The 72,089-nt window shown below is 41.6% G+C and overlaps 1 protein-coding gene and 1 long non-coding RNA gene across 3 annotated transcripts in view; one reads left to right on the top strand and one right to left on the bottom strand.

Annotated features, from left to right (window-relative positions):
- The window catches only part of LOC308659638 (L-threonine 3-dehydrogenase, mitochondrial-like), a 17,345-nt gene extending 4,191 nt beyond the window's left edge, over positions 1–13,154 (top strand). Inside the window, exons 2-9 of one of the 2 annotated variants that reach the window (XM_081313444.1) lie at positions 2,953–3,148; positions 4,002–4,044; positions 4,448–4,518; positions 5,816–5,965; positions 6,075–6,247; positions 8,035–8,125; positions 8,830–9,099; positions 9,692–13,154. In XM_081313444.1, the coding sequence (XP_081169570.1) occupies positions 2,965–3,148; positions 4,002–4,044; positions 4,448–4,518; positions 5,816–5,965; positions 6,075–6,247; positions 8,035–8,125; positions 8,830–9,099; positions 9,692–9,840 (1,131 nt within the window). In that variant the 5' untranslated portion in view covers positions 2,953–2,964 and the 3' untranslated portion in view covers positions 9,841–13,154. The remainder of the gene's footprint in view (positions 1–2,952; positions 3,149–4,001; positions 4,045–4,447; positions 4,519–5,815; positions 5,966–6,074; positions 6,248–8,034; positions 8,126–8,829; positions 9,100–9,691) is intronic. The other variant, XM_081313445.1, reaches the window with a different exon arrangement.
- A 28,326-nt stretch (positions 13,155–41,480) lies between these two features.
- LOC308663919 lies at positions 41,481–71,179 on the bottom strand. Its single transcript, XR_014025543.1, has 3 exons — positions 71,097–71,179; positions 43,073–43,202; positions 41,481–41,676 (listed from the first exon to the last, which is right to left on the bottom strand). It is a non-coding gene; the product is annotated as an uncharacterized lncRNA (long non-coding RNA).
- Positions 71,180–72,089: the final 910 nt, after the last annotated feature.

Below are 72,089 nucleotides of genomic sequence, written 5' to 3'. Positions count from 1 at the left end.
GGAAAAGAAATCCAGAATCCCATTAATTATGACTATACTTATAGTAATAATTCTGCCACATACTGTATTATGTGCTGCTTTTGCCATTGCCTCAACGGTCCCATGAGAAGGAATGCAAAGTAGCCTTGTTATTTAAAAAATGTTGAAATCCTTGTAATACACTATACAGATTATTATTTTGTGACCTGTGTATTGCCCCAAAAATGGATTTTAGAATTTTTGTATGAACAACTCTTATTAGTAGAAATGTTACCATCTGACTTTTTATCATTTTATTGACTAGGAAATGAAAATTTTCATTGAATTCACTATGTTCACAGATTACTTACAGTAATAAAGTTTTGGAACTATAGTAATACATGTAATAATTACAATTGGTTATTGCCATTTTGATTTTGAAAGAATCCAGTATATTCCTAATTGGGCTCTTTATTAGCTTTTTGCTAAAAAAAGGCCTGCCCTTATAGCAAACAAAACCTTTATAACCTCTGTCCAAGGAGGAGGCAGCTTTTATGAGAAACTAGATGATGATCCAGCGACATTATTAAGTATTTTTCTGTAGAATGTGAGAAAAAGCTAAGTCTGCTTTTGAGTAACTGCTTACAATGCTAACAGTTCTGTCATGTTTAAAGAATTTGTTCATTTTAATCTTGATTTCTAAAAATATCATTTAATGTGTTTGAACAGACTCATACTTTGTATTCTAAAACCTCACAGCTATAAAGATTTTTATCATCTCTTTTTAATAGTATCTTTCCACAAATAGTTCTATTGATACTGAAAAAGTACTAGTGTCTACCGTAATTTATATAGACATGTTTTTGTTCTCCTACAGAACAGGTGTTTCTGGTTATTTCGGCATGCTAGTAATCTGTCACATGGTATGATATTTTATTAGCTGTCAATAACACAGGCTTACATAAGTCTGTTGACTACAAATCTGGTATTTGGTGTTCTTTGAGGGTTGTACTAATAGTACTTTAAATAAAAGGGCCTCTTCCACTGATATCAGCTACAATAACATCATTAGTTTCTTCACATGGTGATGCTTTATCCAAATAATTACAAAGCAGCAGCATTTGAGTGCTTATTATGCTTCTGAATTTAAAAGATATTTGCACTAATAGCCCAAATGGCTTGAACATATGTCTTGATTATAACTAGTGATACAGAAAACTATTTTCTAAAAGGAAAATTTTTCCAATATTTTCTCTATGAAACTTTCTAATTCACATCACTAGTGATGCTCATTTTTGTATGCAAATTTGACCAAGTTTCATAAGGAATGAAATTTTGAAATATTTTTCGATACAAAATGAATTTTTGGTGATAAATTTTAAACTGCACTTTGAAATCATATTATCCTAATATTGTACTGTAATTGCAGTTTTCATAATAATCGTGCAGAGTTAATTTAACTTTCCTGATTAGAGAAAAGCAAAACACATCAGTATTTCTTTTCCAAAAAAACATCCCCAGCAACCCTGTGATGTGTTTTCTTTAAATTTTCCTGCCTTGTCTGAGGTCATGTCCTTTGAAATTGAAAAAGAGAAGCATGATGTGGCTTCACTTTTTGCTGATATGACATGCACAGAACACACCCTTTTCTATGTAGAGAACAACTCCCAGTACTTCAGGAAATCTGATTGGCTTAGCAGAGAGGCTGTGCCCTATAAATATACCTCTTTTGCTTTTCAAAACCACTTGCAGAAAAGACGGTAAGCTGATTATCTGGCATCATCTGTTTTACATAGGGAGTGGAAACGTTTGCAGCTTCTTCTTTTTTTTGCACTGAATTGAAAGCAGTTTTTTTCCAATTTCTAATAATATAAAGTGAGGCTGAAAGAAAATGTATCTAGTAGAATTTTGATCATTTTCCTGAAACAATTTAGGCTTGGTTCTTTTACTGATTTGTAAGACACTGTATTAATATTAAAGTTAGTAAGTGTTTTGTTCATTTAGGGGGATATTCTAAACTTGATGAATTCTGACCAAAATTATAATTTAATGTTAAAAGGTGGTTGGTTGTGCGTTTTTTAATTTAAGTTTTTCCCCCCTGTCAACTGTTAAGTCATCCTGTGAACTGCTGTAGAGTCTCTAAACTGAATTATTGTGATTATGATTATTAGCCTTTCTAATATTTGAAGTGTAAAATAATGTATTGAGTGTTTTTGGGTTCATTTGGAAAGAATGAAGAAAAATTCTATAATTTCATCAATAATGAGTTTATAAATTAACTTCTTAACATTTATGTTAGCTTGACAGCACAACAAATGGCTAGGACATTGTTAATTGATTGATTCTAAAGAGTTATGATGTGGCATAGTTAGTCACTAAAACAGTGAATAAAAATATTCTGTTTTTAGACTTTACTCATAGTGAAACCAAAACTAAACTGCTAAAGCTGTAATCTGGCTGCGAGCTGAATAGCAGGATATAATTTTTGTTTGTGGTTTTTAAAAGATTTTGCATTTTTATAGCATCTCTCCCATTTCAAGGAGGGGAAATACAGAACTGGAGAATATATGAATTTAATCGGTTGGTTTTACATTTATATATATACATGTATACATACATACATACATACATACATACATACATACATACATCCCATTTATTAGGAGAACTAGCTTCTAAATATCCTCAATTATTATCCTGTTGAGAACCTGGTGAATCCTAACGATATTGCAGATAATAAATAGGTTTTTAGATGCCAGTTTATATTTGAAGTATGCCAACATCCCATTTATTTTATTATATATTTAACAATCAGGTGGTACAGGGCATTTGGTAGTATAAAAGCCGATGGGTGAAGAGCATATTATGTGTTGCAGCTGACAGAGCTGTTGTTTCTATCCCTTTTATTGGTAACTTGCCAGAACTTCAGAAATCAAACTGGCCACTTTGCAGTGATAAACAACTACTCAATGACTTTCTCCTTTTCTTTTCCAGCACAGTTGAAAAATGCCCGCCATCAGGAATTTGACTTGTGCTGTTAAACATCTGTTGAACAAACCTGGCTGTGGTTGTCAGGTTGCTCTTGTGCCAGCTAGATGTCTTAGCATTTCACCCCGGCAAGTGCCATCAGATGCCAGCTTTCATTCAGTATGTTTTTCAGAAACTGATCATCCACGGGTGTTAATTACAGGTCAGTCAAATTTTAGATGCTTCTTTGAAATAGTTTAATACGAGATATTTTGACTTACTTTTTTGCTAATTTTATCTCATCGTGTGAATTGATATTCATTTGATTTCTATTTAAACAGAAGTTTTGTGTGGTACTTAAATAGGTTGGAGCCCAAATTTTGTTATGAAATGGTTCAACTCTTCTTAATCCAGGCTATAGCAATTCCATCATTAAAGAACAATAGATTTGTTCCCAAAGCAATTTCAGATAACAACAGGGCTTTGGAGAAAAATAATCTAGTTCCTATGTGCCTGGCATATTATTTTTCCCAAGAGCCAGAGAAGTAGAAGATAAGGGTGCTTTTTTATATATATACAGTGGTTACTGCTCTTATTCACAATTTATAGCTGCCCTCCCAGCAAGGCTTTCACACATGTTCAAAATAATCTCCTTCAAGCTACCTTTCCATAACTATTTCTGTACGCTTGACATTGTATTCTGGGTTTGTTCCATTTACTGGAATCCTTGTATCTTCTTTCCCAATTCTGATGCTGTTCAAATATTTTGGACATCAGTTTCCATCAGCCCAAGCTAATATATGATGAGTTCTTTATGTCTATAGAACTAACTGTTGCATCATTGTATAGACAGATGACCTTGGTAGGCATCTTATACATAAAAAAGTAATTCAGTTCAGCCATTTTCAGTAATTTACATCTGTAAAAGTGCCATAGTCAATTAAACTTTTCTGTGAACTTTTCTAGGAACATCAACATCTCCTGCTCTTGGATAGTCCTTATGTATGAAAGTTTTTTTCTAAAAAAGAAAAAGATTTCCAAATATAATTTACATGCATTATACTCTTGCTTTTTAGGGGGACTAGGCCAACTTGGAGTAGGACTTGCTAAACTGTTAAGGTAAACTATAATCTTCATTGCTTCTGTTAACAATGAGGACTCTTTTTATCTTTTTTTAAGGTTATAAATCTTCCTATATTTTAATGTTTTCTTGCATCTGTGATATGCAGCTACAGATAAACCACTGCTTTTTAAATATATTATCTTGACCCTACTTTGGGGGGAAGAGATGGGGTGGAAGGAGAAAATAATACAATAGGTTTAGCATAAAAAATGGTAAGTGAAAATGTGCCTAGTTAGTTAAGCTTATTTTGGAGAGTGATAGGGTGGTGGTTGGAAACATCAGCATTAAAGAGTGCAGGAAATATGGATTAAAAAGTGCATCTCATATATCAGAATAAGTTTTCCTCTAAAAGCTGTGTTCAAAATGAAAATGAAACATTAATTATGGTGTCTTCTCCAGAAAACGCTTTGGAAAGAACAACGTGATTTTGTCAGATATTAGAAAGCCCCCTGATAGTGTCTTCTATAGTGGTAAGTACTATATGAAACTGAGAGAAATATTTAGTGATTATATTCTAGGAGTTGTAGTTTTTCCCCCCTACTAGAACATTTTCTTTTAGTTAAACCTTGGGTTTTTGAATATTAATCCTTACAATCATCCTTGAAGTATATGATTCAAGCTTGTAAGTTCCTCCACAGTTCCTCCTCCTCTTTCAGGCAGTGAGTGGTGCCCACAATGAAAGATGTTTGTGATAATCCAGCCATAAGAAATGAGAACAGCAAATATAACGTTATATGCATTGTTTAATTTGCTTTGTGCAGAAGAAAATCAATATGATAGCGTACGCTTATAACTTGGAGGCATTAGAGCATGAAGAGACACAATTGAATCATTGTAACATTGTTTTTGTCACTGGGTTCTTCCAGTTCTTCAGAAACCTTGTAGAAATTGATGGGAGATTGGTGTGTATGTCAGAGAAAATATATTTAATTTGACCTAAGCTAATTTGATGGTTGCTAACTCATTGCCTGAGTTTTAAATATGACAAAGGATATGTAAAATAAAATGTTGTGGCATTCCATGCAGGAAATACATATTTAAAGCAGTGTTTTAATTGCAGTGTCAACTTCAATTTTGTCCAACCAACATGGTTTCTGCCCAGGTCATGCCTCCTTTGCTATACTGACTGAAATGAGCTCTCTGCCCCAAGTGCTATATGCTCTACAAAATGATGTGCTGTGCCAGTTTTTAAAATATATGTCTGAAATTTTGTTTAAAGACAGTATAAGTGGTCTATCACAGTAAAATTCTCCAAGAAGCAAAGAAGTTAAACTAACAGCTGTTCTTTGAAACAAGCATAATTTTATATTAACTAAAATCTGTCTTTCTAAACTCACTCTCTTACTGTCTTGATGTATAGCTTTTCCAGAGGGTCTTGTTCTGACTGTATATACTAAGTGTCTTGTTATGATCTTGGGTAAAATAGAAATTCATAGGTTTTCATACTTGTATATGTCCTAGATAAAATGAAATTCATTCCAAATATATCACAGCTCTGCTGCAACTAAAATACGTTCATTTTGTAGTGACTTTCTATGGATAGCCCATAGTATGTGGACACACACATCATGCACTTGCATATCCTACAGTACATATTTGTACATGCTAATGTATTTCAAATACAGTATTTATAAAGAACATGGAATTAGAAATTCTTGAAATTTCTTCAAATTCCTTCTTTAACCGAAAATGTCATTGACTATATTTACAACCTGCTGACATCTTCAGCACAGCATGGATTATTTTAAACCTTCTCTTTATACTTAGGTCCTTTTATCTACTCTGATATTTTGGATTACAAGAATCTTCGTGAGATAGTGGTGAACAACAGGATTACTTGGCTATTTCATTACAGTGCTTTGCTCAGTGCAGTTGGAGAAGCTAATGTCCCTTTGGCAAGATCTGTGAATATTACTGGTATGTCTTAATGTATTTAGTGTTATTTGTACCACACTAGAAGGCTTGGCTTTCTTTCTTTTTTTTTCTTTTTTGATTTGGGCTTAAAAACTCTGTTTGCTATTCACAGGGCTGCACAACATTCTTGATATAGCTGCCGAGCATGGTTTGCGTCTCTTTGTTCCTAGCACAATTGGTGCCTTTGGACCAACTTCTCCTAGGAATCCAACCCCTGATCTCTGCATCCAGAGGCCAAGGACAATCTATGGAGTTTCCAAGGTTCATGCTGAACTTATGGGAGAGGTAAGGATAAGCAGTTTGATGTAAGAATGCCTTGTTCTTTCACATTCAAGTATATAATAGAAAATGCTATAAAAGCCTGTAGCTGAATTTTTCTTTCATCTTTTTTTCATTTTTAATCTTATAACTGGTTTTTAACTTTTCTTATACAATTGAAATATTAGCCTAATACTATAACTTAAATAAATATTGAATATTTATTATGGCTTGTTATTTTGCTTTTGCACTGACATTCTCTTAACTGTAGCCTTTGCAGATATGTTTCAGTTACAAGAGAAGTCAAATAGCAACACACACTTGAAAATTAGTAGGCTTTATAAGTAGTATGCTTGTATTAACAACAGTGTCAAAACTATAGTCCGTTGAGCAAAACTGATAAATACTGAAGAACAATTTGTTTTTCCAAGATTGTTGATCATTGGATTGTGTCCAGATTCAAGTGGCTAACAGCCAGCGTACTATATAAGATAGTGTCAAAAATGAGAAATGCTGGGTTTCGTACATCTGGACATAATCCATAAATGTTTGGCAAATATATGTCGGTGATACCCTACTGAAGTTTCAGGCTATGAGTCTTCTGTTACATTAGACAGAAGACAGATTGGTAGCTAAATCCATTTTAGATACTTGAATTTTTGTTGCCATCTTAAATAACTGAATTAAACATTCAGCACACATGAAGACAAGTAAAATATGCATCAGCATTACTGTAACAAGATATGTATTTTAGAAATGGAAGGAACATATTCTGTATTTTGTATTAATATATTTTTTCTATAATATTATTTTACTATGATCATTTTGAGGCCGGTTTGGTGTCATGGTTAAAGGCATCAAGCTAGAAACTAGGAGACGATAAGATCTAGTCCTGTCTTAGGCACAAAGCCTGTTGGGTGAACCTGGGCCAGTCCCTCTCTAGTCCCTAGGAAGAAGAAACCAGGCTAGCCACAAATATTGCCAAGAAAATCTCTGGGACATTTAACCAGTTCATTTTCTTAAATAAAAACCCATATGCCACAAATTCTACTATATTTCAATTAGCTTTTTTTAAGAATGACCCAGATAGTAGAAACAGAAACGTTCTGTTGTTACTAAAGCAGTCTTTCTCGCCTATCACTATGAATCTATGGCTTCTTGAGACCAAAGATCTTTCTCCAGCAAGCCATTTCAGTTTCCACTAGACTTTTTCTTTGAATTTGGAGATCAGAATGCAGTCAAGAAGGCATCATATTGCTGCCTGTGCGGTATTACTGATCCCCAAGGCCAATTCTCTTCCGCTGTCCCATTAACAGAAACTGTCCTCCTCACTACTGTCATGCATCTGGTTTCATTTAATTTGTCTCTGCCTCTTTCTAGATGCAATTTTAACTGCTACATGTATGCTCCCATCAATGAAAATCAAGACCTTTTTTTATTAAGGTCTTGGATCCCATGGAAACTAATACAGGTTTTCTGAAGAAGTAAGCAGCAAAATGTGCAATTTATATGGCCACAAATGGCTCCAGGGAAATTAACTTCAGTGGGGAACAGGTTTTTCTGGTGCTTTTGGGTACTAAAGATTCACATCAAGTAGACTTTAATGTGAGCTGAACTGTTCACTATATGATTATTATTTACAGTGAATGTTGTCTCTAGAAACATACTATTTTATATCAACAAACATCCTCACCACTATAGTACATAAAGTTTTGATTTGCAACAAGTAACTAGTTCTGTCTTGGCACTGATCACAATTAATGGCGCATCTCATTTCTTTTTCTTTTCCCCTTTTAATTTTGTATGTGTGTTAGTACTATCATTATAGGTATGGGCTAGATTTCCGGTGTTTAAGATATCCTGGCATTATCTCAGCAGATTCCCAGCCTGGTGGAGGAACAACTGGTAAGGAAGCTGATGCAGTCTAATTTTTTATTTTTATATTGACCAGGGAGTAATTTAGCCAATGAAATATAAAGGCAGAACCACAAGAAAAGTAAGTAGTTCTGCTTATGCTTACGACTGTACATTTTACATGCAAAAGCCATTCTCTTGCTAAGAGCCCTGTAGGTCCTGACAGGTAGTCAGAGAAACTAGAGGGGATGGAAGCAAAAAAACAACAGACTGAGGAAAGGTTACTGGGTGCTTCCCTGATTATTTTTTAGCTTGCCCTGCCCTTTTTCCCCCTCTGATTGGCTACCTTTTATTCTTCATTTCTGAACTCCTGGAAATGAAAACTTGCTGGTAGAAACTACCGTGTTTCTCAGATTTTGGTAAGGAATCTATTCTAGATCAGGATCTAAATGACAGCTTTTCCTTAACCTACATTTATGCATTTTTCTTTTAAGTCTACATGAATAATGTAAATAAATAAATGTAGTTTGGCTCTGGACTCTAAAAGGTACATGAAACATTTACCTCTATTTTAATTAATACAGTTCCTGTTAAACTTTCTGTGCTTTTCATATTAATTTACTCTTCTAAGTATCCTTTCATTTTACCTTTTGTTGGCATATATTGATAGTCTGCTTTTTTATATGTAAATGGAGTTTCAACTAGCGTTATATCATCTGAAACAGGCACGCTACCATATTTTCTTTTTCTACCAGATTATGCAGTCCAAATTTTCCACGATGCGCTCAAGACTGGAAAGTTCCAATGTAATCTTAAACCAGACACCCGCTTGCCAATGATGTATATCGATGATTGTCTTAGAGCTTCTCTGGAGATCATGGAAGCACCTGCTGAGCAGCTGAGCATGAGGACTTACAACATCAATGCCATGAGTTTTTCACCCGAGGAGCTGGTTCAAGAGGTCCTGAAGCATATTCCAGAACTTGAAGTTGCCTACAATGTAGATCCTGTTAGACAAGCCATTGGTTAGTACCTGGCTTTGGCCTTTTACAATGCTGTATGAAGCAATGAATGACAATGGGCTAGGTCAATTTTGTTCTTTCAAACTTGTTGACAGTTTTTTTTTGACAAAGTCTATAAGAATGGAATTCCATTGCTTAGGTCTAGCAAATACTTTAAGCTGCTTAATAACACCAAATGACTTACATTTATTTTTTAAAAATGAGTCCCAGGAATCCATATAAGATATAAGCTCAATATCTGTACCAAAGTGTGCATTGAAACCTTAGCTGGATTTTCTACCTGATAAGGGGATGACTTTCAAATGGGATTGTAATGACTGGTTTTTAAAAGCTCTTAAATATGTATACAGATACCTTAAAGAATATATTTTATCTCCAGTGAGAAAGAAATCTGCTAAGCATAAGAAGCTGCTTTTTCTGCACTATGTTTTAGAAAAGAGTTTTAGCATCCCCTCTCTTTCAACTGTTTTCTTTGTTTGAAAATTGCTGTTCTCTAAACTCCCTAAATGAGAAAAAGTGGGAAATTCTTGGGTTGGACTTTCAAAATCCCTTGCTTTTGATTTAATATATATGTTTTTCTTTATTTTTGTTGAAGCTGACAGTTGGCCAATGGTTTTTGATGACAACAATGCTCGCCAAGACTGGGGATGGAAACATGATTATGATCTTCCAGACCTGGTGACCACTATGTTCAACTTCCTTAGCTCTGTCCGTTCCATTTCCAGAGTTGCTCAAGTCAGCTAAGTCTTTATATGATGCAGCCACCAGATGTCTCAGAGCGCTTCATCTACTAAGAATTGAAGAGCCTGCTATTGGAACATGATTATTGACTTCTCAGTTCACTTTTCTTTTTGTTGAAGAAATATACAAGCATATACAGTATATTTGCTAAAGATATACACACATACATATATATACATACATGCATATACTGGGAAAAACTTTGTATGTACTTCTGAAAGATGTCTATAGGGACCCTCAGGAAATACTTGTTCATTAGCTGCAATTACTGTCCTAATCCTAAATGTTTATTTGGAATATACTCTTGTTTTGTTTTGTTTTTTTTAGTGCTATGGATGCTTCAGTAAGGATTTGGAAGAAGTACTTTAGAACTCACATGAACATATCATCTTTTTGCTATTTATTAAAGCAGCCAGTTTTTTTAGAATTCTATCCAAGCTTGACCAAAACTGCTTCTGTAGAAGACTGAAAAAATTGGGCTAGTGTAATGAGTCAGCAGAGAGGTGCTGAGCTTGTTTAAGGATCAAAGCATCTCTTCCTATTCATTTTGAAGTGTGTACAGCCTTAAAAACTACAACTAAAACTAAATTATGTCCTACCTTGAATTTCCTGGGCTATAAAATGTAGATGACATGAGAAGGAGAGGAGCAGTAAGGAGAGACTTCATAGAAGAGAAACGTATTCTCAGCTCTTAGTTGGAACTGTGATTTTCTGATAGTTTGTTCTATCTCTTAAGTGCAAATTCTCCTGAACTTCCTGCTCCCACATTCATAAAAAACTGGAAGGATTAAGTATTATGTCTTACATTATTAGGGACGCGGTGGCTCAGTGGGTTAGGATGCGGAGCTTGTTGATCAGAAGGTCGGCAGTTTGGTGGGTCACATCCTGAGTGCCGCGTAACAGAGTGAGCGCCTGTTACTCGTCCCAGCTTCTGCCAACCTAGCAGTTTGAAAGCACGTAAAACTGCAAGTAGAAAAATAGATGGGAAGGTAACAGTGTTCCGTGTGCCTTTGGCGTCTAGTCATGCCGGCCACATGACCACGGAGATGTCCTCGGACAAGCGCTGGCTCTTCGGCTTTGAAACGGAGATGAGCACCGGCCCCTAGAGTCAGAAACGACTGGCACGCATGTGCGGGGGAACCTTTACCTTTTTTACCTTACATTATTATTATTGTAAGCTCTCTTTGTCCACTAGAGCCCTCCTGTAATTTCATAGAGTGAAATTGGTATTGGGATGCTATAGTTTCTAAGCAAATACACTTCTGCATTGTTGCAAATGTCTGCAGCACTAAGAAGTAAATGACAAGAAAAAACAGGGATTTCATCCAGTAATAAGAGCTGCAAGCTGGGGCAGCTGGAAAATTGTGCTTTGATCATTTTGGATCTATGACCTGAATAATGTTATGGAAATTCAAACCAGATTACATTTAAAAAATCAGATTAAATCTGTGAATCTCTCATTTGCTTCCTATTTATAAATTATGGTACTTTGGGATATGCTTCTGTGTTTTTAGGTATTTTGGTATCACTGAAAATATAAGATTTAAAAATACACTTTAATTCTTTCCCCAACCTACTATAAATGTGTTCAGTTGCCTATGGAAGTGATTTTTTCCCCCTTCTCTGCCTTTGTCTTATATTGATACCTTCAACATTCCATAGCCCAGGCTAATTTATAGACGGATACTGTTTGCTTGACTTTGGGTATTTTTTATTTTGTACTGTATGTCAAAGTAAGATCAGTCCATAGGAAACGGCCTTGAATTAGGTAAGAATGTATCCTCCTCTTAGAGTACAGGGGAATTATACGTAAATCCAGATATTTCCTCTTTAGGTACTCTTTTGTTCTTAACATTCCTAAGGCTTTGAGATTTTTCTTAAATACTTGTGAGGTCCCTCAAGTTAGTGGTCATTTTTTAGCAACCATGAATCAATTTCCAATCGAAGAACCTTAGACCAGCAGTGTATAAGCATATTTTATTTATATATATATTGTGAATTATATGCCCCTCAATTTCAAAACACTCTGAGATGCTTACACATGATACAAAACTAGAAATAATTGAAAGGAAATAAGTACACCTAATAACGATCACCACTGACACCAAGGAAAATAGTACTGGCAATAATGTTCACCATTGCAGGAAGGGCATTCCTGAGGATCAGTCCTCAAAGACTTTCCAGAACAATCTTGAGTTTGGCAGCTTTCCTTAGCACAAAGAGTTGGTGCTTTTCCAAATAGCTAGGTTCAGGGTCACTCTGTGATAATAGGGGATTGTTTTTGTACCAGTGTTGTGGGCTTTCCAAAGGCATGCTTTGGACAAAATGGAATATATGGACATTCTAGTCTACTCAGTGGCCTACTGATGGTCTATATCTCCATATGAAGGGGACTGCATGATGCATGCTTGTCTTTTATAGGTTCTTTAGATTTTAGATGTGTTTTTATCCCACTTTTATTATTTTTATAAGTCACTCAAGAACCACCTACCTAATACTCCTTGCTCCTCCTATTTTTCTCACAACAACAGCTATGTGAAGTGAGCTAAGCTGAGAGAGAGTGACTGGCCCAAAGCTACCAGTCAACTTTCAAGCCTTATTACCCCTTGAATTCTCAGGAGATACAGTATAGGGTGGTACATATTTCAATGTTTGTTACATTTCTGTGCACGTCTCAAGCACATACACTGTAATACAATATTGCCTACATTTAAATTTTCTCTTGTAATTCTAACTCTAAGACAGGATTTGGACTTTTGGTCTTAGATTACACTTTTGGCCCAATGGGTCTGCTAAGCAAAACCCAATCAAATAAATTTACAATGTTAAGAACTTAAAAATAATTTCCACAAACAGGTCACCTTGATATTGAAAGTATTTTCTTTATTAAATACAAATGTGCTGAGTTAACTACATAACTCTCTTTTTTCTGTAATAAGAAATAATTCATAAGCAAGAATTTTTTGTTCAGTATGATTTATTCTAAAATGCTGGAAGACGACTGAGGCTATTCTGGTGAGATCAGGATATTAAAATCAAAATTCCCATATTTGGGCAAAGATTTGGTCTGTGAGTTTTAGTTACTTTTTTATAAATTGTGTTTCCCTTGTGGAATTCATTGTAGTCAAACCTTTATATTACTCTGTATGTCCAATGACTTTAATGGGATTTAGCATTCATACATTTTATCAGTTGTGAATTACATAGTTTCTTTTAACAAGAAGGAATATTTGTCTCCAGATTAAGAGTAAAAAAAAAGTTTTCTCTCTTTCTCTGCCACTCCACTGAAAGTTAGTACTATTTGAATAAAGTTCTAAATACATAAATCTGTGTTGTTTTTGTCTATCTATTATACGTCAGTATCAATTGCAATTGCTTGGCAACAATGCTGCTCTTTTGTAGAAAAAAATGGCTGGTACAGGTAGTCCTTGACATGCAATCATTCATTTGGTGACTGTTCAAAATTAAAAAAACAGCACTGAAAAAAGTGACTGTTTTTCACACGTCCATTGCAGCATCCCAAGGTCACATGATCAAAATTTGGACACTTGGCAACTAGCATGTATTTATGATGTTGCAGTGTCCCAGGGTCATATGATCACCTTTTATGACCTCCTACAAGGAAAGTCAATGGGAAAGCCAGGTTCGCTTAACAACCATGATACTAATTTAACAATTGTAGTGATTCACTTAGCTGTGTCAAGAAAGCTCATAAAATGGGACAAAACTCACTTCACAACGGCTTGCTTAGCAACAGAAATTTTGTGCTCAATTGTGGCCGTAGGTTGAGGACTACCTGTATTTATGCCACTTGTGTTTTTAAAAAGACATAAATCTGACATAAAAAATAGCAACAATCAGAGACACAAGAAAATAATATCACGGAAGGGACCTAGTCCAGGCAGCAAACTAGCATTTCAAACAAATGGTTGTCCAATCTCTTCTTAAAAATTTCCAGTATTGGAGCACCCATGACTTCTGAAGGCAATTCGTTCCACTGATTAATTGTTCTAACTATCAGGAAATCCCTCCTTAGTTCTAGGTTGGTTCTCCTTGATTAGTTTCCATCCATTGTTTCTTGTTCTGCCTTCTGGTGCTTTGGAGAATAGGCTTACCCACTTTTTTTGTGGCAGCCCCTTAAATATTGGAACACTGCTATCATGTCACTCCTAGCCCTTCATTAAACTAGATGTACCCAATTCCTGCAACTGTTCTTCATATGTTTTAACCTCCAGTCCCCTAATCACCTTTGTTGCTCTTTTCTGCACTTTATTCTAGCATTTCAACATAATTTTTTATATTGTGACCAAAACTGGATGCAGTTTTGTGATCTTACCAAGGTATTATAAAGTGTTATTAACACTTCACATGATCTTGATTCTATCTGCCTAGGACTACATTAGCTTTTTTGGCAGCTGCAGAACACTATAGGCTCATATTTGAGTGACTGTCCACTAGCATTCCAATATCCCTCTTTCATTTACCAATAATTACTAAATTGTGAGAGGGATCTTGGTGGTAATTAATAATTAATAATTTATGTAGTTACTAATAATTTACTTATCTTAGGAAGTTCTACTTGTGACCAATACAAGTATATTGTTAAACATCAAAGGGATACAAAAATGTGAATGGCTAAAGTAGCTTTATTTGGTTTAACTCAAACATGTCAAACTCATGACATCACATGACATCGCGCAAAGTATCTGGACAGTTTTGCCATTGCCGGCAATTGGGTGGGTGTGGCTTCCAGATGATGGGTCCAGCCCGTGGTCTGGCTGTTTGACACCCCTGGTTTAACTGAAATTTTGTTGTATTATTCCATAAACATGAATATTAATTCAAACCCGCTGGAACAGGTTTAGAGATGGACAGTGGAGATAATGAGGGGGCTAAGAATTAAAAATCCTGTAAAGAGAAATTAAAGGAGCTGACTATATTGAGCCTTGAAAAGACTGAGGATCAGAACAATATCCTTCAAGTATTTAAAAGGCCATTGCTCAGTTGGTTAATATTCTATATTGTTCCTAACAGTAGGGTACAAAATAATGGATTTTAGTTATTTGAAGGCAGGGTCTAATAGACTGCTAGGAAAAAACTTTTCAGCAGTAAAATCAGCTAGCCAATGAAATGGTGAACTCACCTTCACTGTATGAGTTCAGATGGAGGCTAAATAATATTCTCTGCTGGGAATGCTTTAGTTAGGATTTCTGCACTGAGCAGGAATTGGACTTGATGACCCAAATGGCCCTTTCCAATTCTTAAACATAAATCTGAGGAACTATTTGCTCAGATAAAATCTTACACATACTCTGCAAACAAAATAACATTAACACTATAGCAGGATTCAAGCATACATATAAGTAGTCCTCAACTTATGACCACACTTGGGACCACAATTTCCATTGCTAAACAAAGGTGGTTGTTAATTCTACAATCTTTTTTCCCCCATCATGGTTGTTAAACAAATCATGCAGTTGTTAAGCAAATCCAGCTTCCCTCATTGATTTTGCTGGGCAGAAGCCAGCAGGGAAATTGCAAATGGAAATCACATATCCCTGAGATGTTGCAACCATGTTGTAAATACATGCTAGTTGCCAAGCACCCGACTTCTGATCACATAACAGAGAAAGATTGCAAAGGAAAGTAAGTGTTAGTTCAAGGTCATAAATCACTTTTTTCAATGCCATGTACCTTTGAATGGTCACTAATTGAATGGTTATAAGTCAAGGACTACCTGTAGTGTTCAATAACTTCATCGAATAACATTACATGGAAGGATAGTGTTTTCTTTCTGGGTAGTTGTGGCAGGATCTCCAATTCACAAAGAGGATCCAGAAAATTCTGCCTATCGCTTAGATCAAATCAGGCCAGTCAATTTCTTTTCCACTTAACATTAAATGCAGCTTGCATCTAAGCTGAAGAAGGCTGATTTGGAGATGCCTGCAACTGCTCGTAGTTTAGTTGCATACCTATGCTGCAAAGGGGTTGATGATAAGCATAGGTTGCAGATGGCCACAGACAGACTGACACAAACACCTCCAAAATCCAAACTGCATGTTGTGTGGTTGTCCACGTCCTGTGTGCTGATTGCTTGATCTGGCTTCCTGTCCAGTGCTTTGCTGTTTGAGTGCCCCCCTAACCAGAATGTTACAATTTGCAGACCTCTATGAATGCAATAGCTATGCAACTATCTATGAACAAAGATGGATATATTCCCTCACATGCAATGCCTGAGAAATCTGCTTGACCCTTAAGGGCCATTACTGAAGCCATCTATCATGGATTCCCTTGAAATGGAAGCTACTATTACAGTGTTGTTGCCAGCAGTTGCTTGGCAACCGGGTGGGGGAGTTTTTGCTCACAGATCTAATCTTGCTATTGCATCATTATGACCAGAGAAGGGCTGGAGATAGATAACAGGTCACAATATCTAGAGCGTGGGGAGAACAGACAATTTCCCTGTAAGTTATAGCATCTCCTGGACATGAAAACTGCTGTGGGGAAGGATTGCTATTGACCCAATTATGTAGGGCTTCCCCCCAAAAAAATGTTTCTTTATTTAAAACGAAGGAATTAACAAAAGCATGCTGTTTCAAGGGGGGGGGGGACAGAAGCAACTACACACAATATCAGAATTCAATTTTAAGTAACATATTCCCCAAATGTGAATGACCTTGTAGGAAAAAACCCCAACTCTCACAGATTTCTTTTGTTGTTGTTAATAATTTTATTGCAGTTTTTAATAAACATAGTAAAAATGAATAAAAACTAAAGTAGAAAGGAAAAAAAGCACAGAAAATGCAGGAAAAAAGAAATGAGAAAGAAAATAGAAAATAAAAAGGCAACAAAGGCAATAATAAAAGTGTGACTTCTAACTTTTATCATACAGAGCATAAGTTAATATACTAATTTTTCACCCTCTTTTTTGTGTGTGTGTGTATAGTGAATGCTGACCAAACTCTCTGGATTGAGCCCAGTTTACTGTAAAGTTCCTTGTTTATTGTAAATACAGGGGGAGAAATGCAAGGTTTTCCTTGCTCAAGAGGGGCAAGGCAAAAGCTTATACAATGATCCTGTATGCAAGAGTCAAAGCAGTTCCATAGAAACATAATACCCCTATTTAGTAGCCTGAATTTCCCTTTTCATTAATAACTGTAATCCATCAAGCATTGGGTAATTCAGGAGTCAACTTCTCTGTTCTCATAAATGTTGGTTAAGGTTTCACTTCTGTTTTATGGATGTACTGAAGCTATTCCTAGAATTAGGCTTCTTTGCACTAGGACCAGGTCAATGCTTTTTAAAATACTGAAGCAATTTTACTAGGCCAAGCTCCTTGTCAGGTTTTCTCCTTCATATGTTAAGCAGACCATTAACTATCACTCTCTGCAGGTAATTTTTTCCCCCACTTTATAATATTTTTGTCACTTTTAACCAATTCTCAAAGATGTGTTTAAATTAGAATTAATTAAATGGATCAGCAAGTGTAAGATAATTTGAAAGGGGAAGGACGTATGGTAATGACATCCAAACTATTTTAATTTGTGAGAGTGAAGGTTCGTTCTCTGAGATTGTGGGTTGGTTTCCTAATGTTTTATTACCAGGCTAGGTAATATCTTCAGCAGAGTTTAGGGGATGTCAGTGTTCTGTTTATAAGGGCTTCAGGGATGGGTGTGTCAAGTGAGGGTCTTGTGATGGGTCTTGTGACGGGTCAGGTGTAAGTCATCAGAGAGAGTCTTGTGGAGGGGAGTTTACATCAGGTTAGGGTCATTGGGAGGTGAACTGTTGGTGGGGGGCTTGCATGGGTTGGTTGAGGGTCAGTGCTGTCTTTGGTTGGCTGTGCGATTGATTTGGATTCTGAGGTTTTTGTAGGCTGGTTGTAGGTTAATGTGTCGACAGAATTGCTTGTGGAGTACCAGGCTTCAATGAACTCATGAGCGTGGTGGGTGGTAGCATAGGCTGTGTTGCTCCAATCGAACTGGTGGGGTTTGATGTCGGTGTGGGTAGAGATTAAGGATTTGGGATTGTGGCGTTTGACTGCCAGCCAGTGTTTGTGGATCCTGGTTTTTAATTGACGTGATGTTTGTTCTATATAGAATTGGTTGCAATGGTTACAGTTGATTTTGTAGATTACTTTGTTTCTTTCATCCTTCTGTTCATTTGTATTGTAAGTAATATTGCAAATTGCTTATGGAGTATTTATGAGTTTTGGAGTAACAATTCAGGTATACTGCGTAATACCCACTCCCATAGTAAAATAGGAGCTACAATACTGCTTGTCTTAACTGAAGTCCTGTCAGGAGGAAAAGATCAGGACCACATGTGAAGTTCCAATTAAGCTAATTTATTATTAATTATGCCTATGCACAAGAATAGGGACGCGGTGGCTCAGTGGGTTAGGACGCTGAGCTTGTTGATCAGAAGGTCGGCAGTTTGGCGGGTCAAATCCCGAGTGCCGCGTAACAGAGTGAGCGCCTGTTACTCGTCCCAGCTTCTGCCAACCTAGCAGTTTGAAAGCACGTAAAAATGCAAGTAGAAAAATAGGGACCACTACGGTGGGAAGGTAACAGCATTCCGTGCGCCTTTGGCGTCTAGTCATGCTGGCCACATGACCATGGAGACGTCCTCGGGCAAGCGCTGGCTCTTTGGCTTTGAAATGGAGATGAGCACCGGCCCCTAGAGTTGGAAACGACTAGCACACATGTGCGGGGGAACCTTTACCTTTTATGCACAAGAATGTACTCAACTAATGGTTAGCACTATCTTGGCATTAGATAAAGGTCAATGAATTCAACAGTTGAACTTAGTCCCTTTGTGGCTATGTAGAGACTTTAGGCTGATTCCTCTTTTGAGTTTGCCCTCCGGCTCTGCCACTCCTACAAGTCCCTTCCATGTGTGTGTGTGTGTGTGTGCCTCTAACCAGTGTTTAAACCACTGATTTAATAGGAGGGGAGCAATGCTGACATGTCTGAATCAAAAATAGCAATTTAAGTAGTCGTGGCAATTGAAATCCTACTATTCTACCAAGCCAAGGTAAAAATAGTTGCCTACATAAATATAGTTTGTGTATACTAGTTTTCACCCAAAGATATTTTATTTCTTTACTGAATGTTGATATTAATAGGATCATTGGGTAGCTATCATATGCTGCAGGAATTAATATTACAGGAAACTAAAAATGAGTATAGTCAACCAACTATCTTTGGATTTCCAAAAGGGAATCTTAATACACTCAAAGCAGTGATAAATAACATTTCACACCAAAAGGAACTCCAATGGAAGTGAATCCCTACAAGGGATGTATTAAAAGCATAATTGCAAATGAATCCAATAAGGGATGAAGGAATGAAAGATACCAATAGAAATGGATTGCACAACAAGCTTTGTGTAATTATGAAAACAGTGAACAGCTACCTCAGTATTGTAAAGATAGTGTCAAGAATCAGCTAAAGAATACTGAGATTGGTGCTAAGAATAACAAAAGGACCTCTTAAGATATAGTATATTCAAAGTAAAGTAAAGGAATCGGTACACTTGCACCTCAATAAAGATGGAAAAATCAGTGGCATCCTGGGGAGGAGAGGGAGGGAGAGTGGAAGAATGTAAAAAGAGATGGTGGGAAGTATCTTTTTTGTACAGGACATGCAGCATCTCTTGCTCCATATTGCTTTTTTTTTGTAAGCCCACAAACTCCAAGAATGCCATTAGACAAAATGCTAACAGATAAGAAAGTAAAAATGGAATGATATGCTCCATTACATTTAGATGGGCAAAATCATGTTCACTAATATAAGTATGTCATCAGCAAATATGTTAAAGAGTTATAATATTTATAATAATAATAATAATAAGTTGGAAGGGACCTTGGAGGTCATCTAGTCCAAACCCCTGCTCAGGCAGGAAACCCTATACCATTTCAGGCAAATGGCTGTCCAGTCTCTTCTTAAAAACTTCCAGTGTTGGATTTCTCCTTAGTTCTAGGTTGCTTCTCTCCTTGACTAGTTTCCATCCATTGCTTCTTGTCCTGCCTTCAGGTGCTTTGGAGAATAGATTGACTCCCTCTTCTTTGTGGCAGCCCCTGAGATATTGGAACACTGCTATCATGTCACCCCTCACCCTTCTCTTCGTTAAACTACACATACCCAATTCCAGCAACCGTTCCCTATATGTTTTAGCCTCCGGTCCCCCAATCATCTTTGTTGCACTTCTCTGTACCCTTTCTAGAGTCTCGACATCTTTTTTACATCGTGGTGACCAAAACTGGATGCAGTATTCCAGGTGTGGCCTTACCAAAGCATTGTAAAGTGGTATTAGTACTTCACGTGTTCTTGATTCTATTCCTCTGTTAATGCAGCCTAGCACTGTGTTGGCTTTTTTGGCAGCTGCAGCACACTGCTGGCTCATATTGAAGTGATTGTCTACTAGGACTCCGAGATCCCTCTCACAGTTACTACTATTGAGCAAGGTACCCCCTATACTATACCTGTGCATTTGATTTTTCCTGCCTAAATGTAGAACCTTACTTTTTTCACCATTGAATTTCATTTTGTTAGATAGTGCCCAGTGTTTGAGTCTGTCCAGATCCTCCTGTATTTTAAGCCTATCTTCTGGAGTATTGGCTATTCCTGCCAGCTTGGTGTTGTCTGCAAATTTGATGACTTCCCCATCTATCTCCTCATCCAAATCGTTAATGAAGATGTTGAAGAGCACTGGGCCCAGAACAGAGCCCTGGGGCACCCCACTACACACTTCCTTCCATGTAGATGCAGTTCCATTGAGGACCACAGAACGGCCTGTCAGCCAGCTACGAATCCATCTGGTGGTGATGCTATCTAACCCACATTTTTCTATCTTATCAAGTAGTAGATTGTGATCTACTTTATCAAATGCCTTAGTGAAGTCCAAGTAAATTATATCTACAGCATTCCTCTGGTCCACTAATTTTGTCACTTGGTCAAAGAATGCAATAAGATTTGTCTGGCATGATCTGTTTTTGACAAACCCATGTTGACTTTTAGTGATGACTTTGTTTGCATCAAGGTGTTCACTGATTTGTTGTTTGATTATCTTTTCCAGAATCTTCCCAGGTATTGAGGTCAGGCTGATAGGTCTGTAGTTTCCAGGATCTATTTTTTTTCCCTTTTTTGAAGATGAGAACTACACCAGCTCTCTTCCAGTCCTCTGGTAGTTCCCCAATGCTCCAGGATCTTTGAAAAATATAGTTCAGTGGTTCTGAGATCACGTCTGCCAGTTCCTTGAGAACTTTGGGGTGTAATCCTTCTGGTCCTGGTGATTTGAACTCATCTAGGCTAGACAGGTGCTCACTTACCATTTTCTTGCCTATCTTAACTTGCGTTTCTATTCTGTTTTTTATGGCACTGGTTTTGGTAGGTTGGACTGTTTTTTTCCCTTTGTGTAAAGACAGATGCAAAGAACGAGTTAAATAGTTTTGCTTTCTCCCTGTTGCTTGTCACCTTCTTGCCACTTTCCCCCACTAATGGGCCAATCATTTCCTTAACTTTTTTCTTGTTTTTTAAATGTTGAAATAAGCTTTTTTTGTTATTTTTGACTTTGGTCACAAGCCTTAATTCATTTTGAGCCTTAGCTTTCCTCACTTCATCTTCTGACTTAGTTATGTGCCCCTCTTTCCACTTCTTATACTTGTCCTTTTTATCTTTCAGTTTATCAGAGTGTTCTTTATGCAGCCATGCTGGTTTCTTTTGAGAGCTGTTATTTTTCTTCTTTGTTGGTATTGTACTAGACTGGGCCTTTATTATCTCACTTTTCAAAATTTCCCAAGTTTCTTGAGTTGTTTTCCCTTTTAGGATTCTCATCCATGGAATTCTCCATTTTACTGCAATTATTGCTTAAAATGTGATACATATCTTCATGCTACTGCAATTATTGCTTAAATGTGATAAAATAATAGAATAAAGGAGATAAAGGACAGCCCTGCTTCCTACCTCTAACAGTCACAAATGGTTTAGTATCCCAAACATTGGCACCTACAGTATTATAGCAAGGGAAAATAGCACACACATATTTCTTAATACTGTATATTTCTTAATACTTTGGGGAAAACCATGAGCTAGAATCAGATGAACCAAAATGGTCAGGATTGATTAACTTTTTTCATTTTATTTTTTGGTGGAGAGTTTAAATTATTAAAATGTAGGACACCTAGGAAGGGTTTAGATTGCAATGTTTTATGCAGTTTGAGGGTTGAAAAGGCAAAAAGCCATACTGCCAATTTTCAGGAATTTTGCTCCTGGTTTTAGTAGCAGATAAGATTAGCCATGAAAAATAATGTTAAAGGCTGCCTTGTTCCTCATTAGAACTTGTTAATTTAAAACTGGTAATGAAACTCAGTGACTACTTTTTAATTTTTGTTGTTATTATTGTTAAGACAATGGAAAACAGCTTTTTATCTGAGACTATATCCCAGTTGCAGAAGGAATGGGATTGGTAAGTAGTCTTGCTCATTGTTTAGCAATGGCTTCATCTTATTTAGAAGCATAGTATTAGAAGGCTTCAAGTCCTCCAAATCCCTTTACTAGTAGTGAGAAAGTAAATCTTAACAAAGGAAATTCACTTTTCTGCAGCAGCATCATCCCATTTATAGTATATCCTCCTCAATGGATGCCCACATTAATATTATTTCAATGCCAGAAGAAGACTTTTCCTAGGCCTTTAAATCACATTTTAGACATTTTCTAGTTATGATTGAATTCATGTTGTTTTAGATGACTGCCTTTTTTGCCTGGTATGTAGTGTCATCTATTTGTCTGTCTGTCTGTCTGTCTGTCTGTCTGTCTGTCTGTCTGTCTGCCTGCCTGCCTGCCTGCCTATCTATCTATCTATCTATCTATCTATCTATCTATCTATCTATCTATCTATCTATCTATCTATCTATCATCTATCTATCTATCTATCTATCTATCTATCTATCTATCTATCTATCTATCTATCCATCCATCCATCCATCCATCCATCCATCCATCCATCCATCCATCCATCCATCCATCCATCCATCTATCTATCTATCTATCTATCTATCTATCTATCTATCTATCTATCTATCTATCTATCTATCTATCTATCTATCTATCTATCTATCTACCCAATCAGAACACAGCCCCCATTCAAAACACACTGCCACCCAATCAGAACACAGCTAAGCCCCACCCAATCAGAGCACACTTCCACCCCATCAGAACACAGCCAAGCCTCCACCCACAGAACACACCTCCTCTGGCAGTTTAAAAAAGAAAAAACAGCCACTATCACACACTCCCAGAAGAACGAAGCTGAAGTCACCAGCCTGAGGATGACGGATGAGATTTCGTCGAAACATTGCCCTGATACCTCCAATTTTACGTGGGGGAAAAAACCCAAATGACCAAAGATCTATCTATCTATCTATCTATCTATCTATCTATCTATCTATCTATCTATCTATCTATCTATCTTGAATTGCTACCCATCTCACAACAGTGATCCAGTGATACAACAGTGATACAACAGTGATACAACATTAAAACCCAAACCCAAATTAAAACAGTAATTCCAGGTAAATGACATTTTCCAATCATAAAAATCCCACATCAAATATGTTGTTAGTTGCGAAGTCGTGTCCAACCCATCGCGACCCCATGGACAACATTCAGGAAGTCCAGGACTTCCTTTCCTCTACCATCTTCTGGAGTCCATTTAAGCTCACGCCTTCTGCTTCAGTGACTCCATCCAGTCACCTCATTCTCCGTCGTCCCTTTCTTCTATTGCCCTCAATTGCCCACATCAACTATAGAGCTAGCCTAACTCCCAAGCTGGGAAAACAACAGGCCTTCACATTCTTATGGAAAGCAGTAGCATCAGGCCCACCCAGATTTCTGGAGGCATGCAGAGATACAGTGGTGCTGCCACAGAAAAGGTAGCCTGCCAAGCAACATAACATTGCTTAATAGAGGGGAGCCAGAACATGCATGGGTTGAGCAAAAATAATGGGAGAAAGTATTTGATTTTTATTGGATATGTTAACTCATTTTTTTAAAAAAAAACATTTTTCCTTTTCCCTTGTACGTACATATGTATTTTGGGTATGTGTATGTACATTTATTGTAAACTGCATACTTCAGTTATCTGGCAGTTATGAATAACTAAGTAAATAGCATTTACTGGAAGCAAACGAGAATGTTGCACTCTTAAAGAGTTAACAAGTTAGACTCAATTACTCAAGTACTTGGCCTGGAAACCACCATGAAATTCCAGGACTATGTCCAGGACTGGGAAATTAAACTAAATCCTAGAAAATGAAAGTGAAACTATTTTCATATAGTTGCTAAGAAAACTATATAAATGTTTCCAGGAAATCACCAGGTTGACCTGAAGGAGAGTCTATTTCAATCAGATCTTTGCATTCATATGAGAAAATCTGGAGGTACCTTGTTCATATTCATAGCCATTTCTATTAAATATTTAGCTCAATCCCACTTCCCAGAAATATGAAGTTTCACCTTATTGCTAGGAAAACATAAAAGTTTAAATATTGCTCTTTTCTGAAATAAATACTTTTCTTGGAAAATGATTCCTTTACAATTGTTCTCTAACCATTGCTGTTTTTTCTTGACTAGTTTGCTGTTTGAGAAGATAGAACATGTGGTGAGTGGTACAAAATTCTGCTAGGGTATGGTTTCCAAGAATGTCTAATATGTTGTGCATCATTTATTATTGGTAACTAGATGTGCCGTAGGGACCACTACGGTGGGAAGGTAACAGCATTCCGTGCGCCTTTGGCGTCTAGTCATGCCGGCCACATGACCACGGAGACGTCCTCGGACAAACGCTGGCTCTTTGGCTTTGAAACGGAGATGAGCACCGGCCCCTAGAGTCGGAAACGACTAGCACGCATGTGCGGGGGAACCTTTACCTTTACCTAGATGTGCCTGTAGTGACTATCTAAACCCCTGGACTTCTTATTGTCCAGAAAGTTCAAACGTAGAAGAGGAAATGGACATGGATTACTAACATTGCTTTATCTTTCTTTTTTCTACTCTAGGAAACTGATACATTATTACTTTTTATTTATAATAAATGTTGGCTTCTGTTTAGCAAACATAGGAAAGGGAAAGAGGAAAAATAGAGAGACAACTTTATCAAAAGCTAAGTAATGATGCAAAATAAATAGCCCGAATTTCAAATGTGTGACCTGTACAAATGGAAATCCAACCCAAATGAGCTTTGTCATTTTTAGGTTTCTAGTATATCTTGGTTAGTTCGTCTCTACTGGTCTTAAAGTCATGGTCATTATATTGTATTTCTCTTAAAAGCTTTCAGATTTTACCTTCAGTTTTTCACTTATTGACAAAGTTTGTTCAAAAATTGAAAATGCAAAGCTATTGTTGACCCTAAAATACTGTTCTCTCTCTAAAAATCCAGTTGTTGGATGCATGCAACTTTGCAACAATGGAAAAAACAGGACTACCTTGTCAGGTGAGTGTGTATGTGTCACTTTGTAAGAGTTTCTTCCTCAGAAGGAAAAGTCAGACGTTTTCCCTATAGAACAGGAGAGAGAAAAGTCTTACCCTCCACCAATCAGTGAAAAGGTGGTGCATAGAGTATTCTCTTTGACCAATGCATTGAAAATCTGGTTTAGATTGTCCATTAACTACTTCACATAGTCTCTGAAAGTACAAAAAACCCACGGAATAAAAAAAATACGAGGCATTGAGTGAAGGATGAGAGAACAAGAATGGTCAGTTAAGATGAAGAAAGACTTGAAATTCAATCTTTTCTCTGGCATGAAGAAGCTTTGTGATGATTTTTTCAGAGCATACAAGATCCTGGATGCAAGGGAGAAGCTACTGGACACACTGAGAATAAAGAAAGTCATCTGCTAAATGAACGTGCAAAAAATTGAAAAAAATGTAATTATGATGAATCTGTATTAAACTATACTGTAGACTGAAACTGAAGTTCAATCTAAGTTTAATTATGAAGCCTTAGAAATCTTCTGTTACTCAGAAAACCAAAGAATCACAATCATGGGACAAGGAAGCAATTTGTTGCCCTTTTAAAATGTAAGAAGCATGAACTGAAGCTGTCCTTAAATTGACCCATAACTTTCATGGGTTTCCCTGCTGAAAAAAGAGGCAGAGGTGTTCACATAGGAAATAAATAAAAGCCAAGATGGCGCCTATACTCACACAACCAAATCTCTGCTCTTTTTTAAAATATGTATCACATATGCAATTCATATTTTAAAAAGGAAGCTTCAGTTGTGCCAATGCATGACTTATTTTTAATCTATTTAATGGAAAAGGTTAGAAAAAAAAACTTTAGGCCAAATCAAAGGCTCAGAGAGATTGTTGTGTCCTGTCATATCATGCCAACACATTCTCCAATTTTCTAATTCCCTAATTTTGTCATACACTTTTCTTTCCTAGTGCACCTTTTAAAGCAGATGCCACTCAAGTTCCCACGTCCTTTTGTGCTGCCCACCCATTTTCTCCCCTTGAGCACATTGTTGACTATGTCAGGTAGAGTTTCCACATCTCTAGGGCAGGAGGCAGCCCCAAAATTGTTAGTAAAACCTAAGGTGTTTTCTTTCTTTTTTTTTCTTAAAAAGACAAAACAACATTTCACCCCTTTTCATTCTGTTAGAAAGAAGTTTCCCGAGGATGGACTCCAGCACAAGTCCAAAAGCTCAGAAGACTAAACCTCTGGTCCCAGTGACTGATCCAGATTGGATCCTGCAACATTTCACCCTTCTCTTAGAATATTCTGGCCTGGTATACTTGTGGTACAGCCATTCCTTTTGCCTCTATATTTGGCCTTGTCTGGCATTCTAAGTCTCCATTGTAACGTGTTCCCCCTCCCCCAGCCCCTAAAAGTCTATCCATCTCTTTGAGGCACAATAGAGGAGTCTTCTCTTTCAGCTGATCTTATGATAATTATCTTCGTATACAACTGGTTTCATTTTCAGGTCCCCCCCCCCACCCCTGCGCTATGGGGAAGGAGTGTTAGTTTCCACCAATGACTATGCAGAAATGACTCACACCCCCAGACAGCTGGATTTCCTGGCAGGACTGGCTGACTCTCAGATTACATCAGTTCCCAGCAGAACAGGAATGTGATAGCTGTCAGCCAGATGGAAATCAGGGAAACAGTTGCAAGTTCAGTGCAGAACAGTAGCTCACTCTTTGTAGGCAGGACTTTCACTTTTAACTGATCTTAATGCCCTTTTATAAGAAAGATAAGTCACTGGGAAGTTCTTATCTCAGCAATATCTGCCCCTCCCCTCTGCTCTGGATACACATTATTCAGCAACAATTGTTTTTTCCTTGCCTAAAGAAGAAGTGGAATTCAGTGTCCCTGGGTGAAAAGTCCAGTGCATCATCATAATGCCCCAAATAAGGTATACTTTTTTATAAATACACTAACCTACATATACCAGCAAAAACCTGGCAGATGTATTGGTTAAGGCCTTTAATACTTCCCAGAATATTATGGTGATTGTGCCATGAAGATAATGGTTGTAAATGCGATTTCATGTGCACAATATTGCTAAAGGCCCGTTGCTTTGATATGCAATGAATTTGGGGAGTTGGAGGAAGCCTTGCATAGCATTTTGTTCAATTCCCTACTCAGTGCATTAATGAAACATTTTGGAATTGTCATTAGGGCCACTTTCGAACTTCAAATGTGAATGTTTCTGCTGTAAAATTTATTTATTATTTATTTATTGATGGGATTTATATCCCGCCCTATCTCCCGAAGGACTCAGGGCGGCTAACAACAAAACATATAATAAGTACAGAAATCAAGATAAAAATAAAATTGAAATCATCTGTGCAATAAATTAAAATTAAAGAATTAAAAAATAAATTAGAAATTCTAAATATAAATTAATTAAAATGCCTGTCAGTCCAGGTCAGCCTGGTGGAACAGGAGTGTTTTGAGGCCGCGGCGAAAGGATTGGAGGTTTTGGGCCATCCGAAGCTCAGGGGGGAGCTGATTCCATAGGGCTGGCGCTCCCACAGAGAAGGCCCTCCCCCTGGGGGTCGCCAGCCAACATTGCCTAGCTGACGGTACCCTGAGGAGGCCTTCTCTGTGTGAGCGTACTGGACGATGGGAATTTGTTCCCGGCAGCAGATGGTCCTGCAAGTATCCCGGACCTAAGCATACATTGGTGGGAAGGAAGGAATCTTTGAACTACGGTTTCTGGTTGATGCTTTCCTGGGGTATTTCCAGCATGAGATGAGTGGCAATAGACTATATTTTGGGGCATGGTGTTCTGTCAATGTAACTCCTTCATAGGGGGCATTACCTATCTATTGAGAGAGAGGCAAAAATCTATAACAATTTTGGAATTCACTCTATGATCTTTTTTAATTACTTAGTTTTGATTTCTTTTAATTTGCCTCTAAAAATTTAAGGTAGCATGAATAACACTCTCACCTTCATTGTTTATTCACAATAACCTTATGAGTAGATTAGACTGATAAATAACGATATGCTCAAAGTTGTCCAGTAGGCTTCCATATCTGAAAGCAGGTTTAAACATACTGGCTAAGGAATTCTGGGAGTTGAAATCTACACAGCTTCAAGCTGCCAAGATTGAGAAACATTGATCCCTATGAACTTGAACTACTTCAGATTTTCCTGCTTGGGAATAACACTGGTCTGGGAATTCTAGTGCCAATCCTTCCATAGGTGACTGAACGGTTCTGCCTTTCTACATGCACTCTGGAATCTTTGAAAGGGAAAGTATAAAAATCTACTAAGAAATTTGTAGGATGATTTGAAAATCCATTTCTCCTCCATGACTTCAGCACTTCATTTTTCGTTCATTGCCTATATTGCATAATAATATATAACAAGTCTCCAGGCTACATTGAATTTCACCACTTTAGTTACTTTTTGACCAGTGATTGAGAACTGACCTTGATTTGCTGTTTAGCAATATTGTCTTTTGGAGAGCATTCCAACTTCTCTCATCAAGACCAGAATGAACGTTCAATGGATACAAAGATGAGAAATTGGGTGCCAAATATTTCAGATATGGTGGCAAGAGTCCAGGTGTGTTTTTGGAAAAGAGAATGTATATAACACTACCTTCTCTCTAACACTGTTGATACCTATGACTGAACATGTTAGGAGACTATTCCTGTTTTGTTTTTTTATTGCTCCACCTGGAAAAGATGGGAGGGGGAAAATAAGAGAAAAGATAATCCCAAGGATACAACATATGAACCAAAAGAAAGCTGATTGCTCCGGGGAGATATTTTATAAACTATCTGGGCAGGTGTTCAGCTAGAAAAACTGGGATGGATGGTGCTGGGAAAAGCCCAGAAAACAGGTGGCATGTGAGCCAGAAGAAACGGGTTCATCCACCCAGCCAGCATCATTATATAATATCCATCATTGGCTTTAGCTGCAATAGATAAAAGAAGCAATTTCTTCATAATTGCTATAATTTCTCAAATTCTCTGATACACAAGTACTATGTTGGTAGACTGGGGATACACCTGTAGGAGTGCAACAAAAAAAGAGAGTCACAAGCCTACTTAACAATAATGTGTCCAACTTGAGTTTCTACATTAAGCAGAGGTTTGGATTTGACGGTTTTCCATATCTAAAATTATAAATCATTTTAGAATAATTGTCTCCTTTCATAGCCTCATGTATATCTGATGTTAAAATATATTTTCAATGCCTAACTGCCCTTGGTTTTCTTGAAAGCAGAGCCTCCGTGGGCAATAAGAATATACCTTTGCATGCATCCTCCGTTCTTTTTCTTATTCATCTTAATCACTCAGCGATCATATTCTTGCAGAATGATCATGTAGACCAGCATTCCCTAAACTTTCCAGGTTGGCAGCCCAGCACAGAGTGAGGGGAAGAGGGGATGGTTTTGTGTGAGGGACAGGTGCACACACACATCTTAAATTGTGTGAGTGGGGCTGCAAGCATCAGCACCCCCTGGTCATGTGAGTGGAGCCGCACACGTACATGTGCTCACCAGCCACTTTTACAGCCCAGTTCTGAATGGGCCATGGCTTAGGTATTGGGGACCCCTGATGTAGACAATATTGCACAAGAAGAGGTAAGCAAAAGAATAGGTATCTTTCCTTGCAGTACTGGAGAAACAGTGATAACCAGAATATATGTAAATAGAAAGAAAAATGCCAGGACTTTTTTTGTCATAGAACGCTCAGAATGGAGTTCCGGCACCTTTTTTGGATGGAACCTTGTAGGGTAGGCAACGCGGGTTGTATGACATGTGTGAGTTCCGGCACCTTTTTCTTTTACAAAAAAAGCACTGAAAAATGCTGTCAAATAAAATGTGCGGGGGAACCTTTACCTTTACCTTTATTTAGCTTTATATCATTGTGGAAGGAAAGGCCTGCAGTAGTCAGCATAAGCTCTTCAGTTATTTTGTTTTCTCCCTTAGGACTTTAATGCAGTCTGAAAAGCATGAGACCACACCTTATAAAAGGAAAACACTGATGGCATTTAAGCATGGGTTGTAGGAGGAAGATTTGTGCTGTGTGGGTGAGTAGAGAGGAGGAATTTGCAGCAAAGGGAGTGGAGCAACTGCTAGCATAGCAGGGGACTGATGAAGAAGGAGGAGCAGGCTTGGACTTCAATAAAACATCAGGAGACAAGCTGAAAGGGGAAGCAGAGTTCATCAGCCTCAGCACCCCAGTATTGATGCTGAGAGCATCTAGCCAGCCAGCAGCTTCCTTCCCGTTCCCATCTCCCAAACCAGCACAGACTGAAAAGCTACAAAGCCAAAGCTGCGGCAGCAGTTCAGAACATTGGTTGACAGCAACAGAAATTAAATAACTTGAAAATGGCTAAAGAGTAGCTAAAGACTTTGACATAAGCTATATTAACAAAGGCAACACTAGGGCTTGGTTGGACTGAACTGGGGACAATTCCTTCCCATCTGAACCACACAGCATCTAGGCACTGGGAGAGAATATTAACAGTCTTACTTGGCTAGTCTAGGTTTAAAAGATATAATTGAGTATCAGCTTTCTGAAGATACCAAACCTCAAATGAGTGGCTAACTTCACCCAGTGGATTCATATAGATTGTGAAAAGGAGGGAAGAGGGAGAGCAATGCTGTGGCACCCCACATAGTAAGGAGCCTGAGGAGGAGTTATCTCTTTCTCCCAACCAACACTGAATGGAACTGACCCCCCCACAAAAAAAGGAAGAGAACCAGTATAAAACAGTGCTCCCATTGTTCAAAAAGATACCATGGTTGATAGGTTTAAAATGTGCTGAAAGGCTAAGGAATATAAGGACGGATTCCTCACTGCCATCCTGGCTCCACCACAGATCATTGACAAGCATGACCAAAATCTCAAAACTAAATCCCAGTCTGAAATGGATCTTAGTAATCCGTTGCCTCCATAGTTCTTAACAACTTCATACTTTTTCAACAATCTCCTCAGAAAGGGAAGGTTAGTCAATAGTTACAAAAAACATGGATCCAAAGTAAGCCTCTTGAGGAAGGGATGCATTACTGCCTCTTTCAAGACTGAGGGAACTACCTTATCTGTCAGAGATGGTAATACTACAACATGTACTCAACCATGTCCCCTCCCTGGCCATCTTCACAACACAGAAGAGACCAAAATCCAGTAAACAGGTAACTGAGTTGACAGCAAAGAGAGCCTTGTTCACTTTCCTAGGAGTCACTGGCTTATACCAGATTGATGACCAGACTATATCCCAGACATCTCAGCCAGCCCTATCCAGACAGAATTCAACGAAGAGCAAATCTAAGCACTTTTATCCACTAGATAATCTGAATAATTCTTACACTGGACAGGCAAAAATTCTAAGGTGCCCTCTCTTTCCAAAAGGATGGTGTGGGATGCATCCATACATGCTGGATGACTATTAGCAGATGCTGTATGAGTCAATAAATACTGATATTTTGCTGCCCTTATTGCCACAAGGTGTCTCAAAGGTGGTTGGTTGAAACAACTATGTCCCAAGGTTGGGACAAGCATGGCGTGGATGATTGAGAATCTCCATAGACATAAGGCAATCCCTAACATGGGGATAGTGAGATAATATCCATCAGACTTGCATGAACTTGTACCCTTCCAATACACTTACTATGGATGATGCTTTGAGAAATAGCCACAATATTTAGTTGATTGGATGGTACAATAATGTCATTCAGATTGCAGCCCTCCAGATGATTTCAGGCTGCTAACCCTCAAATGTAGTCCTCATAGTGTCAGGGAAAACTAATGTTTGAGCATTTTCTGGAGAAAACAAACAACTATTAGGTCTCATATAAAGATAGTGCTGTTTTTTGCATTCCCAGATTTATTTCAGGAAAAAAAAGCCAAACAGCTTTTGTTGATACTTTCATTTTCAATCTTTACATTTTTAAAAATTCTTTAAAGAATCTCTTAGTTATACTGCCTTTTGTTTAAACAACTCTTTTTGTCAGGAACTATTTCTTAACATACAACCAAGTTTTGCTTTCCTGTAAATGAAATTCACTGCTTTGAAATGAGAAAGAACAAGGCATGACTTTTTTGTGTGTCTATGTCATCCGGTTAGCTCCCTGAACAAACATCTCCCTCCCTCCCCTACACTTTCTCACAGCTAAACTTGCCCAGGTCCTGCAATAACTCTTCATGCAAATTAATTGACCAGCCTTGTTGCCTTTCCTAGAACTCGTTCTAATCTCTTGCCTCTTAGGGCTGTGCCTATAAATACATAAAAGCAACGACCTTTAATTTTGAATGCCGGAAGTAACAAGAATGGTTTATTTATTTTGGTTTAAATACAAGAGCTCATAAAAATCATTGCAAAGCAGGCAACATTTAACTTCAGGCCAAGAGGCTTTGGAGACAGGGCAGTGTTCTATGCTGGCAGGAAAAAGACAGGATTCAGTGGCTCTCAAACAAGAAGACATCTTCCATATTTCAAAAGATAGATGGTGAGCTGGCTGCAATATGGTTTCCTTTTTGAAATTATTACCTAAGGAATGCAACCAAATTAAAACAATAAACAGAAAGTCAAAGAGACACAGCGTGACCTAACTTTCAAGAATCATTTCGGATGCTTTCATGTAAAGTTTCAAGCATTTCTTTTCTACTTTGATGAGGACAGCATTTGAAAGGTGGGTTGAGCAGAAAAACTACCTCTATGAAAATACTTTCCTTTCATCCTCAAATACACATATGCTGTCCTTTGTCAATTTATCCTAGAGCCCAATTTCCAGAAGCATGACCATTGTTCAGCCAGGCCAGGAATGTGGGGAGCACTTGAAAGTGCATATCTGGGGAAGGCCAGGCCAAAGACTGAGAGTGAACTATAAAGTCCTGGTTTGATTCCTCTCCAGAGAGCCTGAGAAATATGAGAGTAAACCAGCTTTTCTCTTTCCAAAGCAGCCATCCTGGTTTACCTTAAAAGAATCACATAAGATTTCCAAAACTCCTGAAAATTTGGAAAACTATGCCTTGCCTCAGAATCTGGAGCCAATAGAAGCTAAGTTGTGTTCTATGGTAGACCTTTTTTCTATTACCCCCATTGATGTGATGCACTGAGATTTCATATTCCTTTATTCTATGGACATGTTTGCATATAAAGGTAAAGGTAAAGGTTCCCCCGCACATGCGTGCTAGTCGTTTCCAACTCTAGGGGCCGGTGCTCATCTCCGTTTCAAAGCCGAAGAGCCAGCGCTTGTCCGAGGACATCTCCATGGTCATGTGGCCGGCATGACTAGACGCCAAAGGCGCACGGAACGCTGTTACCTTCCCACCGTAGTGGTCCCTATTTTTCTACTTGCATTTTTACATGCTTTCGAACTGCTAGGTTGGCAGAAGCTGGGACGAGTAACAGGCGCTCACTCTGCTACGCGGCACTTGGGATTCGACCCGCCAAACTTCCGACCTTCTGATCGACAAGCTCAGCGTCCTAACCCACTGAGCCACTGTGTCCCTTTATATTTGCATATACTTTATACTTTATGTTTGCATATACTTTATGTTTGCATATACCATGCACTTTTTGTGAGTTCATTCCTAAAAATAGCAAATGGATGCAAACTCTTTTCTCCAACAATAATTTAATTTAATTTAATTTAATTTAATAATATTTCTATACCGCCCTTCTCCCTGAGGACTCAGGGCGGTTCACAGGGCAAAAGTAAAATACAAAATACAAACATTAAAAAGAGATTAAATGATTGCCCAAGTTAAAACAATTAATATACAATTATAAAACCCCAAAGATCAAATTAAGAATACAAAAAATAAAAAACCCCACCAATCCCCATCAGGCTAGGCCGGCTTGTACAAACAAAAACGTCTTGAGATCGTGACGAAAGGAGCGAAGATCGGGCGCCATCCGGAGCTCTACCGGTAACTGATTCCACAGCTCTATATGTTTGAATGCTGGTTTCCCTGACATATGCATATTCTGTACATTTCCCCAGTATACACATGCATATGTCTGGATGAAAGCCTCATAAAATCTGGCAAAGTGAAAATTCCACACAATGTAACCTCACTTTGGGTAAAAATGTATATAATTGATAAATATGCATTAACATTCAGAGATTACAAAATCCTCCTGTAACAGATGTTTGGATGGTGACCATATACAGTATATGTCTTCTTGAGGGACATGAAGATACATTGCTCCCAAGGATATTAGGAAGAAAACTTTCGTTCCCCAGCAACTGATAGGATCTGGCAATTGATTTGACAAAATTACCTGATGCAACAAGCTTGCAGAAAATGACATTTTCCATACTGTCTGGAAGGTGACCTATAACTCAGCTTGCAAATACCATTAAGGAAGTGGCATTGCTTTCTAGTCCTTGGTTTCTTGAGGGCAAATCCTGCACAGAAATGGAGAGACTATTAAAAAAATACTTTGTTGTTTATTTTCTGGAAGGTAAGAAGAAAGGAGGGTATTTATTATCATGCATAAAAATGAGAAGAATCATTAGTAAGGATGTTAGTGAACCCTGCCATCCACCAAAATGATTAATGCAATTCCTCTTTCTCCATTTTTTCTTCATTTTTTCTCCTCCCATCAAAATAACATATTCAGTGGTTTTTGGACATTAAGCCTTGATACTCATCTTGAGATTAATTAGGGCTAGGGGTTCCCCTTGGAATCTTGTTCCTAAAAAGTTTTTTTAATCATCTGCTAATGTTAATATTGCTGAAGTCAACTGACAATCTCCCTTTTCTGTAAAGATGGCATTGTTTCAGCTAGATAAAAGATTTTTCTCTTCTTTTATGGCATAAAATTGGAGGAATCTGGAGAACTAACCCTTTGCTTAATGCAGGAAATCCAGAGCTACAGTGTCCCCAAGAGGTGGCTAAGCTCTCTGTTGTTAAACTGTTCTCATGCAGGAGCTCTAGTGTCATCCAGAAAATACATTTAATCTCTGATGTACTCATTAGCCTTCTGCCCATTTGGTACACTCCAAATAGATTAAACTACAATTCCCAGAGTTCCTGGCCAGTCTATTCTTGGTTGAATTCAACCTCTATATGATTTTCAGGATACCCAGTTGGGATATTCTCTTTTCTGCCTCCCTCTCAGTGATTTTAGGCTATATGCAGCTTCTCACATGCCATTGCCAGCCTCCCTCATCCATAGTGGGAGAGTATGGCATTTTCTTATGTCTGACCTTTGTCTTCATATTTTTGAAGTTTTTAAGAGGAGACTGTTATACCTGGGAGAATGATTTTTTTTAAAAAAAGTCATATTTTGCAATATTTGATTATCTGTGTTCAAATGACACACAGCCCATCTTTGTTGTTTTTTTTTTGTCTGAATGATGGCTGTAGAAGGTATGTAGCAAAGGAGAAAGAGAATTCTCAGGGAATTGCAGTCCCCCTCTACGAAATAATTTTGATGTGGTGGAAAAGATATTGTAGACATTTATAGCATCAATTAACGTGTGGAAGATGGAGACGGAAAAGTCCAGGCTCAGAATGATTGCAAACAGGTTTATTTATTTATTTATTTATTTATTTATTTATTTTATTTGTTTTATATACCGCCCTTCTCCCGAAGGACTCAGGGCGGTGTACAGGGCAATTAAAATACAGCATACAAAAGTTAAAATAGATTAAATAAATTAGCCCCAAACAAATAAATCAAATTAAAATTTTAGACCCTAATCCCTCAGTCCAGGCCGGCAAGCTCAAATAACCAGGTTTTCAGGTCACGGCGAAAAGAGCGAAGATCGGGAGCCATCCGGAGCTCCACAGGCAGCTGATTCCAGAGGGCAGGTGCGCCCACAGAGAATGCTCTCCCCCTGGGGGTCACCAGCCGGCACTCCCTGACCGACGGCACCCTGAGGAGACCCTCTCTGTGGGAGCACACGGGGTGATGGGAAATAGACGCCGGCAACAGGTGCTCCTGTAAATAATCCGGACCCATACCATTTAGGGCTTTATAGGTCATCACCAGCACCTTGAATCTTACCTGGAAGCCAATGCAGCTTGCGGAGAAGAGGCATTACATGGGAGTATTGGGAGACCCCCATCACAACTCGCGCGGCTGCATTCTGCACCAGCTGAAGCCTCCGAGTGGTCCTCAAGGGCAGCCCCATGTAGAGAGCATTGCAATAGTCTATTTGAGAGGTCACAAGCGCATGAGTGACTGTACATAGGGCATCTCAGTCCAGATAGGCCGCAACTGGCGCAGCAGGCGAACCTGGGCAAAAGCCACAGCTCCTATATGATCTTCCAAACTTAGCTGTGAGTCAAGGAGGACACCCAAGTTACGAGCCCTATCTATCGGGGGGTAACACCTCACCCCCCATAGTTAAAGATGGAATAGGCTGGATTGCCCAAGATACCAGTACGTACAACCACTCGGTCTTGTCGGGATTAAGTCGAAGCCTGACCTGAACCGCCTCCAGGCAGTGGGACATCACGTCGAGGGCATCACTGGGTTGGTTTGGGGTGGATATAAAAAGCTGGGTATCATCAGCATACAGATGATACCCCACCCCAAAACCATGGATGATCTCACCCAGCGGCTTCATATAGATATTGAACAGGAGAGGCGAGAGGACCAACCCCTGAGGAACTCCACAAACGAGAGACCTCGAGGCCGACCTCTGCCCCCCCTGCCAATACCGACCGCGAACAACCCAGGAGGTAGGAGGAGAACCACTGTAGAACAGTGCCACCCACTCCCAACCCCCTGAGGCGCCGCAGTAAGATACCATGGTCGATGGTATCAAAAGCCGCTGAGAGGTCTAATAGGACTAGGACAGAGGAAAAACCCCTGTCCCGAGCCCACCAGAGATCATTCACCAGTGCGACCAATGCCGTCTCTGTGCTGTACCCAGGCCTAAAACCCGATTGGTACGGGTCCAGATAATCAGCTTCCTCCAGGAACAAAGGGAGCTGATGCACCACCATGCTCTCAACAACCTTCGCAAGGAAGCGAAGGTTGGAGACCGGACGATAGTTGTTCAAAATAACCAAGTCCAGGGCAGGCTTCTTGAGGAGGGGCCTCACAACCGCCTCCTTCAAGGCGGCAGGAAAGCTACCCTCTCTCAGTGAAGCAGTTATTACTGCCTGGAGCCAGCCTTGTGTCCCCTCCCGAGCTGCATACACCAGCCAGGAGGGGCACGGGTCCAATAAACACGTGGTGGAACTCAGCCTCACCATGATCCTGTCCACCTCTTCTGGAGTCACAGGGTCGAATTCTTCCCAGATAACATTCCCAAGACCGCTCATCTCCCCCCATCAGACTCCACCCAGTCGGAGTCCAGACCGGCCTGAATCTGAGCGATTTTGTCTGCCAGATGCTGGCTAAACTCCTCAGCACGACCCTGCAAGGGCTCCTCCCTCACCTCCTGATTAAGGAGGAAGCGAGTCACCCTAAACAGGGTGGCTGGGCAATTATCTGCGGACGCGATGAGGGCAGCGAAGTAATTAAACTTTGCTGCCTCCATCACCATGAGATAAGACCTTGTAGAGGTTCTTAGCCGCAATCGGTCAGATTCAGACCGGCTGGACCTCCAACAGCTCTCTAGGCCCTGTCTCTGATGCTTCATCTCCCAGAGCTCCGCAGAAAACCATGGAGCCCACCGGGATCTGCGCCGGGTCAGGGGCCGCATGGGCACAATGCGGTTGAGTGCCTCTGTGGCTGCCCTTTCCCAGGCCTCCACCAAGGCATCGACTGGGCTTTGAGCGAAGGCAGCAGGGACAGATCCAAGTGCCACCTGGAACCGTTCAGGGTCCATTAGGCCCCTGAGGTGGAACCACCTGGTCGGTTCCGCAGCCCAGTGACGAGGGGTGGCAAAGCAGAAGACCAGCCGCAGGAGATGATGATCGGTCCATGACAGGGGTATAATAGCTGGGAACCCCCCTCTCAGATCATCTAGTCACTGACCAGATAAAAAGACAAGGTCGAGTGTGTGACCCCCCCATGAGTCAGGCCCTGAATTACTTGGGTCAGGTCCATGGCCATCATGGAGGCCATGAACTCCTGAGCCAACTCTGACGAGCCTCCCAGGGATGGCAGGTTGAAGTCCCCCAGAACCATAAGCCTGGGGATCTCAACCGCCAATCCTGAGAGGATGTTGAGGAGCTTGGGCAGGGTTGCTGCTATGCGGCTGGGCGAAAGGTACACCAGCAACAAACCCAACTGGGTCCCAGGGCCGCATCTCAAGAGGAGTGACTCACACCCGAATATCTGGACAACAGTGGCCTCCCACGGACATAAGGTCTCCCTCACAACTACCGCCACACCCCCGCCCCTACCCTGAGCCCGAGGCCGATGAAGCACACGGAAACCTGGTGGGCAAAGTTCAGTCAGAGGGACACCTCCCTCTGGGCCCAACCAGGTCTCCGTAATGCAAGCCAGAACCGCACACTCCTCCTCAACCAAATCTCGAATGAGAGGAGCCTTGGTAACTATGGACCTGGCATTAAAGTACACCAGTATGAGCTCAGGGGCCTGCTCACCCCTGCTCCTGGAAACATGGGTCAAATCCGGAGGGTCGGAGTGCACCACCGCTTGAAGACAGCAGGGGCACGCTCCCCAATGTTGATGCGTGTTCTGTACCAGCCTGCTACCGGCCCTGCAGAAAAGGCAGGGACAAGCCCTTTTACAAGAAGGCAAGAGGCTGGAACTAAGCCTGCCAAATTTATGGACACAAAAGCAAACAGAACAAGACACGAACCATGAAACAGGAGCTATTCAAGCAGTTGCCTTCAGCAAACCAGCCCTCCCATGCATTCCCCTTTTATACAGTTCAGGGCGTGACTTCTCTCTGCCTCCTTCCGAGGTGCCCCATTGCCTTCCTCTGTTTACTCCTGATTGACTGCCTCCTGCGTCGGGCGTCCTTGAACAGGGCCAGCTGTGGGTCATCTTCATACATGCTGTCAGGCTCACACAGCTGGGTCTGCGTCGTGACCAGGTGGGAGGGGCCTGGCTGAGGGCTCTCATCAGCAAGCTCTCCAACCCCCCCAGCAACCTCTCCAACACCCCCTCCTCCTCCTCTGAATCGTCCGACCCAACTGCCAAACCCACAGGCTGACCCTGAATCACAACAATGCGGCCCTCCGTACGGCCCCCTGCTGCCATTCCCAATCATCATCAGGATCTGCAACCCCACCCCCCGCTCCGAAGACCCGGAGGCGCCCAATCCAAGCCCCACCCCACCGTGACCTGTCCCGAGCCTGGACTGAACACCGGTTGGTGGAAGCTCCCCAAATTCCAACCCAGACCGCGATCCAACCCCCCCTCCCTAACACCTTAAAATATTTTGATAAAAAACAAACCAGGGGCCTCTTCCTATATTTAAACCAGAGGCCACTGTCCATGCCCAACCATCCCTCAGGGTCCCAACAGTTGGGCCCATCATCAAGAGGAGAAGTAGAAAGAAAAGCAGGTCGCACCCAGGAAGGGGGGGCACCCTGAGGGCACACAAATCCGTGCAAGTATAGTATAGGCGAGCTATGGATAATCCATGTGGGTCCAGCAAAAGGCAGACAGGTGGTAAATAAAGATGGAATAAATCAGAAGGAACATTGAGGTCCAACACCACCAGTCCAGCTCCACTCTCACTCGAGCTGAATACCTCCAAAACAGGTCGGCAACCATCCTCTCACCACGGCCACAGGGCTCATCTGGGAAGCAGGATGGAGTCCAAACCCAGGGGAAAAAAGCATACCCTCGCAGATCTCTCACCTCCGAAGAGGATAGCAGATGATAAATCCAAGCCGCCCTCTCACAGCGACTCATCACCCCGGGTCCTTCTGAGTCCTTGGGGTCACAAGAGACAGGATGCACTAAGCAGCAAAAATATGTCCAACGAGCACAAGCTGTTCCACTGGTTAATTGTTCTCACTGTTAGGAAATTTCTCCTTAATTCCAGGTTGCTTCTCTCTTGGGTCAGTTTCCAACCATTGTTTCTTGTCCTGCCCTCTGATGCTTTGGTGAATAATGTGACCCCCTCTTCTCTGTGGCAGCCCTTCAAACACTGGAATACTTCTATCACGTCACCTCTATTTCTTCTGTTCTTTACACTCTAGCCAAACCCTGCAGCCTTTCTTTGTGTGTTTTAATCTCCAGGCTTTTGATCATATTCTATTCTATTCTAAATTCTAGTTATATGGAATTGATAGAAGTCTTCAAAAGAGAGATAAAGGAGAAATAAGTATAAAAAAGAAAAGGGAATGCATGATGTGATGTGTACACAGGATGTAACTGAAAATGATTTGTAGGAATTTATGGCAAATGGTTCCTTTTCTGTCCTTCATTTCTTCTTCTTTTCTGGGCTGCGGGGACATTGCTCATTCTGAAAGGAATAGTGTGTTCAGTTTTTCAGTACGTGCTTTTGCTTTGGTTTTGAATAATATCTACTAGATTTATATAACTTGGCACTGTTCCAATACACTGGATTGCCAGTGTTTTCATACAAATCCGCAGTCCCCAATTTATAGCATTCCTGGAAAGTTGGCTGTCCACACAATTTCAGAAAGTTAAGACACAACCTAGGAAAACTAATGTTTGGTGCCATCTTCTGGAGAAAAAGGACAACTGTTACTGTATTTCCCAGTGGTGTTCTTTCCATTCCCAGCTCTATTTCTGGGGGGGGGGGAAGTCAGACAGCTTTTGTTGATACTTTAATTTCCAAACTTTACATTTTTTGTTAGATTTTTTAATAATATCTCTTAGTTATGAATTGTTTCTACATTGTCCTTTGGTTAAACTGCTTTTTTTTGTCAAGAACTATCATACACCCAAGATTTACCTTCCTGTAACTGAAATTCATTGCTCTGAGGTGAGACAAAACAAGGCTTGATTGTCTGTGTGTGTATGTGTGTCTGTGTGTGTGTGAAAGAGAGAGAGAGAGAGAGATAGAGAGAGAGTGAGAGAGAGAGAGATTTGGTCAGTTCCCTGAAGATATATCTCCCCCCCCCCCACACACACACAAACAGACACACACACCCCTTCTAAAAGCTAAACATGACCAGGTACTTCCATAACTCTTCATGCAACTTAGTTGATCACCCTCATTGCCCTTCCTGGAACCAGTTCTACCCTGTTGCCTCCAAGGCTGTGCCTATAAATACATAAAAGAAGCAACCTTTAATTTTGAATGCTGGAAGTAGCAAGAATGGTTTATTTTGATCTCAAATGCAAGAACTCATTGAAACAATTGCAAAACAAACAATCTTTAACTGCAGGCCAAGACAGTTTGGAGACGGCAATATTCTGTGCTGGCAGGGAAAAGACAGGATTCAGATGTTTCAAAAGGTGGACGGTGAGCTGGCTGCAAGATGATTTCCTTCTGGAAATTGTGAACTGAGGGATACAAGCAAATTAAAATAATGAGCTGAAAGTCAAACAAGACACACTTTATGTTTCAAGCAAATCCTAAAATTTAAGAGTAGCTTCAGATGCTTTGATGTAAAGTTCCAAGCTTTACAAGTACTTTGATGTGGACCAAGCTTTCAAAATGGATTGATGAGAGAAGCTACATCTAATAGAAATATTCTATTTCTTTAATCACAAAATACACACATTCTGTCCTATGTCAGTTTGCTTTCCACAGTACTTGTGGAATACGAGAGTAAACTACCTTTTCTCTTTACAAATTTCTCTTTACAAAATTTGAAAAGTTGTTCCATACCTTGGAATCAGGAAGCTATAGAAGGTCATTTGTGTTCTATGGTAGACCTTTTCCTATTACTCCCATTGATGTGCTGCACACAGCTTTCATTTTCTTTTATTCTATGGACATGTCTGTATATACCATGCACTTTTTGTGAGATCATATCTAAAACATCAAATAGATGTAAACTCCAACAACAACAAAAAAAGAGCCTTGGTGGAGCAGTGGGCTAATGCCTCCTTACGTAACACCAGCTGCCTGCAATTAGTGCAGGTTCGCATCCCACCAGGCTCAAGGTTGACTCAGCCTTCCATCCTTCCGAGGTAGGTAAAATGAGGACCCAGATTGTTGGGGGCAATAAGCTGACTTTGTAATAATGCCGCTTGGGGGGGGGGCGAAAGCCCTAAATAAGCAGGCATATACATAGAATGAAGGCTATTACTAAGCACATTGGTTTGTGCTTAAAATTGTAAGCCGCCTTGAGTCTTCGGAGAAGGGCGGGATATAAATGGGATTTTTAAAAAAATAGCAAACTGTACTGTACATTTGAAAGTTAGTTTCCCTGACATATGCATGTTTTGTACATTTCTCCAGGTATACCTCTCCCTGTTCCATTTTCTTTTTTTAATTGCAGGAAAGTATCTTAAGTATTTACTGCAGGAAAGTATCTTAACATCTGACAAAATGAAAATCTCAGGCAATGTAAGGTTTAAAAAGTACATGATTAGTAAAAATCAAAGATGAGAAGTTTTCTATCTATCTATCTATCTATCTATCTATCTATCTATCTATCTATCTATCTATCTATCTATCTATCTATCTATCTATCTATCTATCTATCTATCTATCTATCTATCTATCTATCTATCTATCTATCTATCTATCTATCTATCATCTCTCTATCAACTATCTGATATATGGGAAACTGGAAATTTTCTCACTTTGAACATTAATGCATATTTTATACAAATAAATCAAAGTCTCTTATACTTAGCAATATGTTCACTGTTCCCAAGGAGTTTTAGGAAGAAACCTTTTATTCCCTGACAACTTATAGGATCTGTCAATTGATTAGAAAAAAATTACCTGATGCAACAACGTTTCCAAATACTACATTTTCCATGTTCTCTGAGGGGATATTTGCACTTGAACCATTTGCAAGAACCATTGTGGAGGTGGCATTCCCTGCTGGTTTTAGGTTTCTTGGAGGCGAATCCTGCACAGAAGTGGAGAGACGTATTTAAAAAGAATTCACTGTTGACAGAAAGCCAAAGAAAGGTAAGAAGCAAGCTGAATATTTATTAACATGGATAAGAATCAGAAGAATGATCAGTGAGGTTGCAACAAAATGTTTGCAGAATGTTGGAAAATGTAGGCAAATCTCACAAATAGGAAGGCAAATAAGAAAATGTCATTCTCTCCCACTATGAACGAGGCTCCCAGTGGCGTCTGAGGAGCTGCCTATGGCCTACAGCCACTGAGGGGGAATCAGGAAAGACTTCAGACAGAAAGACAGACAGAAAGACAGATGCAGTGAAGCCTGCCCTCCACCAAGATGATTCATACTATTTCTCTTTCACCCCTTTCCCCCATTTTCTCTCCTCTTCCCAAAATGTACAATATGTTCAGCATTTTGTGGCCATTAAGCATGGTCGCTCTGCTTGAGATGAAATAGGAGCAGGGGTTTTCTTTGGGATCTTGTTGCTAAAGATTTTTAATCATCCATAAATATTATTATTGCTAAAGTCAGCTGACAAACTCCCTTTTCCTTAAGGATGGTGTTGTTTCAACTAGATACAAGATAGGATTTTTCTCTTCCTTTATGGCATAATATTGGAGGGCTGTGGAGACCTGTTTAGTTCAACCCTCCATTTAATGCAGGAAATACAGAGCTAGAGTTTCCCCAGGAGGTGGCTAATATCTCTGTTGTTAAAATATTATCATGCAGCAACTCTGTGTTCTGGAAAACAGCTTTAATTGTTGAAACACTCACCAGCAGACCCAGCTGGGTGCTCTTCAAATATATTAAACTAGATGTCCCAGAATTCCTGGGATCTTAAGAGGAAAAATTCATCTCCAATTCTCATTCCAGTTTATTGGAGCTAAAAAGCCTGTTGTCCTTGGAAGGTTCTGTCATGGTTCCGACAGATGGGACTCATCCAAGAACTTTGAGACATTGTTTACCTTAAAGAATCTTTATTTGAGTAGCATAACATAGGCACTAATATAATCAAAGCCAAAAATTGAATTCCCCTCCCCTGAGCACATACTATCAAAGCACAATTCCCTCCTCCAATTAACAGTCATAAATCATATTCCCCAATTAGTTTGAAGTATGGGCTTCCTCTCCAGCTCTCCAGCCTGTCAATTCTTTATCATCTTTTATTTCAACAACCCTGGTTCTCATGCTAGGTTCAGTGTTATTATGTCTAGCTGGACTCTCATGAACATCCCCCCTCCCCAGCATCATCTAACTCTAAAAGTGAAAAGAAGAAAATGGCTACATCTCTATCTGTTGTCAATGCAAAAACATCCAATGTTAACAGCGTTGACAGCTTCACTTGTGTGGAAACATTTTGCAACCCCAAAATTTGTATTTCTCAAGCATGTGGTCCTTCCTCCAGCATGGATACCTGTGGTTTGCCACTAAGAATTAGCAACCCACAACTGAGTATTGCTTTGCACACTGGTTAGTTCTGTGGTAGAAAAACAGTTTGCTGCCTGTCCAGTCTGGTTCCTTTTGTTGGGATGGACTGCTCTCTTGAAGCTTTGTAAAAATATAGCTGTGCAGATTAAGGCAGGCTGGGCACTACACGTAGCAACTCCCCCATCCACCAAACAGTCAAACAGAAAATGGGTCTCTCAAAAGCAAAGCAAAACAAAGCAAATGATTATCCACACAGTTCTCCCAGTCACTGATATGAAGATAGAGAGATTTAGAGTGAAACAGAATTCTTATACAGTAATTTAGATAGAAAGGGAAATATAATAAAACTCAACCTAACAAAGAACCATGAGGAGGTAACACCCTCTTGGTTTGTAGTCAAGGAGTTGCTAGCAGTACATAGACCATCTCACTTTACTTTTGATCTGACTTGGCAGGCCTCAAAGCAGAAGGATATTCTTTATCAAGTATTGCACAAAGAATTCAGGGTTTTCTGGAGGAAAACAAGATGTTTGGGGACCCAGTTTCCGAACAGCCTGTTAATTGGGAGGAGGCACCCGATTAAGGGGCCTATAATCCCTTGTGACTCCACAGTCTCACTATCAGGACATACCTTAACCATTTACTTTAAAAGGATCTTAAAAACACATTTTCTCCCCCACCCCAAACTCACCCACACTTCAGTAAAAGAGACCAAGACTATGTTCTAAGACCCCATTCTCCTGCCTTACGTTGCTCCTCCTTTTCCAGATGGCTGAATGCTTGCTTGTGTGGATGGCAGCCAGGAGGTTCTTAAGGATACCGCAAAGCCTGGAGACCCTGTCCCTGATCTGGAAGATGCTTTAATTCCAAGGCCAAGGCAGAAAGGGGATTCTTATGCATGGCTGAAGAAGAAGACCCAGAAATTTCCTTCCTTTGTTCCTCCTTTTTTAATTCCTTACCTGTAGAAACCAGAAGGAGGACAAACAGACCAGCCAAGAAGAAATGAAGGATCTTCATAGTTTCTGTTAGAAAGTCAGAATCCAGGAAGGTTTACAAGGGACCTAGAGACAGGACAGCCTCTCAGTGTTTGGCCTGAAAGCTGCCATCCACAATTTATATAGCATTTTTGGGAAGTTGTGACACAGTGGCAGTTGAAGCAAAGTAGGATAGAAACCTATTACCATTGTAAAATTCTTCCTGGAATTTACCAATCTAACATTTGTTTTTGAAGCAACAAAACGGTCACAGAGCATGACACGTTCAACTTGGTTACTGCAGGTGTGTTCCAATTTCCATATTTTTTTTCTCTTTTGGATTTCATTTTTAGTGACCGGGGGGGAGGAGTGGGAGAAATATCTGTTTAAAAATGCTAGACTTTTTACTACCCATGTTAGAGCAAACAATCTTTTGACCTCATATAGATAACAATAATTCCTTACATGTAGAAACCAGAAGGTAAATGTGTAAATACAAATATAAAGTTAAATAAGTAAATTGTAAATAACAACTAAACGATTCATCACACAGTAACACACACAAATACACACACACAAATGAAGATGGCTTGCTAGCAGATGTCTCCACAGATGAAACAAATGAACAAATATACATCACTAGAAGATGTATAAATGAAGGTTCACAGAGAATATGAAGTTTTAAGTGAAAAATATTGAAGACTGCATGTTTTTTCTTCAAATTTTATTGGTGAAAATGGATTTTAACGTGTACTTGCAACCGGTCCAAAATAAAAAAAAATACAGTAGTGTGAATGTCCTGCTAATGCCTCAAATGTTTGTGCCAAAAATATTTTTGTTAATTAATTAGTTATTTGTTTCTATTCTTTAGGTTTAATTTTTTAGTATACTCATATCCTTACTCACTGCAAAGTACTAAAGTGTTTCATACATTCTTCTTGAAGCTACTTTTTAGGTTTTAGGCACGTTATTGTACTCTCTGGACACCCTACATCTTTTCTTTATAGAAGAAAGTGTTTCTAGAAGAGAGAGTTGGGTATATCTGGAGAAATATAAAGGTACGCCTTGGTGGAGCAGTGGGCTAATGCCTCCTTAAGTAACACCAGCTGCCTGCAATTAGTGCAGGTTCGCATCCCACCAGGCTCAAGGTTGACTCAGCCTTCCGAGGTAAGTAAAATGAGGACCCAGATTGTTGGGGGCAATAAGCTGACTTTGTAATAATGCTGCTTGGGGGGGGGGCGAAAGCCCTAATAAGCAAGCATATACATAGAATGAAGGCTATTGCTAAGCACATTGATTTGTGCTTAGATTGTAAGCCGCCCTGAGTCTTCGGAGAAGGGCGGGATATAAATGGGATTAATAAATAATAATAAAAAAATTCAGGGAAACTGGAATGCTTGAGAAGTTTAGTCTCAGGAGCTTTCAGACTCATGAGGGAGTCTATCCTCAGAGAAGTTCCCTTAGGGTGGGCTTTAGCATGAGTCTGAAAGCTGGGAAGACTAAACCTCTGGTCCCGGTTACTGACCCAGATTGAAGCCTGCAACATTATCCTGGGACAGGCATATTTGCCTTCATTCACTTGAGAAGTCTGTACGATAAAACAAAAAAAGGAGAAAATCAAGAATGAATGGGTGCTGGTTAATGTGAACATGGAAGTGAGGGATAAGTTGATTTGGTCACATAGGGAGAACGAACAATTGAGGATTAAATCCCAAACCAAGTATCTTATTGAAGAATGAATGGGCAGAGAGGAAGCGGATGAAAAATGATAGTTCTAGTTGGATGGAATTGATAAAAACCTTAAAAGGAGAATAAGGGAATAAGTGTTAAAAACAAAAGGGTACTTATGACATGGGTGGTGGTGGTGGTGGACATCAGAGATGGTTTATAGGGACCAAAACGTGTGGAGTGTGTTTCCTTTCCTTTCTTTCATTTTTTGGACTTACTATTTTTCAGTGCTTTGTGGGCCAGTGTTTACTCTGACAGGAAATAGTCTGGTAAGTACCTTTGTGGGTATGTACGTTTTACTCTGTTTTACATAATATTCACCAGGCTTGCATGAGCTGGCATCCTTCCAATACGCTCGATGCTTTGAGAAACAGCCACAATACCTATTAATTGGATGGTGTGATAATGCCATTCAAATTGCCCCATTGGCCCTCCATATGGTTTCAGGAACAAAGCTAATACTCATAGTGTCTAGCTAAAGAAATGCTTGATGCCATCTTCTGGTGGAAACCAGCAGCTATTCTCATATTTTTGTCGGCTTTCCGGAGGGCCCCGGCTGCTCGGAGGAAGTTCGGGAGAGCCGGGCAGGCCCGGAAGACCTGGTTGAGCCCTGTGCTGTGCTTTTCGGCGCCGACCAGCTGACTGTGCTCCGCGGCGCCGACCAGCTGTCTGTCGGCTTTCCGGAGGGTCCCGGCTGTTTGGAGGACTTTGGGGAGAGCCGTGCAGGCCCGGAAGAACTGGCAGAGCCTTGTGCTGTGCTTTTTTGGCTCCGACCAGCTGTCTGTGCCCCGCGGTGCCGATCAGCTGTTTGTTGGAGCCCGGAACAACTTGACGGAGCCGGTGACCTTGAGGAGAACCTTCCAGTTGCTCAGGAGCCGGATGCTGGTTGAGTTACAACTGCTATTATGAACTACGGTTTGGAGCAGCGTCAGCGTTTTAAGCTGGAGTGGTGGAGACGGCCCTGGTTGGCGTCTGAGACGGTTGGCGGTGAGGGGGTTGGAGTGCCGCGACCGTCTTGGTACGGTGACTATGGCTGGGTGGAGTATGGACTTTTATGCCTGGACATCTGGAGGCATGGACTATTATAGTTCACTGGACCATATCCTTGAGCCCCACTCCGTGACTTTACGGGTTTTTTACCCTAATCCATCTCGCTGACTGGTTTCCCCTATTGTCCTCCCTTTTTCCTTTCCCCCTGGGCTGTGGAAGGCGCCGGGTGTATAACCACTGTGAGAGAGTGGTTAAGAGTTAAGAGTTCCATCTATTCCGTCTTAGAGGTGAGAGCTCTAGGCGGTATCTCTCTCCCCGGCTGTATATCTCAGTCTGCTCCCCGGTTCTGACCGTTGTGAGAGAACGGGGATTGTCCCGGGGTTACCCAGCTCTAGTGGCAGAAGAGCTGGGTTTGCAGTCTGGATACTCTCCTTCCATTTTTAAGATCCTCCCTTTTTATTTATTCGATCTGGGTCTGTTTTTGCTGTATTACCCAATTTTACCATGGTTTTGAGGTACTCCAGCACGGTTTTACTCGCTCTCAGGGGTGCCCCCCCATCCTGGGAGCGACCCGCCTTACCTTTTAATTTGCCTCTTGATGACGGGTCCGACTGTTGGGACCCTGAGAGATGGCCGGGCAGAAACAGGGGCCTAAGATATAAATTTAATAAGAGGCCCCTGATTACTTTTTTAGCCAAATTTTTTGTAGGGTTAGGGAGGGGGGAGGGTTGTGGTTGGTTGGAGAGGGGGGGCAATCCGCCAACTGCTGTTCAGACCAGGCCTAGGATAGATCGCGTTGAGGGGGAGCCGGGGTCGGTCATCTCTGGAGCTCCGGTGCGGGTCGTGGGATTGCCAATTCCCATGACGATAGGGAATGGCAGCAGGTGTAAGATCAGAGGGCCGTATCGGTCTCCGGGAGGGCCTCTCCGCTACCTACAAGCGGTGAGGCGCTCCGACCCTCTGCCTTCGACCCAAGGTTCTGGGAGCGGGGATGTGCAGCCACCTGAGCTCCGACTGGTGTACTTGAATGCCAGGTCCGTTGCTAATAAGGCTCCCCTCGTCCGGGATCTAGTCGAGGGTGAGCAAGCGGACCTGGCTTGCATCACGGAAACCTGGTTGGGCCCAGAGGGTGGTATCCCCCTGGTTGATCTTTGCCCACCAGGCTTCCGGGTGCTACACCGGTCTCGGACTCAGGGTAGGGGTGGGGGAGTGGCTGTGGTTATGAGGGAGACCTTATGTCCGCAGGAGGCCACCGTTCCTCAGATAGTCGGGTGTGAATCTCTCTTATTGAGGTTTGGTCCTAGGGCGCAGTTGGGCTTGCTGCTCGCGTGCCTTTCGCCTAGTCGCGTAGCAGCAGCCCTGCCTGAGCTTCTCGATATCCTCTCAGGGCTGGTGATTGAGTTTCCCAAACTTATGGTTCTGGGAGACTTTAATCTACCATCCCTGGGAGGAGCATCTGAGTTAGCTCGGGAGTTCATGGCTTCCATGACGGCCATGGACCTGACGCAGGTAATTCATGGACCGACCCATGAGGGAGGCCACACCCTTGACTTGGTTTTCTTATCTGGTCGGTGGTTAGATGATCTTGGTGGGGGCTCCCCAATTGTTATGCCCCTGTCATGGACCGATCATCATCTCCTGCGGCTGGTCTTCTGTTTTGCCACTCCCCACCGTGGGGTTGCTGAGCCAATTAGATGGTTCCGCCCCAGGCGCTTAATGGACCCTGAGAGGTTTCAGGCAGCGCTGGGGTCCCCACCTGCCTCCTCAGCTCACAGCTCGGCAGATGCCTTAGTGGAAGCCTGGGAAAGGACGGCCACGGAGGCACTTGACCGAGTTGTACCCTTGCGGCCCCTGACCCGGCGCAGATCCCAATGGGCTCCATGGTTCTCCGCGGAGCTCCGGGAGATGAAGCGTCGGAGACGGGGCCTAGAGAGCGTTTGGAGGTCCAGCCGATCTGAATCCGACCGATTGCGACTAAGAACCCATATTAGGTCTTATCTCGCAGCGATGAGGGTAGCGAGATCTAACTACTACGCTGCCCTCATCGCGTCCGCAGATAATCGCCCAGCCGCCCTGTTTAGGGTGACCCGCTCCCTCCTTAACCAGGAGGTTAGTGGGGAACCCTTGCAGGGTCGTGCCGAGGAATTTAGTCAACATCTGTCGGACAAAATCGCTCGGATTCGGACTGGTTTGGACTCCGACTGGGCAGTATCGGACGATCAGGACACGAGCGATCTTGTCAATGTCACCTGGGAGGAGTTCGATCCTGTGACTCCGGAGGAAGTGGACAGGATCATGGGGAGGCTGAGCTCCACCACATGTTTATTGGACCCGTGCCCTTCCTGGCTGGTTTATGCAGCCCGGGAGGGGACACGAGGCTGGTTCCAGGCGGTTATATCTGCTTCTTTGAGTGAGGGTAGTTTTCCCGCCGCCTTGAAAGAGGCGGTGGTGAGACCTCTCCTCAAGAAGCCTGCCTTGGACCCAGCTGTTTTGAATAACTTTCGTCCGGTCTCCAACCTTCGCTTTCTTGCGAAGGTTGTTGAGATTGTGGTGGCGCATCATCTCCCTCTGGTCCTGGATGAAGCAGATTATCTAGACCAGTACCAATCGGGCTTCAGACCCGGGTACAGCACGGAGACGGCATTGGTCGCGCTGGTGAATGATCTCTGGAGGGCTCGGGACAGAGGATACTCCTCTGTTCTAGTCCTATTAGACCTCTCAGCGGCTTTCGATACCATCGACCATGGTATCTTGCTGCGGCGTCTCAGGGGATTGGGAGTAGGAGGCACGGTTTTTCAGTGGTTCTCCTCCTACCTCCTGGGACGCTCGCAGTCGGTGTTGGCAGGGGGGCAGAGGTCGACCGCGAGGCCTCTCGCTTGTGGAGTCCCTCAGGGGTCGATCCTCTCGCCCCTTCTGTTCAACATCTACATGAAACCGCTGGGTGAGATCATTTGTGGTTTTGGAGTTGGGTATCATCAGTATGCTATTCATTTCGACCCCAAACCACCCCAGTGATGCCCTCGATGTGATGTCCCGGTGCCTGGAGGCGGTCCGGGTCTGGATGGGGAGGAACAGGCTTCGTCTCAACCCTGACAAGACGGAGTGGCTGTGCGTACCGGCATCTCGGGACATTCAGGATATCCCACCCCTCATTATGGGGGGTGAGTCATTATCTCCTGTAGATAGGGCTCGCAACTTGGGAGTCCTCCTAGACTCACAACTCTCCTTAGAAGATCATATTGTAGCTGTGACTAGGGGGGCGTTCGCCCAGGTTCGCCTGGTGCGTCAGTTGCGGCCCTATCTAGACCGGGATGCCTTGCGCACGGTCACTCATGCGCTCGTGACCTCTCGTCTTGATTACTGCAACGCTCTCTACATGGGGCTACCCTTGAAGACCACTCGGAGGCTCCAACTGGTACAGAATGCAGCTGCGAGAGTTGTATTGGGAGTTTCCCGATACTCCCGTGTCACACCTTTGCTCCGCGAGCTGCATTGGTTACCAGTTGTCTTCCGGGTGAGGTTCAAGGTGTTGGTAATGACCTACAAAGCCCTTCATGGCATGGGTCCAGAATACCTTGGGGAGCACCTGCAGCCGGCGTCAACTTCCCTCCGCCCAGTACGCTCCCACAGAGAGGGCCTCCTCAGGGTGCCGCCGGTCAAAGAATGCCGACTGGTGGCCCCCAGGGGGAGAGCGTTCTCTGTGGGTGCACCGGATTTATGGAACCATCTTCCGGTTGAGCTCCGGATGGCGCCCGATCTCCGCTCCTTCCGGCACGACCTTAAAACCCATCTCTTTAAACAAGCGGGCCTGGCCTGATGGGACGGGGTGGGATTTTTATTAATAACTTCAATTTTAAATTTGTATTATTATGGGCATTGTTTAATCATGTTTTAATAATTTTAATTTTAATTTTTGTATCTAACTTTTATGTATTGCCCTGTTCACCGCCCTGAGTCTCTTGAGAGAAGGGCGGTATATAAATTAAATTAATAAATAAATAATAAAAATAAAGACGTTTCTTTTTTCTCCATTCCTAATTTTGTTTCTGAAGAAATACTAAGTTTTATTATTTTTCTTATTTCTTTAAAGAATGAATATCTTTAAATTATGCAATTGTTTCCATATTGCCATTTGGTTAAACTGCTGTTCTTGTTAGTAATTTTTTTCCTAATCTACAACCAGGTTTTGCCCTCTTCTAACTACAATTTAGGGACGCGGTGGCTCAGTGGGTTAAGACGCTGAGCTTGTCGATCAGAAGATCAGCAGTTTGGTGGATCAAATCCCGAGTGCCGCATAACAGAGTGAGCGCCTGTTACTTGTCCCAGCTTCTGCCAACCTAGCAGTTTGAAAGCACGTAAAAATGCAAGTAGAAAAATAGGGACCACTATGGTGGGAAGGTAACAGCATTCCGTGCGCCTTTGGCATCTAATCATGCCGGCCACATGACCACGGAGACGTCCTCAGACAAGCGCTGGTTCTTCGGCTTTGAAACGGAGATGAGCACCGGCCCCTAGAGTTGGAAACGACTAGCACGCATGTGTGGGGGAACCTTTACCTTTACCTTAACTATAATTTATTTACTCAATGTCCCCTACTCTGAGGTAAGACTGAAGTTAGCTTGATTTTCTTTTGTGTGTCACCCATTCAGTTCCTTGAAGAGACCTCCTGCTTTCCCACATCTTCTCAAAGTAAACATGCCCAGGTCCAACTTAGTTGATCAATCTCATTGCCCTCCTTGGAACTGGTTCTATACTATTGGCTCCAGGGCTGTGCCTATAAATACATATTAGCAACAATCTTTCATTTTGAATGCTGAAAATAGCAAGAATGCTTTATTTATTTTGGTTTTAAATGCAAGAACTCATAAAAATCTTTGCAAAGCAGGCAACTTTAATTGAAGGCCAAGGCAGTTTGGAGACAGAGCACTATTCTATTCTGGAAGGGAAAAGTCAGGATTCAGGCTCTCAAACCAAGAAGACTTCTCAGATGTTTCAGAAGACAGATGGTGAGTTGTCTCCAATAGGATTTTCTCCTGGGAATTGTGAACTGAGTGATACAAGCAAATTAAAACAATGAGCAGAAAGTTAAACAAGAAAAACATTATGTTCATGACGATTTAACTTTTAGGAGTAACTTCAGATGCTTTAAGGTTGAGGTCCAAGCATTTCTTTTTTAGCTTGATGAGGACCACATTTTCAAATTGGGTTGAGCTGAAAAACTATAATGGGGAACACTCTTTTTGTTTTATTACCACACATGCTGCCTATTTCAATTGACCTCTCTGTCCAATCTCCAGAATTATAACCATTGTTGAACTACGCCAGGAATGTGGGGAGCATTTGGAAGTGTCTACCTGGGGAAGGTAAGCCAGAGTCTGAGACTGAACTATGAACAGAAGGCCTGGTTTGAGATGAAATGATGATTTTTTTAATCATCCACAAATGTTAGCATTGGCAAAGTCAGCTGACAAATTGCTTTTCTTTAAACATGGCATTGTTTGTGCCACAAAGAAGGTGGTGGGGGTGGGGGAAAATCAACCTATTGTCCAAAGCATCTGAAGGCAGGACCTGATGCAATGGATGGAAACTAATCAAGGAGAGAAGCAACCTGGAATTAAGGAGAAATTTCCTAACAGTTAGAACAATTAATTGGTAAAACAATTTGCCTCCAGAAATTTTGAATACTCCAACACTGGAAGTTTTTAAGAAGAGATTGGACAACCATTTGTCCGAAATGGTACAGGGTTCTCCTGCTTGAGCAGCGGGTTGGACTAAAGGACCTCCAAGTTCTCTTCCAACTCTATAATTCTTTAAAATAAAGGATTTTCTCTTCTTCTATGGCATAAAATTGGAGAGTTGTGGAGAACTATTTAGTTCAACCCTCTGCTTAATGCAGAAAGTCTAAAGGTGAGTAATGACTCTGTTGTTAAACAGAGCGACTCCAGTGTTCTCTGAGAAACAGCTTTCATTGTTGAAGCACTGACCAGCAAGCCAAGCTGGGTGCTTTTCAAATATGTTAAACTACAACTCCCAGAGTTCCTGGCCAGTCTATTCTCAGTTGGATTCAACCTTTCAGGATACCGAGTTGGGATATTCTCTTTTCTGCCTCCCTCTCAGTGATTATAGGCCAGATGCAGCTTCTCACATGCCATTGCCAGCCTCCCTCATCCAGAGTATGGCATTTTCTTATGTCTGACTTATGCCTTCATATTTTTGAAGTTTTTAAGAGGAGACTGTAATACCTGGGAGAATGATTTTTTTTAAAAGTCATATTTTGCAATATTTGATTATCTGTGTTCAAATGACACAAAGCCCATCTTTGGTTGTTTTTTTTTTTGTCTGAATGATGGCTCTAGAAGGTATGTAGCAAAGGAGAAGGAGAATTCTCAGGGAATTGGAGTCCCCCTCTATGAAATAATTTTGATGTGGTGGAAAAGATATTGTAGACATTTATAGCATCAATTAACGTGTGGAAGATGGAGATGGAAAAGTCCAGGCTCAGAATGTTTGCAAACAGGTTCATCTTAAGTGAAAAAAGAAATAATTTCATCTCCAGTTTTCATTTTAGGTTATTGGAGCCAAAAAGTCAAGCTTGTTGTGCCATGGAAGCTTTGCCTTCAGGAAATCCTTTGTAACCCCAAAATATGTGTGTCTCAAGTGTGTGGCCCTTCCTGTAGCATGCATGCTTGTCATCTGCTGCTAAGAGTTAGCAACTGGCAACTGAGGTTTGCTTTGCATGATGATTAGTTTTGTGGTGGAGATACAGTTTGCTACTTGCCTACCCTGCTACCTTCCTTTGAGGTTGCAAAGGACCATTCTGTTGAAGCAGATTGGCCACTCTAAGGCAAATTGGCCACTCTACATAGAATAGAATAGAATAGAATAGAATAGAATAGAATAGAATAGTATAGAATAGAATAGAATAGAATAGAATAGAATAGAATAGAATAGAATAGAATAGAATAGAATAGAATAGAATAGAATAGACCTTGGAGGTCTTCTAGTCCAGCCCTCCCCTCAAGTCTTTCTGAAAGGATTATCAAATCTGCATTTCTACAGAGCTAGTCTCCGCTTGGGGCAGAGAGACTTAGGGATGGTGGTTTCTGCCTAAGATTTTCTATTATTCCTTTGGGGAACTATAATATTCTGCTTTTTTTATATTCCCAAAATATTTATTTCTCGAGGTGTGTATGTGTGTTTCTACAGTACACTGATATTTATATTCAATGCACAGTAGTAAAATATTTCATCTTGATATTCCAACAGTTTTTTTTAGGTTTTAGGCATGTTGTTGTTTAGAATAGAACAGAGCTGGAAGGGACCTTGGAGGTCTTCTAGTCCAGCCCCACGCTCAAGCAGAAGAACCTATATCATTTCAGATAAGTGTTTGTTTAGTCTCTTTTTAAAAACCTCCAGTGATGGAGCACCCACGATTTCTCGGGGTAATCTGTTTCACCGGCTGATTGTCCTCACAAGTTTCTCCTTAATTCCAGGTTGCTTCTCTCTTTGATCAGTTTCCAGCCATTGTTTCTTGTCCTGCCCTCTGATGCTTTGGTGAATAATGTGACCCCCTCTTCTCTGTGGCAGCCCTTCAGATACTGGAATACTTCTATCACGTCACCTCTATTTCTTCTTTTCTTTACACTCTAGCCAAACCCTGCAGCCTTTCTTTGTGTGTTTTAATCTCCAGGCTTTTGATCATATTCTATTCTATTCTAAATTCTAGTTATATGGAATTGATAGAAGTCTTCAGAAGAGAGATAAAGGAGAAATAAGGATAAAAAAGAAAAGGGAATGCATGATGTGATGTGTACACAGGATGTAATTGAAAATGATTTGTAGGAATATATGGCAAATGGTTCCTTTTCTGTCCTTCATTTCTTCTTCTTTTCTGGGCTGCGGGGACATTGCTCATTCTGAAAGGAATAGTGTGTTCAGTTTTTCAGTATGTGCTTTTGCTTTGGTTTTGAATAATATCTACTAGATTTATATAACTTGGCACTGTACCAATACACTGGATTGCCAGTGTTTTCATACAAATCTGCAGTCCCCAATTTATAGCATTCCTGGAAAGTTGGCTGTCCACACAATTTCAGAAAGTTAAGACACAACCTAGGAAAACTAACGTTTGGTGCCATCTTCTGGAGAAAAAGGACAACTATTACTGTATTTCCCAGTGGTGTTCTTTCCATTCCCAGCTCTATTTCTGGGAAAAAAAGTCAGACAGCTTTTTTTGATACTTTAATTTCCAATCTTTACATTTCTTGTTTGATTTTTTTAATAATATCTCTTAGTTATGAATTGTTTCTACATTGTCCTTTGGTTAAACTGCTTTTTTTGTCAAGAACTATCATACACCCAAGATTTGCCTTCCTGTAACTGAAATTAATTGCTCTGAGGTGAGACAAAACAAGGCTTGTTTATTTGTGTGTGTCTGTGTCTGTGTGTGAGAAGAGAGAGAGAGAGAGAGAGAGAGAGAGAGAGAGAGAGAGAGAGAGAGAGAGAGAGAGAGAGAGAGAGAGAGAGAGAGAGAGAGAGAGAGAGAGAGAGAGAGATTTGGTCAGTTCCCTGAAGATATATCTCCCCCCTCACTCACACACACACACACACACACACACACACACACACACACACACACACACACCCCTTCTAAAAGCTAAACATGACCAGGTACTTCCATAACTCATCATGCAACTTAGTTGATCACCCTCATTGCCCTTCCTGGAACTGGTTCTACCCTGTTGCCTACCCTGTTGTTATCTATCTATCTATCTATCTATCTATCTATCTATCTATCTATCTATCTATCTATCTATCTATCTATCTATCTATCTATCTATCTGCCGATCACATGACCACGGAGATGTCCTCGGACAAGTGCTGGCTCTTTGGCTTTGAAACGGAGATGAGCACCGGCCCCTAGAGTCAGAAACGACTAGCACGCATGTGCGGGGGAACCTTTACATTTTTTAAATCTATCTATCTATCTATCTATCTATCTATCTATCTATCTATCTATCTATCTATCTATCTATCTATTATCTATCTATCTATCTATCTATCTATCTATCTATCTATCTATCTATCTATCTATCATCTGTCTATCAACTATGTGATATATGGGAAACTGGAAATTTTCTCACTTTGAACATTAATGTATATTTTATACAAATAAATCAAAGTCTCTTATACTTAGCAATATGTTCACTGTTCCCAAGGAGATTTAGGAAGACCTTTTATTCCCTGACAACTTATAGGATCTGTCAATTGATTAGAAAAAAATTACCTGATGCAACAACGTTTCCGAAAACTACATTTTCCATGTTCTCTGAGGGGATATTTGCACTTGATATATCTGCAAGAACCACGTTGGAGGTGGCATTCCCTGCTGTTTTTAGGTTTCTTGGAGGCGAATCCTGCACAGAAGTGGAGAGACTTATTTAAAAAGAATTCACTGTTGACAGAAAGCCAAAGAAAGGTAAGAAGCAAGCTGAATATTTATTAACATGGATAAGAATCAGAAGAATGATCAGTGAGGTTGCAACAAAATGTTTGCAGAATGTTGGAAAATGTAGGCAAATCTCACAAATAGGAAGGCAAATAAGAAAATGTCATTCTCTCCCACTATGAACGAGGCTCCCAGTGGCGTCTGAGGAGCTGCCTATGGCCTACAGCCACTGAGGGGGAATCAGGAAAGACTTCAGACAGACAGACAGACAGAAAGACAGAATGTTGAAAGATGCAGTACTTAAACTCAGTGAAGCCTGCCCTCCACCAAGATGATTCATACTATTTCTCTTTCACCCCTTTCCCCCATTTTCTCTCCTCTTCCCAAAATGTACAATATGTTCAGCATTTTGTGGCCATTAAGCATGGTCACTCTGCTTGAGATGAAATAGGAGCAGGGGTTTTCTTTGGGATCTTGTTGCTAAAGATTTTTAATCATCCATTAATATTATTATTGCTAAAGTCAGCTGACAAACTCCCTTTTCCTTAAGGATGGTGTTGTTTCAACTAGATAAAAGATAGGATTTTTCTCTTCCTTTATGGCAGGGGTGTCAAACTCAATTTCATTTAGGGCCGCATCAGCATTGCGGTTGCCCTCAAGGGGCCAGGTGGGTATGGCCAGGGTGGGCGTGGCCTACTGGGTGGGCGTGGCTAGAGTGTGCATGGCCTACTGGGTGGGCATGGCCAGCTCTACATCGTTCGCATCAAGGGTGCCTATGGGGGCCTGGGCAGGAGTGTGACAGATCTGAGGGTCTCTGGCAGAAGGAGGGTCTCTGGGCCAGGGGCAAGGCAGTGGGGGCCGTTCCCTCACTGTTTCCAGGGTGGCTTTATGGGCCACATGAAACCACTTTGCGGGCCGGATCCAGAGCCCGGGCCTTGTGTTTGACATGTCTGCTTTATGGTGTAATATTGGAGGGCTGTGGAGACCTGTTTAGTTCAACCCTCCATTTAATGCAGGAAATACAGAGCTAGAGTTTCCCCAGGAGGTGGCTAGTATCTCTGTTGTTAAAATATTATCATGCAGCAACTCTGTGTTCTGGGAAACAGCTTTAATTGTTGAAACACTCATCAGCAGACCCAGCTGGGTGCTCTTCAAATATATTGAACTAGAAGTCCCAGAATTCCTGGGATCTTAAGAGGAAAAATTCATCTCCAATTCTCATTCCAGTTTATTAGAGCCAAAAAGTCAAGCCTGTTGTCCTTGGAAGCTTCTGTCATGGTTTTGACAAATGGGACTCTTCCAAGAACTTTGAGGCATTGTTTACCTTGTTGTTAGTTGCAAAGTCGTGTCCGACCCATTGCGACCCTATGGACAATGTTCCTCCAGGCTTTCCTGTCCTCTACCATCTTCTGGAGTCCATTTAAGCTCACGCCTACTGCTTCAGTGACTCCATCCAGCCACCTCATTCTCTGTCGTCCCCTTCTTCTATTGCCCTCAATCTTTCCCAGCATTAGGCTCTTCTCCAGTGAGTCCTTCCTCCTCATTAGGTGGCCAAAGTATTTGAGTTTTAGCTTCAGGATCTGGCCTTCTAAAGAGCAGTCAGGGTTGATCTCCTCTAGGACTGACCGGTTTGATCGCCTTGCAGTCCAAGGGACTCGCAGGAGTCTTCTCCAGCACCAGAGTTCAAAGGCCTCAATTCTTTTGCGCTCAGCCTTTCTTATGGTCCAACTTTCACTGCCATACATTGCAACTGGGAAGACCATAGCCTTGACTATACGCACTTTTGTTGACAGGGTGATGTCTCTGCTTTTTAGTGTGCTGTCTAGATTTGCCATGGCTTTCCTCCCGAGGAGCAAGCGTCTTTTAATTTCTTGACTACAGTCCCCATCTGCAGTGATCTTGGAGCCCAGGAAAATAAAATCTGTCACTACCTCCATTTCTTCCCCATCTATTTGCCAGGAATTGAGAGGGCCGGATGCCATGATCTTGGTTTTCTTAATGTTTAGTTTCAACCCAACTTTTGCACTCTCCTTCTTAACTCGCAACAAGAGACTCTTCAGTTCCTCTTCACTTTCTGCCATTAGAGTGGTATCATCTGCATATCTTAGGTTGTTGATATTTCTTCCAGCAATCTTAATTCCAACTTTTGACTCCTCTAGCCCTGCCTTTCTCATGATGTGCTCTGCATATAAGTTAAATAGGCAAGGCGACAGTATACAGCCTTGCCGGACACCTTTCCCAATTTGGAACCAATCAGTGGTTCCGTGTCCAGTTCTCACTGTTGCTTCTTGGCCCGCATATAGGTTTCTCAAGAGACAAATAAGATGTTCTGGTACTCCCATCTCTTTAAGAACTTGCCACAGTTTGTTATGATCCACACAATCAAAGGCTTTAGCATAGTCAATGAAGCAGAAGTAGATGTTTTTCTGGAACTCTCTAGCTTTCTCCATGATCCAGCGTATGTTGGCTATTTGATCTCTAGTTCCTCTGCCTCTTCGAAATCCTGCCTGTACTTCTGGTAGTTCTCGATCCACATACTGCTGGAGTCTAGCTTGTAGGATTTTAAGCATAACTTTACTAGCATGAGAAATGAGTGCAATGGTGCGATAGTTTGAACATTCTTTGGCACTGCCTTTCTTTGGAATTGGAATGTAAACTGATCTTTTCCAATCCTGTGGCCACTGTTGAGTTTTCCAAATTTGCTGGCAAATTGAGTGTAGCACTTTTACTGCATCGTCTTTTAAGATTTTGAATAGCTCAGCTGGAATACTGTCACCTCCACTAGCTTTGTTGTTGCTCAGCTTTTCTAAGGCCCACTTCACTTCACATTCTAGGATGTCTGGCTCGAGGTCAGTGACCACCTCATTGTGATTATCAGGGACGTTAAGCTCATTCTTGTATAGTTCTTCTGTGTAATTTTGCCATCTCTTCTTAATCTCTTCTGCCTCTGTTAGGTCCCTGCCATTTTGGTCCTTTATCATGCCCATTTTTGCATTAAACGTTCCCTTCATCTCTCCAATTTTCTTGAAAAGATCTCTGGTCCTCCCTATTCTATTGTTTTCTTCTATTTCTTTGCACTGTTCATTTAAGAAGGCATTCTTATCTCTTCTAGCTATTCTCTGGAATTCTGCATTCAATTGGGCGTATCTTTCTTTTTCTCCCTTGCCTTTTGCTTCCCTCCTTTCCTCAGCTATTTGCAAAGCTTCCTCAGACAGCCATTTTGCTTTCTTGCATTTCTTTTTCTTTGGGATGGTTTTGGTTGCTACCTGTTGTACAATGTTGCGAACCTCTGTCCATAGTTCTTCAGGCACCCTGTCTATCAGATCTAATTCCTTAAATCTATTTGTCACCTCTACTGTATATTCAACGGGGATATGATTTAATTCATACCTGACTGGCCTGGTGCTTTTCCCTACTTTCTTCAGTTTAAGCCTAAACTTTGCAACAAGAAGCTCATGGTCTGAGCCACAGTCAGCTCCTGGTCTTGTTTTTACTGACTGTATAGAGCTTCTCCATCTTTGGCTGCAGAGCATATAGTCAATCTGATTTCTGTGTTGACCGTCTGGTGATGTCCATGTGTAGAGCCGTCTCTTGGGTTGTTGGAAAAGAGTGTTTGCTATGACCATCGTATTCTCTTGACAAAATTCTATCAGCCTGTGCCCTGCTTCATTTTGTACTCCAAGGCCAAACTTGCCTGTTATTCCGGTTATCTTTTGGCTTCCTACTTTAGCATTCCAATCCCCCATGATGATAAGGACATCATTTTTTGGTGTTAGTTCTATAAGGTGCTGTAGGGCTTCATAGAACCGGTCAATTTCATCCTCTTCAGCACTGGTGGTTGGGGCATAGACTTGGACTACTGTGATATTGAATGGTTTGCCTTGGATTCGAACTGAGATCATTCTGTCATTTTGAGGATTGTATCCCAGTATTGCTTTTCCTACTCTTTTATTGACTATGAAGGCTACTCCATTTCTTCTGAGGGATTCTTGCCCGCAGTAGTATACCTGATGGTCATCTGAATTAAATTCACCCATTCCTGTCCATTTTAGTTCGCTGATACCTAAGATGTCGATGTTCAGTCTTGTCATCTCTTGTTTGACCACGTCCAGCTTGCCTTGATTCATGGATCTTACATTCCAGGTTCCTATGGAGAAAAAATCTTTACAGCATCGGACTTTCCTTTCACCACCAGACATATCCACAGCTGAGCGTCCTTTCGGCTTTGGCCCAGTCGCTTCATTCTTTCTGGCGCTACTAGTACTAGCCCTCTGCTCTTCCCCAGTAGCATATTGGACACCTTCCGACCTGAGGGGCTCATCTTCCAGCGTCATATCGTTTTGCCTTTTGGTACTGTCCATAGGGTTTTCATGGCAAAGATACTGGAGTGGGTTGCCATTTCCTTCTCCAGTGGATCACGTTTTGTCAGAACTCTCTGCTATGACCTGTCCGTCTTGGGTGGCCCTGCACGGCATAGCTCATAGCTTCATTGAATTACGCAAGCCCCTTCGCCACGACAAGGCAGTAATCCATGAAGGGGATTGTTTACCTTAAAGAATCTTTATTTGAGTAGCATAACATAGGCACTAATATAATCAAAGCCAAAAATTGAATTCCCCTCCCCTGAGCACATACTATCAAAGCACAATTCCCTCCTCCAATTAACAGTCATAAATCACATTCCCCAATTAGTTTGAAGCACGGGATTCCTCTCCAGCTCTCCAGCCTGTCAATTCTTTATCATCTTTTATTTCAACAACCTTGGTTCTCATGCTAGGTTCAGTGTTACTATGTCTAGACTCATGCACATCCCCCCTCCCCAGCATCATCTAACTCTAAGAGTGAAAAGAAGAAAATGGCTACATCTCCATCTACATGTCCCCTGGGGGTGGAGTTGGGTCGTTGGTAGCGGGAAGGTCTGGTTGGTTTGACGTGTGTTCCGGTTGTCTCGGTCGGAGCTGGTCTACATGTCGTTGTAGATTGCCTTCTGACGTGGTGTGTATTTGGTAGGAGATGGGTCCAGTCTGTCGTAAGACGACCCCTTGGACCCATTTGTTGTTGTTGGAAGTGTAAGATCTGGCCCATATTAGTTGGCCCGGTGTGAACGTGCTTGGTGGGGGGGGGTTGTTCTGGTTCCGGTATGTTGTTATCGGGGTGTAGTCTGTCTAGACATGTTATAATCCTCCTGCCCCACCTGAGTTCTGCTGGTGTTTTGCCGGTTGCGGTACACGGTGTAGTATGTTGGGCCATGAGGAATTGGCTAAGGCGACGGTGCCAGTCCCCCTTTCTGAACTTTTTTAAGGCTTCTTTGGTTGAGCGAACCATGATTTCAGCCATCCCGTTCGTCAATGGGTGGAACGGCGCTGATGTGACCAACCTAATAGAGTTCTTCATAGCGAACATCTGAAATTCACGAGAAGTGAATTGTGGTCCGTTATCTGAGACTATAACGTCTGGGAGGCCGTGGGTAGCAAAGACCCTTCTAAGGGCTTGTATGGTGGATCCTGAAGTGGTTTTCTTAAGGGGAAGTACTTCGAGCCATTTTGAATAGCTGTCAACGATTACTAAAAAACTCTGTCCCCGGATTGGTCCCGCAAAATCTAAATGGATGCGAGACCATGGGTTTCTGGTAGTTTCCCATTTGTGCACTGGGGCGTGGGGTGGTTCACCTCTTGTTGATTGGCAAGGGTAGCATCCCCCCATGTGGGTCTCTATGTCCTTATCTATCCCAGGCCACCATACATAGCTCCTCGCTAGGGCTTTCATTTTAACTATGCCTGGATGTCCTTCATGGAGGGTGTCTAGGGTTTGTGGTATGTTTTTGTTAGGTATTACTACCCTGTTCCCCCATAAGAGGCATCCCAAATGGGATGACAATTCGTGTTGTCTGTTACAGAATGGTTTGAATTGTAGATCTGGGCATTTGGCTGGCCATCCCGTGGTTACCCATCTTAGGACCCTGCTTAGAATCTTATCCTTGGCTGCGTTTTTGGCTATGATTTTGGCGGAGAGGGGGCACTCTGGTAGTTCGGATATTGCTAGTATGTTCCCTGCGGGAGCTGGGTCTGTGTCATCCGTTTGAGAATGGGCAGTCTGCTAAGGCAATCTGCGTGTCCCAGTTCTCTTCCGGGTTTGTGTATTAGTCTGTATGAATACGCTGACAGAAAGGTGGACCAGCGCAAAATTCGTGGGGATAGAATTTGGGGGGTTGTTTTGTCCCAAGTGAAGATTCCCAAAAGGGGCTTGTGATCGGTGAAGATGGTGAAGGGTCTTCCATATAGATAGTCATGGAACATTTTTACACCTGCTACTATGGCTAGAGCCTCCCTGTCAATCTGCACGTAGTTCCTTTCTGCTTTGGATAGTGTGCAGGAATAAAAGGCTATTGGTCTTTGGATGCCGTCCTTATAAAGGTGGCTTAAAACTGCCCCGATTCCATAGGGGGAGGCATTGCAAGCAATGCACACCGGAATCTCTTCTCTAAAGAGCGTAACCGTCGAGCTGTTACAGATAATGCTTTTCAGTGATTGAAAACTGTTTTCATGGGTCCTGGTCCAAGACCAGGCAGTGCCCTTGTCTAATAGCCTGTGGAGAGGTTCCGCTATTGTAGCTTTGTGCGGCAGGAAGGCATGATAAAAATTTAGTAGTCCTAAAAAGGCTTGGAGTTCTTGTTTATTTTTTGGACTGGGGGCTGTTTGAATTGCTTCTAATTTTTCCCTAGTTGGATGGATGCCCTTGGCATCTATTTTGTAGCCCAGAAATTCTGTGGAAGTGACTCCAATGGAGCACTTTTCCCTTTTTAATTTGAGACCGGCTTTTCTGAGCCGGTCCAAAACAGCTGACAGTCTGTCAGCTAAGTTGGCTTCATTTTCTCCGGCGATGAGTACATCGTCGAAGTATGGGCAGACCCCGGGTATTCCCTTTAAGGTTTTCTCCATGATGCCTTGGAAGATCCCCGGGGCTGCCAAAATGCCAAACTGTAGCCTTTTTACTTTAAAAGCCCCGCGGTGTGTGACGATTGTTTGGGCTTCTGCGGTCTCATTGGTTACAGGCAATTGCAAGTACGCCTGCGTGAGGTCAAGTTTAGCGAAGATGGCGCCGGAGCGGATGGAAGCGAGGACATCTCTCACCGCTGGAACCGGGTAAGCGTGGGGACTTAGAGCTAAATTTAGGGTTGCTTTATAATCCGCACATAGTCTTATTTCCCCATTAGGCTTGACGGGGGTTACTATTGGGGTTTCCCAGCTTCCCCCGTCGGTAGGTTCGAGTACCCCTAGTTTCACGAGGCGTTCCAGTTCGTCCTCAATTTTTTTCTTGAGGGCGAATGGAACCCTCCTGGCCCTTATCCTAACGGGTTGGACGGTTGGGTTTAATTTTAAGGAGATGGGGGGGCCTGTGTATTTCCCTAGTGAGCCGTCGAAAACGTCTGCATACTTGTTGCAGACAGCTTCGAGGCTTGCGGCCTGTACTGAGTTTACCCCTGTGATGGCGATTCCTAGGGGGCTGAACCAGTTCAGCCCTATTAAATTGGTACGATTCCCTGGAGTTACTAGGACTTCTAGGGGTCCCTTAAACTTTTTGTATTCAACTGTAACCCTAGCCTTCCCTTTCAGTTGTATGGGGGTTTTCTGGTAGTCCGCTAGCTGGACGTGGGGTTTTTCTAAAGGGATTTCCCAATTACTATGTCGGCAGATTTCCTGGTACGTTTTGAACGAGATTAAGGAAACTGCTGACCCGGAGTCGACCTCCATGTCGCAGGTGACTCCTTGGATTTTAGTCTTAATTTTTACTTTTGGACTTAGACTGTGTACCTCGTCTACCGTTTCCACTAGACCCCCCAGCGTCCTTCCCCTGTTGTTTTGGGTGGTGTTCCTATCTGGGGGGTTGGCCTCCAGTTTGTGCAAGTTGTTTATTTATTTAAGTTGTTGCGGGGGCGGCTTCAACAGACAGGCTTGATGTGGCCGGTTTTACCACAATTGTGGCACTTTGCATTGCGGAACCGGCAGCTGCCCCTGGCATGGTTGCCCTCGCAGCTGGCGCAATTGGAGCGTTGGTCTCTTCGTGGTGGCAGGAGGTTTCTGGCTTTTTGGCGGTCTGTGGTGTCATTCCTTCGGTTTTGCCGCCTCTCCATCCGGCGTTGTAGTGCATCCCCATCGGTGAGGTCTACGGACTCATTGTCATCGCTGAAAGTCACTTCGTCTTGGTACACGGTTGCGTGGCTTTCAGGTGTGGTTGTGGCCACTTTCGTCCGGTGGTTGTCTTCGTAGGCCATTATTTCTCTGGTGAGTTTGGCTAGACTCATATCGGGCTTTGATACGAGTTTCTTCTGGAGGCGTTCGTCCCTCAAGCCTATCACCACTTGGTCCCGGATTCGGTCTTCCAAATCCGGGAAGCTGCAGCTGCAGGCGGCATGCCGGACCCCTGCGATGAAATCGTTCGCAGCTTCATCCGGCCGCTGCTTCCTTTGGGCGAATTGTACTCGCCAGTACAGCTCTGAGCAGGCCGGCATGTAGTGTTTGTTGAGCCGGTCGACTAGGTCAGCGTAGGAGACTTCGGTGATTGGCACGGGGCTGAACAGCCCAACGGCATCGTCGTAGACCGGGGGCCCGCTGATGTACAGGAGGGCGGCGGCCTTCGCTCTGTCGTCAGTAATTTTGCTGACAAGGAGGAAGCCCTCAACCTGCCCCAGGTGCGACTCCCATCTCTCCGGGTGGTGGGTGTCAAACTCCCTCACGCGCCCGAAATTGGCCATGCTGTCCGGGTCCTGGGTCTCGCTCCGATCGGGAAGTTAAAACTTCCAGTGACTGCTCTTGGCCGGGAATTCCTTCCTCGGCCGTGACTTCAACTCAGGGAGCGATTCCACCTTCGTCGCCAGTGAAGTGGCTGAAGGACCACGCTGGGACAACAGGCTGGCTAACAAGGTTTATTCGGGAGCGAAGGCAAGGAAGGGTACAACTTGTTCGGCTTTTATAGCCGGCTGCCGGCAGGCTGGGCCAATCAGGAGTTAGTCTTTCTGTGCCGCGTTCCGTCGTCCAATCGTAGGTGCCGCTACTGACAGCTCTCTCTCTCCTCGTGGCTGGCGGCTTCTCTGTGTTTTGACAGCCACGAGCTGTCAGTCGGCTGCGCCTGCGCTCTGGCGGGGAATTTTGACAGCTGTCAAAATTCCCACGTGTTCTCCTGTCAGATTGGGTTTACCTCATGGTTTAACGTGTTTAACAATAGTAATAAGTATTTACATATATATATACATATATTACAGTGGGTATGTACGTTTAGTCTGTTTTACATAATATTCAACAGGCTTCCATGAGCTGGCATCCTTCCAATACGCTCGATGCTTTGAGAAACAGCCACAATACCTATTAACTGGATGGTGTGATAATGCCATTCAAATTGCCCCATTGGCCCTCCAGATGATTTCAGGAACAAAGCTAGTCCTCATAGTGTCTAGCTAAAGAAATGCTTGATGCCATCTTCTGGTGGAAACCGGCAGCTATTATTTCTCATATAAAGACATTACTTTTTTCTCCATTCCTAATTTTGTTTCTGAAGAAATACTAAACGGTTTTATTATTTTTCTTATTTCTTTAAAGAATGAATATCTTTAAATTATGCAATTGTTTCCATATTGCCATTTGGTTAAACTGCTCTTCTTGTTAGTAATTTTTTTCCTAATCTACAACCAGGTTTTGCTCTCTTGTAACTACAATTTAGGGACACGGTGGCTCAGTGGGTTAAGACGCTGAGCTTGTCGATCAGAAGATCGGCAGTTTGGCGGATCAAATCCCGAGTGCCGCGTAACAGAGTGAGCGCCTGTTACTTGTCCCAGCTTCTGCCAACCTAGCAGTTCGAAAGCACGTAAAAATGCAAGTAGAAAAATAGGGACCACTACGGTGGGAAGGTAACAGCGTTCCGTGTGCAAGGGGTGAAGAGAAGGCAAGGGTTGACATGATAGCACTGTTCCAATATCTAAGGTGTTGCTATAAAGAAGAGGGAGCCAATCTGTTCTCCAAAGCACCTGAAGGCAGGACAAGAAGCAATGGATGGAAACTAACCAAAGAGAGAAGCAACCTAGAACTAAGGAGAAATTTCCTGATAGTTAGAACAATAGGGTTTCCTGCCTGTGCAGGGGGTTGGACTAGGTGACTTCCAAGATCCCTTCCATCATCAACATCATCATCATCATCATCATCATTATCTCCCCACATGCCATTGATCATCATTTTCTTATTTGTCTTCATATTTGTGAGATTTGGGACAGAAGAGCACCTGTCCAGCCTAGATGAGTTCAAATCACCAGGACCAGATGGATTACATCCCAAGGTTCTCAAGGAACTGGCAGATGTGATCTCAGAACCACTGAACTATATTTTTCAAAGATCCTGGAGCACTGGGGAACTACCAGAGGACTGGAAGACAGCTGATGTAGTCCCCATATTCAAAAAAGGGAAAAAAATAGATCCTGGAAACTACAGACCTATCAGCCTGACCTCAATACCTGGGAAGATTCTGGAAAAGATAATCAAACAACAAATCAGCAAATACCTTGATGCGAACAAAGTTATCACTAAAAGCCAACATGGGTTTGTCAAAAACAGATCATGCCAGACAAATCTTATTGCATTCTTTGATCAAATGACAAAACTAGTGGACCAGAGGAATGCTGTAGATATAATTTACTTGGACTTCAGTAAGGCATTTGATAAAGTAGATCACAACCTACTACTTGATAAGATAGAAAAATGTGGGTTAGATAGCATCACCACCAGATGGATTCGTAGCTGGCTGACAGGCCATACTCAGCGTGTGGTCCTCAATAGAACTGCATCTACATGGAAGGAAGTGTGTAGTGGGGTGCCCCAGGGCTCTGTTCTAGGCCCAGTGCTCTTCAAAATCTTCATCAATGATTTGGATGAAGGGATAGATGGGGAACTCATCAAATTTGCAGATGACACCAAGCTGTCAGGAATAGCCAATACTCCAGAAGATAGGCTTAAGATACAGGAAGATCTGGACAGACTCGAACACTGGGCACTATCTAACAAAATGAAATTCAATGGTGAAAAAGTAAGGTTCTACATTTAGGCAGGAAAAATCAAATGCACAAGTATAGTATAGGTGGTACCTTGCTCAATAGTAGTAACTGTGAGAGGGATCTCGAAGTCCTAGTGGACAATCACTTAAATATGAGCCAGCAGTGTGCTGCAGCTGCCAAAAAAGCCAACACAGTGCTAGGCTGCATTAACAGAGGGATAGAATCAAGATCACGTGAAGTACTAATACCACTTTACAATGCCTTGGTAAGGCCACACCTGGAATACTGCATCCAGTTTTGGTCACCACGATGTAAAAAAGATGTCGAGACTCTAGAAAGGGTACAGAGAAGAGCAACAAAAATGATTGGGGGACTGGAGGCTAAAACATATAGGGAACAGTTGCTGGAATTGGGTATGTGTAGTTTATTGAAGAGAAGGGTGAGGGGTGAGATGATAGCAGTGTTCCAATATCTCAGAGGCTGCCACAAAGAAGAGGGAGCCAAGCTATTCTCCAAAGCACCTGAAAGCATGACAAGAAGCAACGGATGGAAACTAGTCAAGGAGAGAAGCAACCTAGAACTAAGGAGAAACCTCCTGACAGTTAGAACAACTAACCAGTGGAACAACCTGCCTCCAGAAGTGGTGAATGCTCCAACACTGGAAGTTTTTAAGAGAGACTGGCCAGCCATTTGTCTGAAATGGTATAGGGTTTCCTGCCTGAGCAGGGGGTTGGACTAGATGACCTCCAAGGTCCCTTGGAACAACTACTTCTTCTTCTTCTTCTTCTTCTTCTTCTTCTTCTTCTTCTTCTTCTTCTTCTTCTTCTTCTTCTTCTTCTTCTTCTTCTTCTTCTTCTTCTTCTTCTTCTTCTTCTTCTTCTTATTATTATTATTATTATTATTATTATTATTATTATTATTATTATTATTATTATTATTATTATTATTATTATTATTATTATTAGACTGAGACTTATACTAAGAGGAATGATTCAAGTTTGCAATGAAATAATTCAAGTTTGCAATGTTCAGACCATGAAATTCTGTGTTCAAATGAAGCACAGCTCTAAGGAGAAATTTAATTCTCATAGAACCAGAACTTATAATTTTTTCTGGGCTGTTATATTTAGAAAATCTGAGCTTAAGAGGTAAATGTTTACTGTATCAAATGTGGGATTCAGAGACCAGTCATCGCAGGGTGTCCAAAATGTCTGCCTACACAGAGTTTATTACTTTTATACAGTTTTAACAAGCAGGAAAGAGCACACAGCAAGAGCATTGTGTATTGGTATTTTTCCTTGTCAATCTTTAAGAACATCCCAGCCAGGGTAGAGTCTCACATATCTTGATGGTTCCTGGCAGTCCTTGGCGGTCTAATTGGAGTGAGCTCATAGACATGCGGTAAACAAGATACTGAGGTAGGCAGTTTTCTGCACACGCATATCCTTGACCTCCGTCTCTACAATAAAATAATATGTGGATGGTGGAGACTGAAAATTCTAGGTTGAGAATTGTTGCAAACAGGTTCATCTTGAGAAGAAAAAAGTCATTTCATCTCCAGTTTTCATTCCACGCCAAAAAGCCGAGCCTGTTGTGCCACAGAAGCTTCACTTGTGTGGAAACCTTTTGTAACCCCCAACATTTGTGAGTCTCCTGCCTGTGGCCCTTCCTCCAGCATGGATGCCTGTGGTATACCACTAAGAATCAGCAATTTGCAACTGAGGGTTGCTTCGCAGTGTGTTTGGTTTTGTGGTGGAAAAACAGCTTGCTGCCTGGCCACCTGTTTTCTTGTGTTGGGATTGCAATGGAATGCTGTCTTGAAGCTTTGTAAAAATGTTCCCCATACAAAGGAAGGCTGGCCACTGCGCACAGCAATTCCCTCCTCAAGTCAAAGAGGAAATTCTCTCTCTCTCTCCCTCCCTCCCTCCCTCCCTCCCTCTCCCTCTCCTTCTCCCTCTCTCTCCAAATAATTGTCTCCCAGTCACTGATATGAAGAAGAGATTTAGAGTAAAACAGAATTCTTTTACAGTAATTTAGATACAAAGAGAAATAAAACAAATATTAACCTAAGAGAGAATCATTAGAAGGTGGCACCCACTTGGTTTGTGGCCAAGGTGTTGCTAATTGTACATAGATCATTTCACTCTCTTGACTTTTGATCTGACTGGGCAGCCCACAAAGACAGAGGTTTCCTCCCTCCCTCCCTCCCTCCCTTCCTCCCTCCCTCCCTCCCTCCCTTCCTTCCTTCCTTCCTTCCCTCCCTGCCTCTCTGCCTTCTTATTCCTTACCTGCAGAAATCAGAAGGAGCACAGAGAGACCAGCCAAGAAGAAATGAAGGATCTTCATAGTTGAGTCAGGAGGGACAACCCAGTTAGCTTTCCAAGGGACAGGATATTCTTCCAGTGTTTTCACAGGAAAGCTGCAGTCCCCAATTTATACCATTCTTAGGAAGTTGTGACACAGTGACAGATGAAGCAAAGTAGGATAGAAACCTATAGTCATTGTAAAATTCTTCCTCCAGTTTGCCAATCTAACGATTCTTTTTGAAGCAACAAAACAGTCATTCTAATTTAGTTAGATGTGTTACAATTCCTAAAAAATTTTGTTAGTGTGGACAACATTTTTGGTGGGGTAGAAATTGTGAATTGGAAAAAAATATATGTATAAAAATGCTAGGCTTTTTATGACCCATGTAAGAGCAAACAATCTTTTGATCACATAATAGATAACAATACACATTTAAATTAATAATCCAGTCACAATATAGATATGCACTAAGAAGATGAGGGCCTAAAATACAGATTTGTTTGCAAGAAGGTTTCTTCCCCTAAGCCTGAGCATCAGTGTTTTCCTGGGAAGCTGAACGTGTTCTGCAAATTGGTTCCAAGATCTAAGAGAATGTTTTTTTTGTGGGTTTTTTTTTTTGGGGGGGGGTCTCTTCAACTTTATCAGATGAAAAAAATTCAATAAACAAAAATGAAGAGGACTTAACTAGCAGATCTCCCCTCAAATGAACCAATGAACAAAAGTATATCACTAGATGTATAGAGCCTTGGTGGAGCAGTGGGCTAATGCCTCCTTAAGTAACACCAGCTGCCTGCAATTAGTGCAGGTTCGCATCCCACCAGGCTCAAGGTTGATTCAGCCTTCCATCCTTCCGAGGTAGGTAAAATGAGGACCCAGATTGTTAGGGGCAATAAGCTGACTTTGTAATAATGCCGCTGGGAGGGGGCTAATAAGCAGGCATATACATAGAATGAAGGCTATTGCTAAGCACATTG

Source organism: Vipera berus (genome assembly GCF_964194415.1).
Source record: "Vipera berus genome assembly, chromosome: 1".
Lineage (NCBI taxonomy): Eukaryota > Metazoa > Chordata > Lepidosauria > Squamata > Viperidae > Vipera > Vipera berus.
The sequence above is the reverse complement of the archived record's forward strand: the minus strand, read 5'-3'. Positions and strand labels throughout refer to the sequence as shown.